This window comes from Scyliorhinus canicula, chromosome 9 (assembly GCF_902713615.1).
Source record: "Scyliorhinus canicula chromosome 9, sScyCan1.1, whole genome shotgun sequence".
NCBI lineage: Eukaryota > Metazoa > Chordata > Chondrichthyes > Carcharhiniformes > Scyliorhinidae > Scyliorhinus > Scyliorhinus canicula.
This window is the reverse complement of record NC_052154.1, coordinates 129376713-129448801: the sequence shown is the minus strand read 5'-3', so window position 1 is coordinate 129448801 and position 72089 is coordinate 129376713. Positions and strand designations below refer to the sequence as shown.

General features: G+C 51.5%; 1 long non-coding RNA gene across 2 annotated transcripts; it reads left to right on the top strand.

The window, feature by feature from the left end:
• The first annotated feature begins 15973 nt into the window (after positions 1-15973).
• On the top strand, positions 15974-52657 carry LOC119971681. Of its 2 annotated transcripts, XR_005461893.1 has the most exons (4): positions 15974-16948; positions 22104-22229; positions 41598-41716; positions 51279-52657. It is a non-coding gene; the product is annotated as an uncharacterized LOC119971681 (long non-coding RNA). The 2 variants fall into 2 exon arrangements; XR_005461892.1 differs by lacking the exon at positions 15974-16948 and having other exon boundaries at positions 19964-22229.
• The last annotated feature ends 19432 nt before the right edge of the window (positions 52658-72089 follow it).

The window sequence follows — 72089 nt, the reverse complement described above, 5'->3', positions numbered from 1 at the left end:
CTCTCCCACTATTCATCAGCCACGTTTCGCTTGAGCCCACAAAGTTTGATGACCTCATCCAAATCATTGATATATATTGTGAATAGCTGAGGCCGAAGCACTGACCCCTGTGTTACCCGACTAGTCACCGCCTTACACACTAAAAAAGACCCATTTATTCCTATTCTCTGTTTCCTGTCTGCTGACCAGTTCTCAATCCATGCCAGTATAGTAACCCCAATCCCATGTGCTTTAGATTTTCACACTAACCACTTATATGGGCCTTTATCAAAGGCTTTCTGAAAAGCCAAATACACCACTTCCACTGGTTCTCTGTTATTTATTGTTACATCCTCAAACATAATTTTCATTTCATAAAACCATGTTGACGTTGTCTAATTCTATTGATATCTTCTAAATTTTTTTCATTTACTCTTTTTTTAATGGCACACGGCATTACTGACTGGGCCAGCATTTGTTGGCCATCCCTAATTGCCCTTAAGGGGACAGTTAAGAGTCAACAATCATTTCATGATCAACATCAGACTTTTAATTCCATATTTTTATTGAATTAAAATGTCACCATCTCCCATGTGGGCTCAAAGCTGGGTTCCCAAAGTATTAGCCTGGGTCTCTGCATTACTAGTCCTGTGAAAATATCACTAGGCCACTGCCTCCTCAAAAAGAGACGAACCCAGATTAAACTTCTGATGCTGTACTGACTGAGCTATCCAGGTCCTGAATACCAGGGCCCTGTTATCATATCCTTCATAGTAAACTTTAACATCTTTCCTACTCATGTTAGGCTAAATGGTCAGTCCATGTTTTCACCGTCCTTCATTTTTGAATAGTGGGTCTATTGCCACTCTCGAATTTGCTGGGACTGTTCCAGAATCTACAGAATTTTGGAAAATGTCAACTTACACATCCACTACTTCCATGGCGTCTCCTTTAGTGGCGGAATTAAATCTAGGACTTTGTTGGTCATCTTGGCTTAATACAACAATTGGCAAATCTTTAGTCAGTAAAGTCTCAAAGAAGCTAAATTAAGGTTTATGGTGATCTGATCATTAGCACTGTTGCTTCACAGCGCCAGGGTCCCAGTTCGATTCCTGGCTTGGGTTACCGTCTGCGGAGTCTGCACGCTCTCCCCATATCTGCATGGGTTTCCTCCGGATGCTCCGTTTCCTCCCAAAAGACCCAAAAGATGTGCTTTTAGGTCATTTGGACATTTTGAATTTTCTCTCCGTGTACCAGAAAAGGTGCAGGAATGTGGTGACCAGCGGCTTTTCACAGTAACTTCATTGCAGTGTTAATGTAAACCTAACTGTGACAATAAAGATTATTATCACATGACCTGACACTCCAGAGCCATAGGCTGGAATTACCCATTCTGAGGCTAAGTGCTGTGATAGGCGGCTCCAGCTGTCCTGTCCCACTGGTCAGAAAAGCGGGATCCCGCACCAAATTCTGCACTTGGAAGCTCACTAATTATGCACGAGCGCGTTCAAAGATCCAGGTCCCATATTTAAACAGCAGTCCAGCACACTCATACAACTCCAGTTTATCTATTTTGACCAGACTGTGCAGTGTTAGCAATGCAGAGGGAAAATGGCAGCAGCCTCACAAAGAAGTCTGTTCCTTGATTTAGTCACCCTCTCCTCGAGCCCAATACCTGTGACGTGTCCATGCCCCACTCTACCACCACATCTGGTAACTTTGTCCATCCCCTTCCAGTAAACAATGTGGTATCCCTCTGACTCCCCTTGTTTGTGAGCTTTTCATGCAGCCTGTCGGGGTCCTTCTTCCCTCCCTTCAGTCTTCCCTCTGCCTTCCATTGTTCATCTTCTTCATCCACCGTCTTGCCCCTCTGCCTACCATTGTGAGCCCTTGTCCCCACCCCCTGCACAGCCCTCCTTCCACACTGCCCCCTTGTCTACAGCCCCCCCACCATCCCCTGGCCTCACCGTGCATTCCACCCCTGGTCCAACTTCAGACCTTTGCTGCGGTGGCTGTATGATTCCGCAGCACAACCCTGTCCAGATAGACACTGGTGTGTGGTACCAGGGAGGTGCTCCAAGTCAGTAGCACAGGAGGGTGCATGGCTCCAGCAGAACAACCCTGTCCAGATAGACACTGGTGTGTGGTACCAGGGAGGTGCTCCAAGTCAGTAGCACAGGAGGGTGCATGGCTCCAGCAGAACAACCCTGTCCAGATAGACACTGGTGTGTGGTACCAGGGAGGTGCTCCAAGTCAGTAGCACAGGAGGGTGCATGGCTACAGCAGAACAACCCTGTCCAGATAGACATGGTGTGTGGCACCAGGGAGGTGCTCCAAGTCAGTAGCACAGGAGGATGGATGGCTCCAGCAGCACAGCCCTGTCCAGATATGGTGGAGGGGCGGTGGTGGTGGTGGTGGAACCGGCGGGCGCCAGGTCCCGGAGGGAGACCGTATCCTGTCGGCCATCGAGGTGTTCGATATAAGCGTACTGGGGATTGGAGTGTAGGAGCTGGACCCTCTACCAGAGGATCGGACTTATGGCTCCCGATATGCTTTCTGAGTAGGACTGGCCCCGGTGTCTTCAGCCAGGACGGAAGCGAGGCCCCTGAGGTGGATCTCCTAGGGAAAACAAATAGGCGGTCATGAGGGCCTCGTTTGTGGCCGTGCAAAGTAGGGACCTAATAGAGTGGAGCGCATCGGGGAGGACCTCCTGCCAGTGGTAAACTGGGAGATTCCTGGACCGCAAGGTCAGTAGGACGATCTTCCAGACCGTCGCGTTCTCCCTCTCCACCTGCCCGTTACCCCTGGGGTTATAACTGGTAGTCCTGCTCGAGGCGATCCCCTGAGCTAGCAGGTACTGACGCAGTTCGTCGCTCATGAACGACGAGCCCCGGTCACTGTGGAAATAATTGGGGAAACCAAACAGGGTGAAGACACTATGTAGGGCTTTAATGACGGTAGACGTGGTCATGTCGGGGCAAGGGATTGCAAAGGAAGCGGGAGAACTCACCAATAATATTGAGGAAATATGTATTGCGGTTAGTGGAGGGGAGGGGCCCTTTGAAATCGATACTGAGGCGCTCAAAGGGCCGGGATGTCTTTACCTAGTGGGCCTTATCTGGTCGATAGAAGTGCGGTTTACACTCCGCACAGATCTGGCAGTCCCTGGTCATGGCTCTGACCTCCTCGGTGGGGTAGGGCAGGTTGCGGGCCTTGATATAGTGGATAAACCGGGTGACCCCCGGTTGGCATTGGTCAATGCGGATAGCCTGTAGTCGGTCATCTTGCGTGCTGGTGCATGTGACGCGGGACGGCATTTGGGGATCTTATCGTTCTTGATTTTGCCCCGCTGCGTATTGTCGAACATGAAGGCTATCGATCATTGGTCGGTGACGAGGATAAACCTCCTACCAGCGAGGTAGTGCCTCCAGTGCCGTACGGCTTCCACGGTGGCTTGGGCGTCCTTCTCGACTGTCGAATGCCGAATTTCGGAGGTGGTGAGGGTGCGCGAAAAAATCGCTACCGGTCTGCCTGCTTGATTGAGGGTAGCAGCGAGAGCGACTTCTGATATGTCGCTCTCCACCTGGAAGGGGACGGACTCGTCCACCGTGCGCATCGTGGCTTTGGCGATGTCCGCCTTGATGCAGCTGAAGGCCTGGCAGGCCTCAGTTGCCAGTGGGAAGATGGTGGCCTTGATTAGTGGGCGGGCTTTGTCCGCATAGTTGGGGACCCACTGGGCATAATATGAAAAGAACCCGAGGCACCTCTTCAGGGGCTGGGGGCAGTGGGGGAGGGGAAGTTCCAGGAGGGGGCGCATATGGTCAGGGTCGGGTCCTAGAACCCCGTTTTCCACGACGTAGCCGAGGGTGGCTAGACTGGTTGTGTGAAAAATGCATTTCTCCTTGTTGTACATAAGGTTTAGGGTTTGGGCGATTTGGAGAAATCTGTGGAGGTTGGCGTCGTGGTCCTGCTGATCATGGGCACAGGTGGTGACATTGTCCAAGTACGGAAATGTGGCCCGCAGCCCGTACTGGTCCACCATTCAGTCCATTGTTCTTTGGAACACCGAAACCCCGTTCGTGACACCAAAGGGGACCCGGAGGAAGTGGAAAAGGCGGCCGCCTGCCTCAAAAGCCGTGTAGTGGCGGTCCTCCGAACGGATTGGGAGCTGGTGGTATGCAGACTTCAGATCCACTGTGGAGAACACCCGGTAGTGCGGTCTGGTTTACCATGTCTGCAATCCGGGGAAGGGGGTACGCATCGAGTTGTGTGTACCGGTTTATGGTTTGGCTGTAATCTACAACTATCCGGTTCTTTTCCCCGGTCTTGACGACCACTACCTGAGCTCTCCAGGGGCTATTGCTGGCCTCGATGACTCCCTCCCGCAAGAGTCGCTGGACCTCGGACCTGATACAAATCCTGTCCTGTATGCTATACTGCCTGCTTCTGGTAGCGACTGGTTTGCAGTCAGCAATGAGGTTTGCGAAGAGTGGCGGAGGGTCGACCTTTAGGGTCGCGAGGCTACATACGGTGAGTGGGGGTAGGGGCCCCCCGAACTTCAGGGTTAGGCTCCTGAGGTTGCATTGGAAATCTAGTCCCAATAGGAGAGGAGCGCAGAGGTCTGGGAGCACATATATTTAAAAATTGGCGTACTCGGCGCTCTGTATTGCTAAGGTTGCAGTAGTGCGAGCCAGAGGCGAGGGAGATGGTTTGGTGCGCCGGGAAAATTGTGAGCGAGCAGCGTCTTACCATGTTTGGGTGAATGAAGCTCTCTGTGCTCCTGGAGTCGAAAAGGCAAGGCGTCTTGTACCCGTTTACCCGGACGGCCATCATAGAGCTCCGGAGGTGCTTGGGTCGCGACTGGTCCAGGGTGACCGCGCTCATATGCAGGTAGCCAACATGGTCGGACGTGCTGGGGCGGTTCCGCGATGGCTGCCCTTGTTGTTCATACGCGTCGAGCAGCGTAGCAGATGGCGGCCAAGATGGCGGCCCCTGTTGGTCGAGCGTGGCGAGCGGTGAGGAAGATGGCGTCCAAGATGGCGGCCCCCATGGATCGCACGTGGCCAGCCGCGTGGGGGAGGATGGGCAAGATTGCGGCTCCCATGAGTCGCACGTGCTGTGAGGGCTGGAAGATGGCTGCCTCCACGGATAGCACGAAGCTGATGACGCGTCTGCAGGGGGCGGAGTCGGCAGACACGCTGCCACACTGCGCGGTCTGCGGGCTTGTGAGTCTGAGGATTGGGCCTGTGAGTTAGAGTTCTTGGACCTGGCCAGGCAAACTTTGGCAAAATGTCCTTTTCTGCCACAGCTGCTGCAGTTTGCGTTACAGGCCGGGCAGTGCTGCCGGGGGTGTTTGGACTGGCCGCAGAAATAGCGGGGTAGCCCCCCATGGTGGGCGGGCGGCCGCACGGCACAGGCCTGGGGTAGTCTTTGGTCGGGGGTCCACGAGGGGGTTGCGAGGTCAGCCGGGAACGCGTTAACGCTCTGGAACGCTACTTCCAGAGAGGAGGCTAACTTTACCGTCTGATCCAGGTCCAGGGCCCCCTTTTCGAGTAGGCGAGTCACATGTAGTTGGACCGGACTCCCACCACGTAGACGTCTCGGACGGCGAGTTCCATATGTTGAGTGGCCATAACGGCCTGGTGGATGCAGCTGCGTGCGAGATCTTTGAGGTTGCATAGGTAGTCTTCTATTGATTCCCTGGGACGCTGGCTGCGAGTGGTGAGGATGTGTCGTGCGTAGAGCTCGTTCACGGGCCGTACATAGAGGTGTTCGAGCATCGCGAGGGCGTCTGCGTAAGAGGAGGCCCCGTCCAGTTGAACAGAGATTCGATGGCTCACCCGTGTGTGGAGGAGGCTCAGCTTCTGTTCGTCGGTGACGGAAGGCGTGGAGAAGGCTGCGAGATAGGCCTTGAAGCAGCGGAGCCAGTGCGAAAAAAATTTTTCGCCTCCGCGGCCTGTGCATCGAGTTCCAGTTGGTCAGGTTTCAGGCCCGATTCCATAGTTGCGTTTAAGTTGATTAAATTGATGCAACCATCAATTCACAAGAGCAGAAGTAAACCGTGGCTTTAATCAACTTAGAACAGTGCCTGCCTGCGATTGATTCAATACTGAGAACCGCCTACAGGTCGACTGCTCTTTATACCTCCCTTCAAGGGGAGGAGCCATGGGTGGAGCCCATACCTGCCCCAACATGTTCCCCTATGGATAATGCCATACAGTGGCCCATAGGAGAAGCCCACAAGGGCAACAGCATAGCACAGATACAAATACAATGGTGGATTATTGGCATAATACATTCACCACACAGGTTATTATTTTTGCTGTTGGCATCTGTTGCCAAACTGATATAGCTACTGGCTGTCATGATAGTTCATGCCAGCCCACAGGAGGTGTTGTCATTTCTCTCATTCACCAGCTAGCAACTCCCAGATGCAACAGTCGATGTTTAGGACCTTCATGTCACACTTGCATGTCTCCTTGAAGTGGAGTTTTGGGCGCCTCACTGGTCGCTTGGCTCCAACGTTACCTCATCATACAGACCTTTCTTGTGATACAACCATCTTCCATCTTGCAGAAGTGCCTGAGCCACCAATGCTGCCTCTGTTTGATTAGTACCAATACACTTTGGAACTCAGCCTTTGAGAGGATTTTCTCCTATCCTAATATACCCATATTGTGCTGCAAGATAGCAGAGATGTAAATTATTGAGCTCCTTTTCCTGGTAGTAGTAAGTCACCCATGTTTCAAAGTCGTACAGCAAGGTGCTGAGATCACAGGCCCTATAAACCATCAGCTTGTTCCTAAGGGTCAGTTTGATATTTTACTATCATTGTTTTGCAAATTGGCCAAAGGTGGTATCTGCTTTCCCTATGAGTGTGTCAAGTTCTGCATCAAGTGATCAAGTGTGGACCCGAGTTAGCAGAATCTATGGACCACTTCCAGTAGGTGTTCTTTAGTGTGATCAGGGGCAGAGACAGCACATTGCCCCATGACCATAGTTTTCCTGATGCTTGTAGTTGGAAAGAACAAGATACTGGCACTATATTAACTCTAATTTGGGCAGGGTTATCTTAAAGATTTCTAAGTATGGTAGCGAGCAGGAACTGCCATGAGCTTCCCATCGCTCAGCCCAGCAAGGCCGGCAATGGGGCCCCACGGGCTTCTCGCCGCAAATGAAGGCTCGCCAGCAGATTCACCGGCACCGCGCTCGCCAGCCCCCCGCTAACAGGGTCGAGTAGAGCAGCCAGTGCTGCCTGGGACAAGGTGGTGGCGGCTGTGAGCTCGGGGAGTGTGACCAGGAGGACTGACCTCCAGAGCTGGAAAAAGGTCAACGACCTCCACCGGGCAGAACGATTGAGTCGACACCAATGCCCTCCCTCACCGATACCTTTCCGCCCCCATGTGAACGTCCGCCCTCCTCTCCCCCCATATCTCCATGCAACCTCAACCCTGCCTCCAGCCCCCTCACCCTTCAACCCCCCCCTCCCACAACATCTCCTTCACAGCCCCCCTCCCATACTGTAAACCGCTCGTGTGGCTAACGATGCCCTCTCTGTGTCTCCTCAGGAAATGCTCCCTCACAACCCTCGGGAGAGGGCCCAGACTGGCGGTGGGGTGCTGGACATAAGAATCCTTACCTCCTTCGAGGAGTAGGCCCTGGAGGTGACTGGTGCGGCCAAGGACAGGGTGGTCACCCACGCGGAGGCTGGCGGATGCCGCAGAGGTGAGGAACCACCGGGCTCCACGCCGGAGGACCTGTCAAATGCGAGTTGTTATTGCCTTACTGACTGACGCATCGCTCCCACTGACCACATTCTCCCAGCTGTGAGCAATCAGATGAGCACCACACAGCTGCTGATGTACATCAGGTGGAGGCAGGAACCCTCAGGCAAGACAGCAATCGGAGGTCTGCTGGATCCCAGGACCCAGCTGGGTCCCAGCCTGATGCTGAGCCAGTGGAAGAGGTATTCCTGGAGCCGATAGAGATGAGAGGGAGCGGTCAGGACATTTAAAGAGAGATGTCAGCGACACTCCAGCAGATCCATTGCTGATTGGAGAAGTCCCAGAGGCTACGGGTGCAGGAGATGTCGCCGGCACTGCGTGGCACCGAGGCCAACACTGCTAGGGTGGTGACTGCATGGAGAGCCTGGTGCACAACGTCGGCACCATGCGTGAAGGCTTGCAAGGCATTGCTGAGGGTCTCGGCAGAATGTCCACCCTGCTGGGGGTTGTCGCCCAGAACCAGGCTGACCTTGATGAGATCCTGCGGGACATGTCCTGTACTCAGGTGGGAATGGCTGAGCTTGTCCCACAGTCTCAGATGGGCTTTGCTGAGGCGCTGCAGAGCTTGTCCCAGTCCCAGGTGGGCATTGCCGAGGTGCTGCAGAGCATGGCCCAATTACTGAGTAGTATCTCCGAGGACGTCGACACGATGGTGCGGACTATGGGGAACCGCCAGGGCTGGCAGACCAGAGGATGCAGGGGAAGCCGGGGCTCAAACCAGCTGCCCCTCCATCCCAAGGTGAACCACAAGGCCCTATGTGTACCAACCAGGAGGAGGGGACGCTGATTGCCAACCCAGACCCATCCCATGGAGTGGTGACGGTGGCTACCAGCTCTCCCGAGTTCCATCCCTCTGATGAGGCCATGTCTCGCAGCTAGCACACGGGACAGAGTGGCACGGCTGTTCCGCCGACAAGTGCGCTGGCCTTCCAGCGCTAGAGCCGCTGAGGATGCCCGCCAGGAGCATCAGAGGCCATGGGACAAGGTAAGCAGCTGGCTGCTTCCACCTCAGATATGCATCCTGCGAAGACATTTAGACATAGAGCTAGGATGGCCAAGCACATCGAGAATCATTGAGGGCACCGGGGGGAGGGGGGGCCGAGGGTGTAGGTAGGAGGTAAGGGGAGTGGGTGAAGGGGGTGGTGAGGCGGGGCAGGGTGTTCCGGGTGGGGCGGGGAGAGGGCAAGGGCCATCAATGGGGGAATGGAGGGTCCAGGGTTGGAAGCCACTGTTGTTTGTCAGTCTCACACCCTCTCCCAATTCCTTACAGATATTGATCCTGTGGCAGGGATATTGGATGCAGAACTTGTCCTTGTGGTGCTGCTGCTAGGCCGGGTGGCCAGAATCCGGAGGCGGCAGCAGCGGCAGCAGCGGCAGCAGCAGCAGCGGCAGCAGCGGCAACAGCAGCGGCAACAGCAGCGGCAACAGCGGCAGCGGCAACAGCAGCGGCAGCAGCGGCAGCAGCGGCAGCGGCAGCAGCGGCAGCAGCGGCAGCAGCGGCAGCGGCAGCAGCGGCAGCAGCGGCAGCAGCGGCAGTGTCTGCAGGTGTGCCAAGTGGCAGCCCATGTGCCGGGCCCCTGCCACATCCTGAGGACCCATTGTGTACCCCGGGGGAGAGGGGTTACAGCCAATTGTGTACCCCGGGGGAGAGGGGTTACAGCCCATTGTGTACCCCGGGGGAGAGGGGTTACAACCCATTGTGTACCCCGGGGGAGGGGGGTTACAGCCCATTGTGTACCCCGGGGGAGAGGGGTTACAGCCCATTGTGTACCCCGGGGGAGAGGGGTTACAGCCCATTGTGTACCCCGGGGGAGAGGGGTTACAGCCCATTGTGTACCCCGGGGGAGAGGGGTTACAGCCCATTGTGTACCCCGGGGGAGGGGGGTTACAGCCCATTGTGTACCCCGGGGGAGAGGGGTTACAGCCCATTGTGTACCCCGGGGTAGAGGGGTTACAGCCCATTGTGTACCCCGGGGGAGAGGGGTTACAGCCCATTGTGTACCCCGGGGGAGAGGGGTTAACAGCCCATTGTGTACCCCGGGGGAGAGGGGTTACAGCCCATTGTGTACCCCGGGGGAGAGGGGTTACAGCCCATTGTGTACCCCGGGGGAGAGGAGTTAACAGCCCATTGTGTACCCCGGGGGAGAGGGATTAATGGCCCATCGCTTACCCCAGGGGAGAGGGATTAATGGCCCATCGCTTACCCCGGGGGAGAGGGATTAATGGCCAATCGTTTACCCCGGGGAGAGGGGTTAACAGACCATTGTTTACCCTGGGGGAGAGGGGTTAACGGATCATTGTTTACCCCAGGGAGTGGGATAAACAGCCCATGGTTTACCCCGGGGAGAGGAGTAAAGGCCCATCGTTTACCCCGGGGGAGAGGGATTAATGGCCCATCGTTTACCCCGGGTGAGAGGGATTAATGGCCCATCGCTTACCCCGGGGGAGAGGGATTAATGGCCCATCGTTTACCCCGGGGGAGAGGGATTAATGGCCCATCGTTTACCCCGGGGGAGAGGGATTAATGGCCCATCGTTTACCCCGGGGAGAGGGATTAATGGCCCATCGCTTACCCCAGGGAGAGGGATAAATGGCCCATTGTTTACCCCGGGGGAGAGGGGTTAAAGGCCCATCGCTTACCCCAGGGAGAGGGATAAATTGCCCATCGTTTACCCCGGGTGAGAGGGGTAAAGGCCCATCGCTTACCCCAGGGGGGAGGGGTTAATGGCCCATCGTTTACCCCGGAGGAGAGGGGTAAAGGCCCATCGCTTACCCCAGGGGGGAGGGGTGAATGGCCCATCATTAGGAGGGGGTTGGGCGGTGTTCACTCCGTTGAGCATTGATCCCTCGCTGGTTGCGGGTTTTCCCGGTTTCCAAGAGCCATTATTTGCAGATTGAGTTGAGTCGGCAGTGGGAGTAGAGCTCAGGTGCATCGGGAATATGGTCCAGTGACCGAGCCCAGGGACACAATTCCCCCAGCTTGGCCCTGGTTCAGCCCTTTCTCTCGATCCTGAACAAAATGGAACTAATTCTGGGTTCGGGTAGGATATGGAGCCAGGCTCCCAAACTAAACTGGAGGGGAATCGAGCAAAGAAGTCAAACATCGCTGACAGTCTCTGTTCTCTGGGTTACGGGGAAAGGGTGGAGGCATGGGCTTATGTAGGATGCTCTTTCCAAGGACCGATGCAGATTCAATGGGCCGAATGGCCTGTTCCTGCACTGTAAATTCTATGATTCTATGACCTGGCCACCCATTAGGCCAGGGGAGGATGCAGTGAGGGAGACCCGCGACAGACCAAGGTGTAGAAACGTCGCTGGTTGTTTGAACAGATGACGGACATCATGTGCCGCAGGAGGCTCCGTCTCAACAAGGAGATGGTGCATCACCTGTGCCATGTCCTCGCGGACTTGGCACCACATGGAGGAGGTGGACACCTGCTCCCGATGGCCGTCAAGGTCACTGCAGCTCTGAACTCTTACGCCTCAGGATCATTCCAGGGCTCGAGCGGGGACCTGTGTGGCATCTCGCAGACTACAGCCCACAGGTACATCCGACAGGCCACAGATGCCTGCTTGCCTGGGCGGAAAACTACATCAACTTAGACATGGACCAGGCTCAACAGGATGCCCGGGCAGCAGGTTTTCCTGCCGTTGGCGTTATGCCACAGGTCCAGGGGGTAGTGGATGACCCTCATGTTGCTCTGCACTCACCGGGCCATTTGGGGGTGCCCTACGTTAACAGAAGGGGTTCCACTACCAGAACATACCGCTCGTGTGTGACCACCGCATGAAGATCATGCGCGTGTGGACACGCTTCCCAGGGAGTGCGCATGATAGCTGCATTCTGGAGTAGTCGGTCATCCCCGGTCTTTCGAGGACCACCCCAGTATGGGCAGCTGGCTCTTGGAGGATAAGGGGTACCCGCCGAGGACCTGGCTAATGGTGCCAATACAGAGGCTGGAGACCGAAGACCGATACAATGAGGCCCATACAACCACCCGGGCTGTGATTGAGCGGTGCATTGGACTCTTCAAGATGTGGCTCTGATACTTCGACCACTCAGGTGGTGCACTCCAGTACACGGCCTGGAGTGTCGCCTGCTTTGTTGTTCTCTGTTGTGCCCTCCACAACCTCGCACTACAGTGGGGTGACAAGCTGAAGGTTGGTGATGAGGAACATGTGGCCACCTCCAAAGAGGAGGATGAGGATCATGAGGAGGAGGGGGATGGGGATGATGATGATGATGAGGAAGCCCCGGACGACGGGCCCAGGGAGGAACTTGAGGACTAACCAGAGGCTGCAGGACAGGTGGCAGCGGCCAGGGTACGGCAAGTCCTCAACCTCGTCCACTTGACTTAGGGCATGTCCTGGTCTATCGTTGATACCTTTCACACACTCCCCCACCCCTATTTCCCATTCTCCTTGGGTCTGTGACATATCACTCCAGGGCACTGGGATTATGTCGGCACCGTCGGAAGGTCACTTTCGAGGGCAGGGGGCTGATAACCCGCAGAGAGTTGAGCATTGGTGCTCCTCAATCTATGCCATTGTCTGACCCCTGCCTGTCTGCTGAGTGCTTGCTCACACCCATCACCTGCACAAGGTGTGCCCAGGGGGGGACAGGGGGTATGCCTGGAGAGATGGGCCAAGGGTTCAGAGTTCAGCCCGCTTTGCGGAAGAAAGTGACAGAGGTGTCATGCTGGTTATGCTTAAGGATGTTTAATGTGTTATACAATTCTCCCAAAGGTGTCGCCCATCACCCTCCCCAATGCCCTCCCTCACTGCCAACTCACCCCCTCCCCCTCACCCCCTACATCTAGGTATCTCCCCAGGGTGCACATCAGAGGTGGAGGCAGCCAGCTGCTTACCTCGCCCCATGGCCTCCGATGCCCCTGTCAGGTGTCCTCAGGAGGCTCTGGGGCCATAGGGCCCCGGTGCATATGTCGGCAGCACATGCACAGCCGTGCCACCCTGTCACATGTGCTGGCTGTAAGACGCGGCCTCATCAGAGGGGTGGAACTCGGAGGAGCTGGTGGCCATCGTCGCCACTCCATGAGACGTGTCCGGGTTAATACCCAGTGTCCCTTCCTTCCACTCGGTGCCCGTAGGACCCTGGGGTTCACTTTGGGATGAAGGGCAGTTGGTTCAAGCCCCGGCTGCCCCTACATCATCTGGCTCTGCCAGCCTTGGCAGCTCCCAAATGCCTGCACTGTCGTGTCGACGTCCTCGACGATGCTCCTTTGTGATTGGACCATGCTCTGCAGCGCCTCGGCAGTGCCTATCTGAGATCAGGATATGTCCCGCAGAACCTCGTCAAGGTCGGCCTGGTACTGGGTCATATTCCCCATCGAGGGTGGACATTCTGCCGGGTGGCCACATGGGCCTCATTGTACCGGTCCTCCACTTCGGTCTCCAGCCGAGACCCTCAGTCATGGTGGTCACCGACGCCTTGGACACCTTCACTAATGATGCCGACTTCGTGCACGTGGCTCTCCACTGCAGTCACCACCCGAGCAGTTTGGCCTCAGTGCCATGCATTGCTGGTGACAACCCCTGTGCCCATAGCCCCTGGGACTCCTCCAATTGGCTATGGATCTGCTGGATTGGTGCTGACATCTCCCTATGAATGTCCCAGCCACTCCCTATCGTATCCATCAGCTCCGGGATGGACTTTTCCAGAGGCTCAGCATCACGTTGGGACCTGGCTGGGAGCTGGGATCCAGCAGACCTCCGAAGGAGGTGTGGATTTTTAAGTCCGGCATCCTGCCGCCACTCTAGGCCCTCTCCCGACGGTTGTGCGAGAGCCTATCCTGAGAAGATACAGAGAGGGCATCACTCACCACACACGTGGTTCACAGTGGTTGGGGCATGAAAGAAAAGTTGGGAGGGTTGAAGGGGGTTGTGAGAGCATTGTGGCCGCATGGAGTTTTAGGGGGGGTGGATGCTCGTGTGGGGTGGAAAGGTTTCGGGGGGAGGCTGGGTGGGGGGTGTCTACTCACTCATGCTGCCAGGTGTAGGTCGTTTACCTTTTTTCGGCACTGGAGGCCAGTCCTCCTGGTCACTCTCTCAGAGCTTACACTCGTCACCACCTTGTCCAAGGCAGCTGTGACCGCCCTGTGGCTCACCATCCGGGACCTCGGGGGAACAGGACATCTCTCCTGGCCTCCACTGTGTCTAGGAGCCTCCCAGGCTAGGGCAGCATGGTAGCACAAGTGGATAGCACTGTGGCTTCACAGCGCCAGGGTCCCAGTTTCGATTCCCTGCTGGGTCACTGTCTGTGCGGAGTCTGCATGTTCTCCCCGTGTCTGCGTTGGTTTCCTCCGGGTGCTCCGGTTTCCTCCCACAGTCCAAAGACATGCAGGTTAGGTGGATTGGCCAGGATAAATTGCCCTAAGTGACCAAAAAGGTTAGGAGGGGTTATTGGGTTACGGGGATAGGGTGGAAGTGAGAGCTTAAGTGGGTCGGTGCAGACTCGATGGGCCGAATGGCCTCCTGCACTGTATGTTCTATGTTCAGGTCCACACTGCCAAATCCTGGTGCCGGCCTTCTTGGCGCCATTGTTGCGAGCTGACTGGTGTTGGCTGAGCAAATGCTGCTTAAGTGCTGCTCGACCTTGTTAGCAGGGGGCTGGCGAATGCTGTGCCGGCGAATCGGCTGACGAGCCTCCATTTGCGATGATAAACCTATGGGGCCTCGTTAAGTGGACCAATTAACGCTGAATAATGTTGCCGGTGTCGCTGGGCCGAGCACCCGGAAGCTCGCGGCAATTCCCGCTCACTACTGCACGTAGAAATGGTTCTGGAGAATCACACCCAAAGAAACAGAACCAAAGGCAGAAAAGGATGAAGAGTCAGTTAAAAGATAGAGAAATAAAGAGATGGAGAAAAATGGAATGTATTAAGGGAGAGTAAAAAATGACAGAAAGTATTTGTTTGATTGAAGAACAAATAGAGACATTATGGTAAGGGCCAAATATTCTGGCTTCAGGCTTCACAATGTTTAACTTACAGTTTTTACACAATCTGACAACAGAGACAATGGAGGGGCCGAGAGAAGTGGCAGAGAGGAAGAGCTGAGTGTCCAAAGTGTACATGTGACTCAATGTTTTAGGATGATAACAGCAACTGACTGCTGAGAATGAGGAGTGGGAGACCAAGGACAGAAGCTTCAGAGACTTTAGAAGTAACAGTGTTGGGGCTAAAAGGGCATGTTGTCATTCGCCACAAGCCTGTTTCATTAAAGCCAAGTTTTCAATGCATTCAGAATAAGGTTGTGAAAAGCAAGGGCCTTGTTTGCAACTGAACGGATATTCTGGAGGGAAAGGTAAAGTTAGGCAATGATCATTGGCCAGCTTGTACAGTTAAGGAGGTAGTAATGTGCAAACTGAGCAGGCTGGGAAGCAGTTTGGTGGACAGATTGGTGAGAGGAGAATAAAAGCGTTAGAGTCACTGCTCATAGCAAGAAGCGGTGGCTGCTTTGATAGGCCTCTCGGAGAATGTGAAGAGAGGCACGGGAATGTAGCCATGGGTTTATCAAAGGAAGAGTTAAAGCCCCCTCTGGAAAGGCAATTGGGGAAGTAATGGGTGGGGTAGGGACTGGGGGAGCAAAAAGAGTGAAGAGGTGACAGTGAGAGGATGGGGAAGTGACGAGAGAGAAGGATGGCAGAACGGTCAGAATGAGAAAGAAGGAATGAGGCCAGGACTGGTGCCAAAATAGGCATGGATGGATCCAGATAGAGAACAAATTACAGAATCATCAAGCAAGATATAGTATGAGCTTTTCAATTTTATTCAAAATAAAAATGTAGCTCATGATAGTCAAACGATTATTTGCAGCATGTTACGTACATGCCCAATGAAGCTTTAAGCAATGCGAGGGTTCAAAGTGGAATTTTATATGTTAGAGTGTACATTTTACAGTAATAGAAACCTAACAAATATAGAGACCATTGGAAGTTCCTGGAAGTTTACAACGCTGGGCCAGGTGTTCTGGGTTTTTGCAGCATGCTGGAAGAGCCTTGGATGTTAAGATTGCAGCAGGATTAATGCACTTTTGTTCGCTCCCGGGCGGGGATGGTGGGGGGGGGGGGGGGGGGGGGGGGGACTGGAGTTCGGCACTACTGGGGTCAAAGTGTGAAGCACTGGCCACATGATGTGTGACACTCAGTGGGGGAGTTGGTGAAGAGACATTTGGATAGATGTTTATGACAGATTTCTGCAAATACTCTAAAGTTATACTTATTCATTGCTTCAACGCTGAACAGCCAAGCATCCATTGAATACAGAAACAATCTCAGCTACAAACTTTGATTTGGTGCTGAAAGTAACAAAACAACAACTTGACACTGACCCATGTAAGCGTATATTTGGGCAGATGAGTAAAAGCTTGGTCAAAGAGACAGCTTTTAAATTGTGCCTTAAGGAAAGAAGATAATTCCTGAACTTAGGGCCTTAGCAGTTAAAACCCAGTCAAACAATTAATATCAGGGATTCTCAAGAGGCCAGGGTTGGAAGAGTGCAGACACATCAGAGAATTGTAGGGCTGGAAGAGATTACAGAGGTAGCAGGAGAGGCCATGAAGTGATTTGGAAACGAGGATGAGAATTTTTAAATTGAAATGTCGCTCAACTGGGAGCCAATATCAGCCAGTAAGAAAGGGGTGATGGCTGAATTGGATAGGGTGTGAGCTGGGACACGGACAGCAAAGCTTTGGATGACCTCAGGCTTATATGGGAGACTGGCTAGGAATGTGTTAAAATAATCAGGTCACGAGGCCACAAAGGCATGGGGGAGAGTTTCAGCTGCAGACGAACTGAGGCAGAGATGAAGTCAGGCAATGTTACAGAGGTGGAAATGGGTGGTCATGGTGTTAGTGCAGGTATGTGTATATTGGCTGCATATTTCAAGGTCAGCCAATAAACACTTAAAAGATCAAGCTTTCTGTTTCCCTTTGGATGATGGGGTATGCTTGGAAAGGTAGGTGGTGGGTGGGGAGATGGAGAAGGAGAGGGAGGACATTACACATCTCCAGAAGCTTTAATACTTCTCTCCAGGCTACTGATCAAACAAGTGTTTTGATTAATTGTTTTTCAGGAATGTATAAATAAATCTTCACAAAAACAATAAATATCTACAAAACATCAGTAACTGCATGACACAGGCCTGCAGACCTTGAGGAAGTGAAAGGTAAATCCTCCATCTTGCTCGTTAAAAATATATTAGGAATAGAAGCAGGAGTAGGCCATGTGGCTCCTCCAGTCTGCATTGCTATTCAATAAGATCATGGCTAATCTTTCACATTAATTCCACTTTCCCTATCCCCAGACCGCTTGATATCCCCAAGTGCCCAACAATCTATTTTGTTTTTGTAAATTTAGAGTACCCAATTCTTTTTTTCCCACTTAAGGAGCAATTTTGGCAGGCCAATCCACCTACCCTGCACATCTTTAGGTTGTGGGGGTGAGGCCCACGCAGACACGAGGAGAATATGCAAACTCCACACAGCCAGTGACCCGGGGCCAGGATTGAACCCGGGTCCTCGGTGCCGTGATGCAGCAGTGCTAACCAGTATGCCACCGTGCCGCCTCTCCCAACAATCTATTAATCTCAGTCTCGGAATTACTCAATAACTGAGCATTCACAGCTCTCGAGACACAGAATTCCAAAGATTCAAAGCCCCCCCAGAGTGAAGAAATTTCTCTTTCTCTCCGTCCAAAATGCCTGACCCCTTAACCTGAGACTGTGACCCACAGATCGAGACTTTCCAGCCATGAAAAACAACCTCCAGGCATATACTCAGTCAAGCCTCCAAAAGCTAAAACTGTTTCAGTGAGATCACCTCTCATTCTTCTAAACTGAATCTCTCTGCATAGGAGAGCCCTCTCATCCCAGGGATCAATTTAATGAACCTTCATTACACCCACTCTAAGGAAAATATAAGGAGTTCAAACAGTATTTAATACTCCAGCGCCGGATTCTCAGTTCCTGAGACTATGTGTTGACGCCAGGGCACAGAAGCACAGTGGTGAGCACTGACTTGGGTCACAGTCTGTGTGGAGTCTGCACATCCTCCCTGTGTCTGCGTGGATTTCCTTTAGGTGCTCCGGTTTCCTCCCACAAGTCCCGAAAGACACGCTTTTCGGTAATTTGGACATTCTGAAATCTCCCTCTGTGTATCCGAACAGGTGCCGAAATGTGGTGACTAGGGGCTTTTCACAGTAACTTCATTGCAGTGTTGATGTAAACCTACTTGTGACAATAAAGATTATTATTATTAATATAGATTATTCGTGGACTTCCACAACAGCAAAACTGGCACCGTACCTGGTCCGATTGACCGACCGTTGAGGGGATAGCACTGGCGCCATGTGGAACACAATTGATTCCAATGGGAAACGGTGCTGGATTCACCAGGTCTGTGATTGACACTCACTGACAAGCTGCAGCTGCATATAGACATTTCACTCCCTACACACACCATCCCAGCCAACAAGATGGCACTGGTTGTGCTGGAGCGTGTCCTTCCCGCTGATGGGTCGGCTGGGGCCAGAGAGCACCTAGGGAGGTGTCCTGGGAGGACACCCATACGACCCATGGCCCTAGGTTCACAACGAGCAGCTGAAGGCTGCCTTGCAGGCTGCAGAAATGGTGTTCCATGCCCTTCCACCCCGGCCCCACAGCCCATCTCTTGGCCACCTCCTGCTACTCGCCCCAGCCATGGCAGATGCCCCCCGGCCAGTGGGACTATTGTCAGCAAACTATGGCAATGTTGGACTCTTTTTGTACCCCCTCTCACTCCCTCAGCAGTCACGGTGCCTGTTTCACGATTTGTAACAGTACAGGTGAACCTTGCCGCCGGGAATTAGCCCCAATGGAGGTGGAGAGTTGCAGAGGCCCCAGAGAATACCGGGTCAGGCCTGCTAATAATATGCCAACGGTGCTTACTGTATGTACGTTCTGGAATGCATTGACGCCGCTGTCGAGGCACCGGAGAATTACGATTTGGCGAGAAACCGGCGCCTGCCACGATTTTGGCGTTAAAACCGATTCTCTGCCCACTTGCATTTTGCGATTCCAGTGTCGACCGACGGCGAATTCTGCCCCAGGTATAATCCCAGTGAATCCTGTACAATTTCAGCAAGTTAACCCACTCACAATAAAGTCTAACATACTAAAGTCTAACGTATTATTTGCCTTCCTAATTGCAGTGTGTTAACTATCTATGAAAGTGTATAAGGGCACCTAAATTCCTTTGAAACCTGACAATAACTAGATTCTCACCTTTAATGCCTCCCCACCACATCCCTACAATTATATTCTATCTATGACCTTCTTGCCCCATCACTCAATCATCTGTATCCCTTTGCAATCTCTTTGTATCATCCTTGCACGTTATTTTCCCACTTGGCTTTGTAACAGATGAATATGTTACACTTGGACCCCATGAGGTTACAGCAGGCTGGACGATTCCCAGCTGCTCCCGTTATATTCCTTCAAGTAAGTTATTAACAGAGATTGCAAATAACTGAAGCCCAAGCTACGATGCTTCTGGCACTCCAATAGGCACAAACAACCTGCCATCCCAAATGACCTGTTTATTCCTATGCTTTGTTTTTTGTCCATTAAACAACCCTGGTCCTAATCTTCTTTCGTAACCTCTCACCTGGCACTTTATCGTATATGTTTTTGAAAAACTAATGTATTACACCCACTGGTTCCCAGTGAAATGAAAATGAAATGAAAATCGCTTATTGTCACAAGTAGGCTTTAAATGAAGTTACTGTGAAAAGCCCCTAGTCACCACATTCCGGCGCCTGTTCGGGGTGGCTGGTACGGGAATTGAACCTGCTGGCCTGCCTTGGTCTGCTTTCAAAGCCAACGATTTAGCCCTGTGCTAAACCCGCCCCGTGCTGGTTGCACCCTCAAAAAACTCTGGCCATGATACAGCGGACTTGAGTTAAAGTCCGCTGAACGGTGTGTTTAACGGGGTGTTTCTCGGTGCCTGCAGTGCCCCGAATAACCCCACTATTCAATGTTGCTTTTCTGAGCTGAAGCTCACCAGCAGAAAGGTTCCTCGCTGATGGGGGGGTCGCCATTTTGTCCAGCTGCCCCAATCTTCCACTCCCGCCCTCTCAGGCGTTCCCCCCCATTTTTGTGACTGTCCTCACCCCCCCCACCCCCCCCAACCTTGGGGATGACCCCAGCAACCCCTCTTACTCCCCCCTCTACTTGGTAAGACACCCCCGGGTCCTAGCCCTATATACCCTGGCAGTGCCACTGGCACCATGGCAGTGACAAGATCCCCTGTGACAGGGGAATGCCAGGGTGCCACCCTGCCCTGTTCCCAACCAGCTGGGGGTCTTTAATGGCCTGAGAGACACCCCGAGGTGCCGTTACGCCTGGTCCAGGTTTGTTTGGACCAGTATTAAACAGTACCCTAGCAAGGCCTCCCAGGTGCAGTTGGTGAATCCCGGGCACCGGGTGAATCCGGGTGAGATCCAGATCCCGGCGGGTGGAGCGAATCGGGCAGGAGACTCGCGATTGGCCCAGCGCGGAGCCTGATTTTGGGCTCACGCGCGATTCGCCCATTGTGCCTGGATTCGTGCCAGATGCAATGGGGTCACTGATTGGTGCCCTCTGTTAGAATTGTCAAACAGGATTTTCCTTTCAGAAAACTGTGCTAACTCTGCCTAATCATAGTGATTTTCCAGGCACTTTATTACCACATCATTAATAATAGATTCTAGCATTTCCCGACAACTGACATCAGGCTAACTAGCCTATAGTTCCCTGTTTTCTCTCCCCTTCTTTCTTGAACAGTTGGAGTACAAAGAATTATACAATGGTTACAGCACAGAAGGAGGCTATTTGCCCTGTTGTGTCTATGCTGGCCCCCTTTCTGGCCCTCTTCAGGAACAATTCATCGAATGCAACTTCCCTGATTTTTTCCCAATATACTCTGCACATTTTTCTTTTTCAGATGATGATCCAATTCCTTTTGAATGCCCCAATTGAACATGTGTCCACCACACTCTCAGTCAGTGCATTCCAGATCTTCACCACTTGTTGGGTGAAATGTTTTTCCTCATGTCGCCATTGCTTCTTTAACCTTAAATCTATGCCCTCTGACTCTTGACCCTTCCAGCAATGGGGACAGTTTCACCCTACCCATTCTGTCCAGACCCCTCATAATTTGGAATACCTCCATAAAATTTTCTGTCAACCTTCTCCTCCAAGGCAGGCATCCTGGCTTTTCCACTCTAGCTGCGCAACATTTGCTACCTTCCATCCCATGGAGACTGTGGGCAGAATTTTCCATTGTGGAGACTAAGTCCGGTGGTGACAGGAAAGTTGGCATGACTCCTGCTGGGTGGTGGGTTGGGTTCTCACACCAGATTGTCCTCTTATTAACTCATTAATTATGTAATAGTGAGGAGCTCGTCGAATCGCGTGGCTAGGCGGGCTGGGAATTGTCCGGCCCGCTGTTACCTCATGGGGTCCAAGATATGGGTGCCATATTTAATTAGCGCCCACACACACACATTCACTCTCAGCAGCCCAGGATTTGTTGTGGTGAAGCCAAAAATAGCCCCAGGAGGAAACAAGCCCTCTACCCCCAGGTTCAGTGACAAAACCCTGGAGAGACTCCTCCCGGAAGCCCAGGGCCAGTTCTCTATCTCGGGGAATATGGGAGTCGGGGGTCCATCAACCTCACTACGATGGCCTGGGAGGAGGTTGTCAGGGAAATCAGCATCAGTGGACCTCAGAAGCAGATTGCCCTACAGTGCAAGAAGAGGATAAATAATCTCACCCATTCCACCGGGATAAGTCAACCATCTCCTCACTCCAAACTCACTCTCATTAGGTCACCAGGGTGTCCAAGGGTTATGATCCACAGAGATCTCACATACAAGGAATATCAGAACTAATTGACTGACGGACACTTTAACATCACCATCTAATGTAACATTCTGCACAAATGGTGCCTTCAGCCCTTACTGGTGTGGACTCAGCATACACAGGAGGCATGCATGCTCTGACCTTCTCTTTCATCCTTTGTGCTGATGGACTTTATGGAGGACAAGACCTCTCACAGTCAAAGGGTGAGATCTCAGACCGGTGTGGGGATTCCAGGGTTTAAGCCACTCAGCTCCCATGAGGAACAGGCAGCAGACCTTACCGGAGAGGACACAGACTGTTTCTGCATGGAAAACAAGATCAGTGTCCTCCAATAAGCCAGTGAAGGTCCATACAATAGACATCGTCCCCACACGGACAATGACTGTGAAGGACCTATAATGTAGGTGACTGTCGACCAATAACTATCTCTTCTCTATTCCAGCCACCAGTATGAAAAAGTGGAAGCAGAGCACCAGCCAGCGCATCATCGAATGCGGATCCTGTGGAATCATCCAAGGGAGACTAGCCATCGTGTTCACCTGCACACCAGCACAGATGCAATACAATGGTGGGACCTGGTTCTAGAGCTCAGATTCATTATCTTGTGAGCACAGGGCAGATTCAGGTCCACAGTAGATGTAGGCAGTGGCAGCCAAGCTCTCTAACACTGAGGACTGCTGGAGACCAGGTCCCTGCTGACTCTGTGTCCAATGTCGAGCCTCTGGCATCAGCTTTCAGAGAAATGTTGGAGCTGCAAAGGCAGGGAGGGGAACAGCAGGTAGGGTTGTTAGAGGCCATCAGCAGATTAGAATGGAGGATGGAAAAGTCCATCCATGTTCTGATACTGTGGCTAACATGCAAGCTCATAATGTCTCCATTGGAAGGGTGGTGACCACCTTGGAGACTAGATCCAGCAGTTTCTGCCAGCTATACACTCAGACTTGTACACCATCACAATAGTATTATGATTCCAGACGAGGCGCCAATAGTGGCTAGGATACTGGACTAAAACCCCAATATTTTAGTTTATTTTGTAAGATTGTGCGGAAATAATACTTCACTCCAGGAGTGATTGCATGAAGAAATAGGGATTTGGTATTTTAAAGCAAAACTTTATTAGGAATACAAAATATTAAACTCTTTAACCTCACACCCGAAAATAGCTTACAATTACTCCTTAAACAATAGTACTAACTACAGTAAATACCACACCCTTAATTACTATTTATATTCCCAAGTAAGCAACAATAAAGGAAAACATACACCTATCAATCCATCTCGCATCCCAATGGAACAGATTAATACTTGCTTACCAGAACTGATTTGACTCCTGTTAGAACCCCTGCAGACTCTGGCTTGATGTCTTCAAAAATCTGTTTCAACTGGTTTGTTTCAGCTTCTCCCTTGTCCTACGACAAGTCTGCACTGCTTTAAATACTATTACTCTTTTTTTAAACGATCCTACTGGGAGCAAAATACCTTACTTGCCGTCTAAAGGATTAATAAGATCAGAACTCAACTCAAAAACCTTTCTCAAAATGTCTGAGTACCTTAGCTCCATCCAGCAATGACATAATCTCTCCAAGCTGAAAACAAATTAACTCCCCAGGTTGAAAACACATTAACTCCCCAGGGACTCCCCCCAGTAAAACAACATTGCATTAGCGCAGGCTGTTTTAACTTTGGTCAATTTCACCTCTGACGCCTAAAAGAATTCTGGTCCTGCAAAACTAGATTCTTTTTAAAAACATGACTACTGCAGTCTTACACACTCTAACACCAGGTTTTTAACCCTTTAATTGCCAAATGTTTATAATCCAATGGGGTTTCTGTCCTGTATCCTAGCCACTGTTGAGGTCTGGTCTGGGATTGTAATACTATAGTAATGGCATACAGGTCAAAGTTCATATCCAGCAGAAACTGCTGGCCCTAAGTCTCCAAGGCGATCACCATCCTTCCAATGGAGACTTTGATGAGATTATATGTTGGAGCAACGATATCAGAACATGGATGGACTCCTCCATCCTTAATTCTAATCTGCTAATGGCCTCTGACAAAGCTGCCTGCTGTTGCCCTCCCTGCCTTTGCAGCTCCAACATGTCTTTGTAGGCTGATGCCAGACGCTGAACATTGGACACAGGCCATCCAAGGGTAACAAATGTTCCCCCCACCACCTCAAGTATCTCCCATCATGTCCCACACGGTTGTCTCCCTCAATCTCAGCTCAGCCAGTTGCCTTAATGTTACGGGGTTAGGGTGGAAGTGAGGGCTTAAGTGGGTCGGTGCTGACCTGATGGGCCGAATGGCCTCCTGCACTGTATGTGCTCCATTCTATAAGCAAGATGAACAAAGCCAGTTCTATATGACCTTCTACCAAGGGCTGTACACCTCCGAGCCTCCCGATGGGGACACGGCGGAAAACACAGGGAAAAGGCTGGCTTCCTACTGGCTCACCAGCTTAGAAATAAGGCAGCCATGAGGGAAATAGCACAGGTAAAGGATGGCAGAGGCAGATAGGTAGCGGAACAAAAGGTCAACCGAGCATTCGAGACCTTCTACCGAGGGCTGTGCACCTCCGAGCCCCCCGATGGGGAAGCGGCGATGGAACAGTTCCTCGATGGACTGGAAATACCAGTTGTGGGGGAGGACAGATGGAGGGAGATGGAAGCACCAATAGATCTGGGAGAAATCATGGAGAACATCAGCTCCATGTAGCCGGGGACGGTGCCGGGACTAGACAGGTTCCCAGCGGACTTCTATAAAAAATTTACGCTGGTCCTGGCCCCACATCTAGGGGACATGTTTGCAGACTTGCTGGCATTAGGGCAGGCCACAATTTCACTGATACCCAAAAAAGACAAATACCCGACAGAATGTGGACGCGAAAATACTCGCAAAAGTCATAATAATAAGAAGAACAGGCTAGTTTAGCACAGTGGGCTAAACAGCTGGCTTGTAATGCAGAACAAGGCAGCAGCGCGGGTTCAATTCCCGTACCGGCCTCCCTGAACAGGCGCCAGAATGTGGCCACTAGGGGCTTTTCACAGTAACTTAATTACAGCCTACTTGTGACAATTAGCAATTATTATTATTATTATTATGAAGATGATGGTTGGACAATGCATATGTCAGCCAGAGGATCATATAATGTGACTTCATGAGTAGAGATCTTGGAAGTTCATTTATAATCCTGATGCAGCAGCACTGAAGTCTGGTCTTAGTGTATGTTATCGCTGTTCCATCCAAGTGCATTTTTCAATGGCCTCCATGTAATGACAGTCAGGTTAGGGTTACAGTTTCTTGGCTGCCTGTTGCATTAATTCATTACCCCCTTTATGGCTGAACCCCACTCCTTTATTAGTTCCCATTCTCCACAAGCACGATCCAGAGCAATGAGAGTTGCTTCCATTTGGTGACTCTTGAAATGTCTGCTAGACAGCAATGGGTAGACGATGTTATAGGTATGTGCCTGGCTTCATGGTACTGGCCAATCACATGCGATGATACAAATTAGCATCTGAAGGTTTGGCTGGCATAGCTTGACACTGATCTTTGCACATGACATTGCCATCAGTGTATTAGGTTTCCTCATATGCATTGTGCTCTGGTAAAATGAAAATATGGAGAGAAGAGAGTGAAGCTCCTGCTCCAGGGTTTCCTGAGTGGTCCTTAGTATTTCCGAGGGTTCTAAGCTATCCTTACAAGCTATATAAAGACTGACTGGGCCACAGCTCTCCCAGATGCCAAGGCAATGATAGGCTTGGAAGACTTCCAATGAATGCAGCGATTGAGTTTTTGTCAGTGATGGTCCTGCCGATCCACTCTATGTGCACACAATATTAACCTGACTCGCAGGTTCACTTCCATGCTCTAGATTGACAGATCGCAGCATCCTATGGAGCAACGTCACCCTGGGAGCTCAGTACCAGGATGAGGCCTGACCATTAATCATGTATGAGAAATGGCTTTTGACAAGATGAAACTGTACAGATTAGATCCATACTCAGATGGTCAAGAGAGAATCGTAGAATCATAGAATCCCTACAGTGCCATTTGGCCCATTGAGTCTGCACCAACCCTTCAAATGAGCACTCTACCCATATGCACTTTCCCATCCACACCGTTCTTTCCCCACAACCCCATAACCTAACCTGCAATCCCTGGACACAAAGGGGCAGTTTATCATGGGCAATCTACCTAACCCGCCACATCTTTGGACTGTGGGAGGGAACCAGAGCACCCGGAGGAAACCCATGCAGACATGGCGAGAACGTACAAACTCCGCACAGTCACCCGAGGCCAGAATTGAAGCCGAGACTCTGGTGCTGTGAAACAGCAGTGCTAACCAATGTGCCGTCCACTTGCCGCCGCGAGAATCAGTGGTTGTTGATTTTCCTCCTTGAGGCACCTTTGCCATGCTCCAGGCAGACTGACATGAATACATTGATGTTTGCAGTGACATTCCTGCCTCTTGAAAGCTGCCAGGGTCAGTGAAATATTGGCAAAATGCTTTAATGGAAAGCAGCATGTCTTCTTGCTGTAGAGTGAGTACTGGTGGTGTTACCATCCTATATTACAATGGCCATGTTCCCTAGGCTGCTTTGCCTTCCAAGGATGAGACCATTTTTAAGCACGATTATGACTACTCATTCCAAGATTGATGTCTTTCATTGAGATCCTGAGGATTACCAAGAAGATCTATGTCTTTCCTATGTTAAAGGGACAGATGAAATGCACTCGAACAAACTAGTCTTAGCCTTAATCACCTTGGAACCCTGTTGCTATAATGGTATCACGGGCATGTCTGTCACATCTTGTCCATACAATGAGTTGTTCCTGTGGCGTGTCATCATCCTCGCCCTCTTCGATGTCGTAACTTTACTACGTCTTCCTCATCTGAGAAGACTTGTAACTCCAACATCTCTCCATGTGGCAACGCATTCCCTCTTTGCAATGCCAAGTTGTGTAGGACACAACAGACCACGGCAATGTGGGCCACCCTCTGTGGAAAGTACTGGAGAGCACCGCGTGATCAGTTCAGATATTACTACATCCTGGGGCAAGTGTACGGTCAATTCCAGCCTCATTTGTCCTGGTGTCACAACACAAGTGAATGAACCAATAATTTTTATACAAATACCCAAAGTCTTTGGCCCTTAGAATCATAGAATCTCTACAGTATAGAAGGAGGCCATTAGGCCCATCGTGCCTGCACGGACCGTCTGAAAGAGCACCCTACCCAAGCCCACACACCCACCTTATCCCACTAATCCAACCCATTTCTTTAGACACTAGGGGGCAATTTAGCACAGCTAACCTACCTAACCAGTACATCTTTGGACTGTGGGAAGAAACCAGAGTACCTGGAGGAAACCCACGCAAACAAGGGGAGAACGTATCAACTCCACACAGATAGTCACCCAAGACTGGAATTGAACCCGGGATACTGGCACTGTGATGCAGTAATGCTAACCACCGTGTACCCAATAATTACAGTCACCTGGTTTGTAAGTTTAAACACAATTACTGTTTATTTATAACAAGAACTACAATGCACTATGCAGCAAATAGGACTGGTTAACTATTAACTAATTCCGAACTCACCACTTAAACCCCCACACTCCTATATCCTGCAGGGGTCTCAATTTGAGCCCTGGAATGAGCCGCTTGCAAAGACGTATGGCAGTCACCTTTTGAGCCACTGACATTGGAAGGACAGCCAGTCTGTGCCAGCATATCCTCCTGAAAAAGGTGGCAAATATGACCAACCATAATCCTAGACAAGGCAAGACACCTGCGGCATGATATCTCACACATCTCCAAGTGTGAGAGGCGTCTTCCATACATCCTGGGTCACGCTAAATGTGTCCATGGTATCCATCCCCCCTCCAAAGCATCTGGGTCTTCATGGGGCCCTGATGGACCATGTTCCACAGGGTGAGGCTCTTCCCTGAGCCGTGCAAGATGGCAATGGGCCCTTCTTCCCTTCCTCAGTCCCGTCCAAGCCATCAAGAAGGAAGGTCGCCTGCAGCCTTCATTCTGCACTCCTTCTTGTTTCTGTGGGGGAACAGATTAGAGACATGGTTGCACTTTACACTGCAATGATTACCCTTCATCGCCAAGTTAGGAAGCCATTGTGCAGTGCTTATGCTGCCCTCATTACATACACTCCAACCCCAGGTCTACCCTCACAGCTGAAGCACATCCTGGAGGATCATCACACACATACACCCACCCACCCACCCCCACTCCACCCACCGCCTGACATGACAGCATATTCACAAAGAAGATTGGATCTGTCAGACTACAGCCATGTGCTTTCAACCTCAGTTAGGCCACTGCCAGGCTGCCTCCTTCTAACTAGATTATTGACTAGTCTTGCACTAATTTAATAGCTGCTGGCATTGTGTTCTGTAAGCCCTGAACATCCCAACTACAATAGATCATAGAACAGTACAGCACAGAACAGGCCCTTCGGCCCTCGATGCTGTGCCGAGCAATGATAACCCTACTTAAACCCACGTAACCCGTATCCCAACAATCCCCCCATTAACCTTACACTACGGGCAATTTAGAACGGCCAATCCACCTAACCCGCACATCTTTGGACTGTGGGAGGAAACCGGAGCACCCGGAGGAAACCCACGCACACACAGGGAGGACGTGCAGACTCCACACAGACAGTGACCCAGCCGGGAATCGAACCTGGGACCCTGGAGCTGTGAAGCATTGATGCTAACCACCATGCTACCGTGAGGCACCCAATGAGCAGGGTTATTTGGAACATGTAGCATGTACAGCAGCTATAGCCCCATAACAGTATCTCACTCTTTATCCCAGCTCCCACTCTCCCTGCTTCATACCAGCACCCACTCTCCCTCCTTACCCCAATTCCCATTCTCACTCCTTATCCCAGCTCCACTCTCCCTCCTTATCCCAGCTCCCATTCTCCCTCCTTATTCCAACTCCCACTCTCCCTCCCTTATCCCAACTCCCACTCTCCCTCCCTTATCCCAACTCCCACTCTCCCTGTTTCATACCAGCTCCCACTCTCCCTCCCTACCCCAATTCCCATTCTCACTCCTTATCCCAGCTCCCATTCTCCCTCCTTATTCCAACTCCCACTCTCCCTCCCTTTTCCCAGCTCCCACTCTCCCTCCCTTATCCCAACTCCCACTCTCCCTGCTTCATACCAGCACCCACTCTCCCTCCTTACCCCAATTCCCATTCTCACTCCTTATCCCAGCTCCACTCTCCCTCCTTATCCCAGCTGCCATTCTCCCTCCTTATTCCAACTCCCACTCTCCCTCTTTACCCCAACTCCCATTTTCGCTCTTTATTCCAGCTCCCACTCTCACTTCTTGGGCTGGATTCTCTGATTTTGAGGCGATGGCCCCATGCTGGCGTGGGAGCGATGGCGTTTCACGCCTGAACATTCGGTGCAACATGGCCACCGATCCTCCGTTTGGCTGGGGGGCAGCAGCATACCCGGCTCTAGCTGCCGATATAGCCAGGAGAATTGGTGGGTCCGCGGCCACTCATGCGCACGGCATGGCACCGGCTGCGCACGGACCCGGCCTGCTAAATAGTGCCGCCCCTTTGGCCGGCTCGCAAGCCCTGGACCACCCCCCAACAGTGCCCCCAGCCCCTGACAGGGTCCCCTCTGCCCGCAGATCGGCCCTCCCCTGACTGTGGCAGCGCTGGACTGAGTCCCCAGTCGCCATGCCGAGTTCCCGACGGGTGAGACCATGATGGGCCTACGCCATCGGGAACTTGGCCGGTCAGGGTCAGAGTATCGGGGGTGGGCCACAGGAGGGGGCGGAGCAACGCGAAAGCGGCGCTGCCCCAAATTGGTCGGAAACAGGTAGTCCCCCCAATCGCCGAAGGCGATTTTGGCGTCGGTGACCAGAGAATCCTGCCCCTTATTCCAACTCGCATTCTCACTCCTTATCCCAACTCCCACTCACTCCATATCTCAGCTCCCACTCTCACTCTTTATCCCAGCTCCCACTCTCTCTCCTTATCCCAACTCCCACTCACTCCATATCTCAGCTCCCACTCTCACTCCTTATCCCAGTTCCCACTCTCACTCCTTATCCCAGTTCCCACTCACTCCTTATCCCAACTCCCTCTCACTCCATATCTCAACTCCCACTCTCACTCTTTATCCCAGCTCCCACTCTCTCTCCTTATCCCAACTCCCACTCACTCCATATCTCAGCTCCCACTCTCACTCCTTATCCCAGTTCCTACTCACTCCTTATCCCAACTCCCACTCACTCCATATCTCAGTTCCCACTCTCTCTCTTTATCCCAGCTCCCATTCTCACTCCTTATCCCAACTCCCACTCACTCCATATCTCAGCTCCCACACTCACTCTTTATCCCAGCTCCCACTCTCTCTCCTTATCCCAACTCCCACTCACTCCATATCTCAGCTCCCACTCTCACTCCTTATCCCAGTTCCCACTCTCACTCCTTATCCCAGTTCCCACTCACTCCTTATCCCAACTCCCTCTCACTCCATATCTCAGCTCCCACTCTCACTCTTTATCCCAGCTCCCACTCTCTCTCCTTATCCCAACTCCCACTCACTCCATATCTCAGCTCCCACTCTCACTCTTTATCCCAGCTCCCACTCTCACTCCTTATCCCAACACCCACTCACTCCATATCTCAGCTCCCACTCTCACTCTTTACCCCAGCTCCCACTCTCACTCCTTATCCCAACACCCACTCACTCCATATCTCAGCTCCCACTCTCACTCTTTATCCCAGCTCCCACTCTCTCTCCTTATCCCAACTCCCACTCACTCCATATCTCAGCTCCCACTCTCACTCTTTATCCCAGCTCCCACTCTCTCTCCTTATCCCAATTCCCACTCCCCCTCCTTATCCCAGCTCCCACTCTCACTCCTTATCCCAGTTCCCACTCACTCCTTATCCCAGCTCCCACTCTCACTCCTTATCCCAGCTCCCACTCTCACTCCTTATCCCAGCTCCCCCTCTCACTCCTTATCCCAGCTCTCACTCTCACTCTTTATCCCAGCTCTCACTCTCACTCCTTATCCCAGCTCCCACTCTCTCTCCTGATCCCAGCTCCCACTCTCTCTCCTTATCACAGCTCCCACTCTCTCTCTCCTTATCCCAGATCCCACTCTCTCTCCTTATCCCAGCTCCCACTCTCACTCCTTATCCCAGCTCCCACTCTCACTCCTTATCCCAGCTCCCATTCTCTCTCCTTATCCCAGTTCCCACTCCTTATCCCAGTTTTCACTCTCACTCCTTATCACAGCTCCCACTCTCTCCCTTTATCCAGCTCCCATTCTCTCTCCTTATCCCAGTTCCCACTCTCACTCTTGATCCAGCTCCCACTCTCTCTCTTTATCCCAGATCCCAATCTCTCTCCTTATCCCAGTTCCCACTCTCACTCCTTATCACAGCTCCCACTCACTCCTTATCCCAGTTCCCACTCCTTATCCCAGTTAACACTCTCACTCCTTATCACAGCACCCACTCTCTCTCTTTATCCAGTTCACACTCTCTCTCCTTATCCCAGATCCCACTCTCTCCTTATCCCAGCTCCCACTCTCACTCCTTATCCCAGCTCCCACTCTCTCCCTTTATCCGGCTCCCACTCTCTCTCCTTATCCCAGTTCCCACTCTCACTCTTGATCCAGCTCCCACTCTCTCTCTTTATCCCAGATCCCACTCTCTCTCCTTATCCCAGTTCCCACTCTCACTCTTGATCCAGCTCCCACTCTCTCTCTTTATCCCAGATCCCACTCTCTCTCCTTATCCCAGTTCCCACTCTCTCTCTTTATCCCAGTTCCCACTCTCACTCCTTATCACAGCTCCCACTCACTCCTTATCCCAGTTCCCACTCCTTATCCCAGTTCCCACTCTCACTCCTTATCACAGCTCCCACTCTCTCTCTTTATTCAGTTCTCACTCTCTCTCCTTATCCCAGCTCCCACTTTCACTCTTTATCCAGTTCCCACTCTCTCTCCTTATCCCAGTTCCCACTCTCACTCCTTATCACAGTTCCCACTCACTCCTTATCCCAGTTCCCACTCCATATCCCAGTTCCCACTCTCACTCCTTATCACAGCTCCCACTCTCTCTCTTTATCCAGCTCCCACTCTCTCTCTCCTTATCCCAGCTCCCACTCTCACTCTTTATCCAGTTCCCACTCTCTCCCCTTATCCGAGTTCCCACTCTCTCTCTTTATCCCAGCTCCCACTCTCACTCCTTATCACAGCTCCCACTCTCTCTCCATATCCCAGTTCCCAATCCTTATCCCAGTTCCCACTCTCACTCCTTATCCCAGCTCCCACTCTCACTCCTTATCCGAGCTCCCACTCTCACTCTTTATCCCAGTTCCCACTCCTTATCCCAGTTCCCACTCTCACTCCTTATCACAGCTCCCACTCTCTCTCCTTATCCAGTTCCCACTCCTTATCCCAGTTCCCACTCTCACTCCGTATCCCAGTTCCCTCTCTCTCTCTTTATCCCAGCTCCCACTCTCACTCCTTATCCCAGCTCCCACTCTCTCTATCCCAGATCCCACTCTCTCTCCTTATCCCATTCCCACTCTCACTCCTTATCACAGCTCCCACTCACTCCTTATCCCAGTTCCCACTCCTTATCCCAGTTCCCACTCTAACTCCTTATCACAGCTCCCACTCTCTTTATCCAGTTCCCACTCTCTCTCCTTATCCCAGATCCCACTCTCTCTCCTGATCCCAGCTCCCACTCTCACTCCTTATCACAGCTCCCACTCTCTCTCTCCTTATCCCAGTTCCAACTCCTTATCCCAGTTCCCACTCTCACTCCTTATCACAGCTCCCACTCTCTTTCCTTATCCCAGTTCCCACTCCTTATCCAAGGTCCCACTCTCACTCCTTATCACAGCTCCCACTCTCTCTCCTTATCCCAGTTCCCACTCCTTATCCAAGTCCCCACTCTCTCTCCTTATCCCAGCTCTCTCTCTCTCTTTAGCCCAGCTCCCATTCTCACTCCTTATCCCAGATCCCACTCTCTCTCCTTATCTCAGCTCCCACTCACTCCTTATCCCGGTTCCCACTCTCACTCCTTGTCACAGCTCCCACTCTCTCTCCTTATCCCAGTTCCCACTCCTTTTCCAAGTTCCCACTCTCACTCCTTAACCCAGCTCTCACTCTCTCTCCTTATCCCAGCTCCCACTCTCTCTCTTTAACGCAGCTCCCACTCTCTCTCCTTATCCCAGTTCCCACTCCTTATCCAAGTTCCCACTCTCACTCCTTATCCCAGCTCTCACTTTCTCTCTTTATCCCAGCTCCCACTCACTCCTTATCTCAGCTCCCACTCTCTCTCCTGATCCCAGCTCCCACTCTCTCTCCTTATCCCAGCTCCCACTCACTCCTTATCTCAGCTCCCACTCTCTCTCCTTATCCCAGCTCTCACTCTCTCTCTTTAGCCCAGCTCCCACTCTCACTCCTTATCCCAGATCCCACTCTCTCTCCTTATCCCAGCTCCTACTCACTCCTTATCTCAGCTCCCACTCTCTCTCTCCTGATCCCAGCTCCCACTCTCACTCCTTATCCCAGCTCTCACTCTCTCTCTTTAGCCCAGCTCCCAATCTCACTCCTTATCCCAGCTCTCACTCTCACTCCTTATCCCAGCTCCCACTCTCTCTCCTTATCCCAGCTCTCACTTTTTCTCTTTAGCCCAGCTCCCAATCTCACTCCTTATCTCATCTCTCACTCTCACTCCTTATCCCAGCTCCCACTCTCACTCCTTATCCCAGTTCCCACTCTCTCTCCTGATCCCAGCTCCCACTCTCTCTCCTTATCCCAGCTCTCACTCTCTCTCTTTAGCCCAGCTCCCAATCTCACTCCTTATCCCAGCTCCGACTCTCACTCCTTATCCCAGCTCTCACTCTCACTCCTTATCCCAGCTCCCACTCTCACTCCTTATCCCAGCTCCCACTCTCACTCCTTATCCCAGCTCCCACTCTCACTCCTTATCCCAGCTCCCACTCTCTCTCCTTATCCCAGCTCTCACTCTCACTCCTTATCACAGCTCCCACTCTCACTCCTTATCCCAGTTCCCACTCTCCTTATCCCAGCTCCCACTCTCTCTACTTATCCCAGTTCCCACTCTCTCTCCTGATCCCAGCTCCCACTCACTCCTTATCTCAGCTCCCACTCTCCTTTACCCAGTTCCCACTCTCTCTCTTTAGCCCAGCTCCCACTCTCACTCCTTATCCCAGCTCCCACTCTCACTCCTTATCCCAGCTCCCACTCTCACTCCTTATCCCAGCTCCCACTCTCACTCCTTATCCCAGCTCCCACTCTCACTCCTTGGGCGGAATTCTCCGGAACGTCCGACGCCGTCATGAAACCCAGAGTGTTTCACGACGGCGTCGGAGGCCGCTCCTCGCCCCCTATTCTCCCCCTGTTGAGCAAAGAAATACCAGCACTTCGTGTTTTCGCCAAAGGTCCTTTATTTAACACGAAGTTCGTGGAGGGAGTTAGAGTGACCACAGTCCTTCTAATTGTTCCCCACAAACGAGGCATTCCTTTGATAAGCCCAGAGACAGAAAAGCGGGCAGCGTTAAACAACAGGCCTTGAATTCGTAGTCTACGAGCAATAACAATTGTCTGCTGTCAGCAACAATGTGCAGCTGTGCACTTGTTTACATGGACTGACCTTCTGCTATTACATGCAGAACTTCTTGACTGAAATAAAGCTAATATATATCCATCATGCTTTGCCAAGTGCCTATTGCCATGAAATATAGTCAAGCAGCCGGTTAGAAAGAATACAGGGTATTAAGGCAACTAATCCGGCAACTAAAGTCCCTTCTACACCCCCCCCAAGGGGGCTAGGAGCGGCGTTGCGGAGAACTCGGCCGCCGAGAATGACGCAGCCGGCGGCGCCTAATGACGTCAGCCGCGCATGCGCGGATGCCGTCTTCCCCTCTGCTGCCCCGCAAGACGTGGCAGCTTGATCTTGCGGGGGGGCAGAGGGGAAAGTGTGCGTCTCTTGGAGACGCCGGCCCGACGATCGGTAGACACCGATCGCGGGCCAGTCCCCTCCCGAGCACGGCCGTGGTGCTCAATCCCCTCTCCGCCCCCCACAGGTCCCAAACTCACCTTTCGCGATATGTTCACGCCGGCAGCGACCAGGTGTGGTTGCTGCCAGCATGAACAGGTCGGGAACGGCAGGCCGCTCGGCCCATCCGGCCAGAGAATCGCGGGTCGCCGTGAAAAACAGCGACCCGTGATTCTCCGAGCGGCGTGTCGCAAAATGCGGCACACTATTTTGGGGGGGTGGGAGAATCGCGGGGGGTGCCAGAGCGGCCCTCCCGCGAATCTACCACCCGGCCTGGGGAGCGGAGAATCGTGCACTTTATCCCAGCTCTCACTCTCTCTCTTTATCCCAGCTCCCACTCTCACTCTTTATCACAGTTCCCACTCTCTCTCCTTATCCCAGCTCTCTCTCTCTCTCTTTATCACAGTTCCCACTCTCACTCTTTATCCCAGCTCCCACTCTCACTCTTTAACACAGTTCCTACTCTCTCTCCTTATCCCAGTTCCCACTCTCACTCTTTATCACAGTTCCCACTCTCTCTCCTTATCCCAGTTCCCACTCCTTATCCCAGTTCCCACTCTCTCTCCTTATCCCAGCTCTCACTCTCTCTCTTTATCACAGTTCCCACTCTCTCTCCTTATCCCAGTTCCCACTCTCACTCTTTATCACAGTTCCCACTCTCTCTCCTTATCCCAGTTCCCACTCCTTATCCCAGCTTCCACTCTCTCTCCTTATCCCAGCTCTCACTCTCTCTCTTTATCCCAGCTCCCACTCTCACTCTTTAACACAGTTCCCACTCTCTCTCCTTATCCCAGTTCCCACTCCTTATCCCAGTTCCCACTCTCACTCCTTATCACAGCTCCCACTCTCACTCTTTATACCAGCTGCCACTCTCTCTATCCCAGCTCCCACTCTCACTCCTTATCCCAGCTCCCACTCCTTATCCCAGCTCCTACTCCCACTCCTTATCCCAGCTCCCACTCTCATTCTTTATCCCAGCTCCCACTCCTTATCCCAGCTCCCACTCTCACTCCTTATCCCAGTTTCCGCTCTCCCTCCTTAGCCCAGATCCCACTCTCACTTCTTATCCCAACTCCCACTCCTTATCCCAGCTCCCACTCTCACTCCTTATCCCAGCTCCCACTCTCACTCCTTATCCCAGCTCCCACTCTCACTCCTCATCCCAGCTCCTACTCTCACACCTCATCCCAGCTCCCACTCTCACTTCTTATCGCAGCTCCCACTCTCACTCCTCATCCCAGCTCCTACTCTCCCTGACTCATCCCAGCTCCCACTCTTGCTGCTTGTAGAGAGTGGACAGGCTTTGGGGAGTCAGAAGGTGAGTTATCCGTCATCGGATTCCTAGTCTCTGAGCTGATCTTGTAGCCACAGTATTTATATGGCTAGTCCAGTTCAGTTTCTGGTCAATGGTAACCCCCAGGATGTTGATAGTGATCACTGATGGTAATGCCATTGAATGTCAAGGAGGGGTAGTTAGATTCTCTCTTGTTGGAGATGGTCATTGCCTGGCATTTTTACGATGCAAATGTTACTTGCCACTTGTCAGCTCAAGCCTGGATATTGTCCAGTCAATCAAGAGTGTGTGAGCTGTGGTTCAGTTGGTAAACAGTTGTTTTTCAGGTTAGAGGGAGATGCTTCACCAGGGGTCAGTTTTAGGACCACTATTCTTTTTCAGATCTATCGATGACCAGAAATAAACCCACAGCTGCACCATATATAGTTAGCTTCCTGGCCCGGGACCATCGGGAATGCCAGTCCACGTCTGGGACACAGAATTTAAAGGCCCTCTAGCGAGTCCCTATTGGGCGAGCCTCCACTGCTCAATACAGGAACCCTTACTCCACAAAGCCCATGAGGAGATCAATCAACGATCCCCCGTGCTGTTCGTGGGAGCTAAAACACCCACCTGTAACACCTTCGCTGCACTCCATCCAAGGCAAGTATATCCTTTCTTAGATAAGGAGACCAAAACTGCACACAATACTCTAGGTGTGGTCTCACTAAGGCCCTATACAGCTGCAGTAAAAGATCCTTACTCCTATACTCAAGTCCTCTTGCAATGAAGGCCAACATACCATTTGCCTTCCTAACTGCTTGCTGCACCTGCATGCTTGCTTTCAGTGATTGGTGTACCAGGACCTAAATCCCTTTGTGCTCCAACATTTCCCAATCTATCACCATTTAAATAATACTTTACCATTGTATCTCTCCGTCCAAAGTGAATAAGTTCACATTTATCCACAATATACTGGCACATAAAATTTAATGCAGAGAAATGTGAAGCAAGTTGGTAGGAAAAATGTGGAGAGAGAACATAAGCTAAATGGTACAGTTTTAAAAGGGATCAGGAACAGAGATATAGGGGCGTGCATACAAAAATCTTTGAAGGTGGCAGCACATGTTGAGAAGGCGTTCAAAAAAGCCTGTGATGTTCTTGGCTTAGAAAGAGACACAGAGTACAGAAACAAGAAAGCCAAGCTAAATCAAGTGTGGCACGGTGGCGCAATCGTTCGCAAAGCTGCCTCACGGCACTGAGGATCTGGGTTCTATCCCAGCCCCGGGTCTCTGTCCGTGTGGAGTTTGCACATTCTCCACATGCTTGTATGGGTCTCACCCCCACAACCCAAAGATGTGCAGGTTAGGTGGATTGGACACGCTAAATTGCCTCTTAATTGGAAATCTTTCTTTTAATTTATAAAAAAAAGCAATGCTAAATCTTTCTAAATGACTGGTTAAGCCCGAGTGGGAGAATTCAGTTGAATTCTGGACACCTGAAAGAAGGCGAAGAAGAGATTAACTCAGTTGATACCAGAGCACTTCCGTTATGTGGCGAGACAGGAGGAGCTGGCTTGTTTTCCTTAGAGCAGAGAAGGCCAAGGAGTGATTTCATTGATGTGCTCATCATGAAGAAGGGTTTTTAGTGAGTGAATAAAGAGAAACTGGTTCCAGTGGCAGAGGGATCGGTGAACAGAGGATGCAGATTTAAGACAATTGATAAAAGAACCAGAGGTAAGATGAGAATTGGTTTTAAGTGGCAAGTTAGTAGGATTGTGAATGCACTGCCTGAAAGAGTGGTGGAAGCAGGTTTGATAATAACTTTCAGAAGGGAATTGGCTAAACACTTGAATGGGAAACATTTGCAGGACGGTAGGGAGAGGATAATGGAATGGGGTTAATTGGACATCTCCCTCAAAGAGTCAGCACAGGCACAATTTTGCTCAATGGCCTCCGACTGTGCTGCATCATTCCATGATTTCACTTCCTTGCAAAATAGTGGTGTTGGGAGTTTGAAGTTTCAATGCTGCGTACAGTGACACCCAGATTGCCAATCTGAGTCCCAAGGTGTGGGAATAATGGAGCATAAGCCAAACAATTAAGCTTTATTGAGGAAGAACCTTTCTAGGTAAACCTATAGACAGACAAAATAGGCAGTGCCAAGGCGTGGGCCAAGGGATATTGTCGGGGGTTCCATGGCAGAGGGGGTGGGGTTCTTTGGGTGCATGGAGGAGGGTGGGATCCCCATGCTCGTGAAACATGAAGGGGGTGGAGTTTCCTGTATCTGTGGGGAGCGGTTTTGTGATTTAAATTTTAGTGCTGGAGATTGGGACACCTTTAAAAAAGGTGGGAAACCGGGATTGAATGGTGGATTCTCCTGAGGAAGGAGCAGTGCTCCGAAAGCTAGTGTTTGAAACAAACATGTTGGACTTTAACCTGGTGTTGTAAGACTTCTCACTGTGTTGGAAAATGTACAGAGAAATACCAACTATCCTGCTTTTCTCACCTGATCCAGCACTTCGGGAAAGAAAGTGGAAAATTCCATCCATGTAATAGCATGGGAGAGGCCAGAAAATCAGATGAATTCATGAAAAGGAATCCAGTAAAATTCTTCACTGATCCCTGAATGAAATCAAAATAAGTTCCCGGAAATTACAGTTGCCGTTATAAAGAATACAAAGGGCGCAATTCTCCCATTGGGAGACTAAGTCCTGACGCCAGAGTGGAAACCGGAGTGTTTCACTCCGGCGTCGGAGGCCGCTTCCAGTCCCCTATTCTCCCACCCCCGGGGGACTAGGAGCCGCGCCGCGTCATTTGCGCGCACCGGGCCTTGGTGCCACGTAAAAGTGGTGCCGCGTAAACGTCACCCGCGCATGCATAGGTTGGCCGGCGCCAACCCACGCATGCACGGTTGCCGTCCTCCCCGCGGCCGCCACGCAAGAAGATGTCGGATGGATCCTGCGGGGCGGTGGAGGAAAGGAGCTCCTTCTTCAGAGACGCCGGCCGGCCGATTGGTGGGCACCGATCGTGGGCCAGACCCCTTTTGAGGTATCCCCCGGTGCAAGAACCCCCCTCCCCCTCCCACAGGCCGGCCCCCCAGCATTCCCGCGCTGTTCCTGCCGGCACCGACCAGGTGTGAATGGCACCGGCGGGAACCTGTCGTGTTGGGCAGGCCGCTCAGCCCATCTGGGCTGGCGAATCGCCACTCGCCCGTTACAAACGGCGAGCAGCGATTCTCCCAGCGGCCAGCCGTAAATCTCGCAGCACTTGTTTGGGGGGGGGGTGGGAGAATCGCGTGCGGGTGCCGGGGTGGCGTGGCGGGATTCACTTGGCGCCCCGGCGATTCTCCCACCAGACGTGGAGGGGGGGGACAATTCTGTCCAAAGTGTTCAGAGCAGAGATACAGAACATTTGGTCTAACAAATTCATACTGGTCTTTATGTTCCACATGAGCTACCCCTCACCCTTCTTCATGTAACCTCATCAACATATCCTTCTTTTTCTTTCTCCCTCGTATGCTTACCTCGATTCACTTAAATGTACCTACCCAATCTACCCCGACTGCTCCTTGTGGTAGATTGTTGTCGTCAAATCAACCTCTTGATTCAAAGGGCTCCTGAATTCCCAGCTGGATTTATTAATATTTCTGCCGCCTAGTTCTGATCATGCCTGTAGGTGGAAACTACTTGTCTACCTCTACCCAGTTAAACACTGGAATCTGAAAGCCATTTATCAGGTCACCCCTCAGCTTCTCTTTTCAAGGGAAAAGGGGCCCAGGTTGTTCAATCTTTCCTGACAGGTATAACCTCTGATATCCATCCTTGTAAAGAATATTCGCACCTTCTGGGAGGATGGGGGTGGGTGTGTATGGTGGGGATGCGAGCATCTGGCTCATCTGAAAGAAACCCTCCCTGCATCCATAAGGTGTTGGTGGTGGGATAAACTAGGTGACAGTGGGATTCCGCTCCTCAGTGGGAGGAGGTCTCCCACCCATGAAAGCCTACGGCCAATCAGATTAGCCGGCTAATCTGATTGGCCGTCAGCTCTAGCAGTCACAGCAGTACCAGAACTCGGTAATGGTAACTGCCAGTACTGCAGGCAAGTCTATGAAGAAGAGAAGATGGCTGCCAGAGAGATGCACATTGGGCCTTTTTGGACTGTGAGGGATTGGGCAGCCTAGGGAGGGGGGAGTGAGGGAGCTGGGGTGATGGGTTTGGAGGGCAGGTGGGAGCTAACCTATTGAATACAAATAGTCTAATTACATGGACACATATTTGAAATATTTCAAAACATATTGCCCTAAAAATTACACATTTCCAGAGTAAGAAAATCTAGCTTCTCTAAGCCTTATGGTAAAGAGGAACTTTTAAACAAGGTTATCAATCTAGTGGTCCTCCTCTGAAACTTTCCCAGAGCTTCTATCTCTCAGCATTTTAGAGAAAGAAAACTGGACAAATTATTCCAGATAGTGACCCTTTAGAGCCTCAAGCACTATAACAGCTTTCTCTCTTGCCTACTCAACAGGCTTTGGGCTAAAAGTCCGATTGGGCCGAGATGCGGGTGCAGGGATTGCGATGCATGATTACCCTGTCCCCAGTTGAGGTGATGCAGGCAGTATGAAAACTTTGCTGTTGGCTGACTTCGCTCAGCACAGGGCCTGGTTCCATGTGTGGCTGGCACAATCTCCAGCTAACCTGCATTTATTAAAGGCAGCCTGCACCTTTTAAAGGCAAGGTGCAATTAGGCTGCAGCAGCACTGTTTTGGAGAGTCTTTCAGGGATGGAGGAAGACAACTAGTATTGCACATGCCAGGAAGCGGCGTTCCAGATTCCCTGATGCAGCATGGGAGGCTTTAGTCCAGGAGGTCAAAGGAGGTCAGTGGTTATAATCACACACAGGGGCCAGGAGGTCATCAAGGAATACCCTATGAAGGGTTTGAGAGAAGGTGCGCAGGGAGGTGAATTCCAGGAAACTGACCTTGAGGATCTGGCTGCACTGCCACAAAAAGGTCAGTAAATGCATCTTCCAATGATATTTCCTATCACCGCACCGCCAACCCCTCATGTTGCTCAAGGTGCCACATCCCCATCACTCGCCAATGAGAAAACAGGATTCTTGCCTAATATTTAGAGCTTCACACCACCTTCACACACTTAAAAATGCTGCAACCTCATACCCACATTCCACAGCTTTCACATACTCCTAGCTGTTCAGTTACCGCACATCACCCAGACACATTGCAAAAAAATCACTGTGGTGGTATGACTAGGAGCGCTGCCATTGGTGCAGAGCACTGGTTTCCCATTGGCTCTGGCTGGTCATGTGCCTCTCGGCTGATTGGCTGAGACTAGTCATGTGACTGCTCACCAATTAGTCGAGAGGCAAGTAGACCCCGCCTCCAAGGCGGGGTATAAGTACCCAGAAGTCCCGGCGGTTGGCCTTTCACTGTAGTCGACCACCGGGCTAACATCTAGCTGATTAAAGCCTAAGTTTGGACCTTCATCGAGTCTCGCGTCCAATTGATGGTACATCAATCACCAACAGTCTTCCATTTCTTTTGCAGGATGTATAGGTGACAGAAGCAGAGAGCCAGCAGTGGGGACACATTCCTGCATCTCCCGAGGCCTTTGAAGGAACCATTGATTCACAGGCTATTGCCTTCGCCATCACTGAGAACTGAAGGTATGTTGCTGCCTTATCCACCTTCTGAAATCCCACTTCACCCTCATCCTGCTATCTGGCAGGAAATGCAAGCTACAGATGGTGTGAAAACGGGCACGTTGCTTTCTGCCCGCCCCCCCCCCACCCCCTTTCCCCTATCCCCAAGCCACACCTATTTTCAGATAGCCAAGCTTGGTCAACCAGCGCAGCATCAAAATGAAGGGTATGAACAGCCTCAGGCCTCTGAAGGAAAAAGTGTTGTCATTTCAGGTGACATAGGCGGTCACCAGCTCAGACACTGGCACTCCGTGTACTTTAGAGCAAGGGGATCTGCACACAGTGGCCATATGTGATGCAAGCGGGCACACACCCAACCCGATCTTGTGTGAAATCACATGAGAAACATTGGGCATATGTCCCGATGTAATCGCACATGTGCTTAATGTTACAGTCAGCAGCACACGCGAGATTGGGAACTGAGTCCGCTGACAATTAAAGGGCCAATGAAGCCATTAAATACTCTATTGAAAGGGATTTTACGTTGCCGTGCTACTTTGCGGTCATCAAATGGCCCATGCATTTTCATCAATTTATCATAAAAGGCCTCTGGAGCATAGTCACTGTTAGTCTGGGTGAGAGTTTAGTGCTGTTACATTAATGAGATTTGAGAGGTTTCTCTTTGTTTTTGTTGCACTCTGTGCCGGGCTAGTTCTTTTCAGGACTAAATTTTCTTGCCAACTTGTTGGAGGATTTCAGCAGAGTGCATGTTCAGGGCCTTCTGCATTTCTGGCTCTGGGGTGACAACGACAATCCCCTTAAAAGGTAGCTCGTTACCCCAGTCTGGCACCCAACAACAGAAGCAGGGGAGAAGTACAAAAGGAGTTGTACCTCCATAAGGACATTGATGGAGAGGAACATTGGGTTGCTGAAGATGAGGTTCAAATGTTTGCACTGATCGGGGGAGCACTGCAATATCCTCCAGAGCACATGTCGCTTGTAGTGGTTGTATGCTGCGCTCTGCACAATCTGGCTTTGGCAAGGGGGGACCCACCACTGGTGGCAAGGATAGCAAAGTGGCTGAACATGCCGATAAGGATGACTCCACTGAGGAATTTTCTGGGGGGCAGAGACACCAGGCTGGCCTTGATTGTGCATACCTTCATTTCGGCTGCCAAGGTATCAAATCTAGTTCATGCCAAGGGCACAACTACTTTACCAGACATTTGTGATGAGCAAACGCAAGCCCCCAAAGTCCATCAGCGGACTATGTAACAAGGTTACAAGCCTCTGCTGTTCTCTGCATCCATGACAACCATACTCAGGCCATTAAAACAAAAACAATCCTTACCTCATATTCAAAGTAACTACAAATGAACATAACATTTTTTGGTGTTAATGATCACATCATAAAGAAAGTTTACAATAATGAATGGAAATAATGTCACCCATGAGAAACCCTGTTGTCCTCAAGGTGCATTAAACTTACGTTGTGGGTGTTGGTTCACCCCACCCCCCTCCCCCTTCCCCCTTCGCTGGCAGTGGTACAGGGCAGATTGCTGACTCTGCTTTTGTGTCAGTCCTGATGTACTCCAATTCTCGGTGCCTTGCCTTGGCCTGCTCCTCATGTGAATGTGACATGCACTCACCACAGTGCAGTACCTGGGTGCCTGGTTCAGAGTGAGAGGCTGAGATGAGGGTGCAGGTCTCAGTGGCTAAATGGGAGTCTTTCGGGTCCCTGGAGAATCTTGCGAATGGCCTACCTGTGGGAGGAAGACAGCATATCAGTACATTCAATCAGCACATAGTCAATGTACACTCTAGCCAGGCTGATGAAACAATGGAGACCTGCAGCGTGACGCCCTCTGGAACAGTACAGCACAGAACAGGCCCTTCGGCCCTCGATGTTGTGCCGAGCCATGATCACCCTACTCAAACCCACGTATCCACCCTATACCCGTAACCCAACAACCCCCCCTTAACCTTACTTTTTAGAACACTACGGGCAATTTAGCATGGCCAATCCACCTAACCCGCACATCTTTGGACTGTGGGAGGAAACCGGAGCACCCGGAGGAAACCCACGCAGACACGGGGAGGACGTGCAGACTCCGCACAGACAGTGACCCAGCCGGGAACCGAACCTGGGACCCTGGAGCTGTGAAGCATTTATGCTAACCACCATGCTACCGTGCTGCCCTCTGGATTGGAGTTTCAATGGGCACTCTTGCTTTGACATTTCCATTTCAGGTGAGATGACCCCATAATGTCTGCACTGCCCACCACTCTCATTCTTTATACTGCGCCTTCCTCTGAGACCCCTACCTCACCAAAACTGGGGGAATGAGCTTTGCGGTGGCATTCGTGGTCTCCTGCACTGTAAATTCTATGACTGCTTTTGAAATTATTTTTGTGCTAACCCGTGGACGGGATCCTCCTTGGGCCGATGCCAAAATCGTGAAAGGAAATTGGGCGGAGAATCGATCGGGAAGCTAAAATCATGATGAAGGCAACACTAGATTGCCATGATCCGGCACCTCGACAGCAGTGTCAATGCATTCTACTCTGCACGTACAGTAAACGCTGTTTGCATATCAATAGCGGGCCTGACCCGGTATTCTTCATGATGCTCCGACCCTGCTGGGGGAAATTACTGATGACAAGTTTCATTTCTGGTTTTAAAAATCAGGAAACAGTCGCCATGGCCGATGAGGGAGAGAGAGGAGGTAGGACACACAGAGGTTGCTGGTCCTGCTGCTGGCAGGGCCGGGAGGTGGTGTGGGCGGTTCCGCCAAGATTGGGGAGACAGCGGGGGGTGACCAGGAGATGGGCCATGGGGTTGGGGTGACCCACCACAGGGCCGGGGTGTCAAGGCATGAACCGCCGTTGCCACGGCCTGCAAAGGAGCCACCTTGCTGCGCATGCCACCGACTATCCATCGTGGCCCATGGTCGTCCTGAGTAACACCAGCATTGGGTACCCCCACCCCACCACCCCCCTCAATCCAGCCCCCCTCCCCCAAACAGCCGCATGCAGCCCACCCAAGGGTAGCGGCCACAGCAGCCCCTGCAGGAGGGCGCCCGACGGAGACACCAGCGTATGGGTGCCCTCCCCACACCCCGTATTCCAGCCACCCCTCCCCCCAAACCGGCAGTACGCAGCCCACCCAAGGGTAGCGGCCACAGCAGCCCCTGCATGAGGGCAGCCAATGGAGGCCGTGGAGCCTACCGCTGACATGGATTGTGCGAGCCACTGGTACCCCTGGCAGCAGGGACGGGCACCGGTGGGGCCAGGGGTACGATGGGCAGAATGCCAGGGGAACGGCCGGGTGTGGGTGTGGGGATGGTGAAGCGGGGGTAGGGGGACATATGGGTCAGCAACTGCTGTACAGACTGGTCCCAGCAAGTAGCCTGGTGCATCTGGTTGGGCACAGGGGTAAGCACCATGCCAAGATATCTGACTTTCACCCCTTTGGCTTCGGAATCCAACCAGCAATGGTGGCCATCATCCTAGTCGCCGCCGGCCTGGGAGATGCACTGAGACTGTTCGAGCTGGTGTTGTTCGAGGACGACCTTGCAGCAGCGGAGCCTGCCCCAGACGAACAGAAGCCAGCCAGTGAGGATGGGGAGCCGGCTGCTCAACAGGCCGAGGAGGAGGTGCAAGGGAGGCATCACATGAGGCCTTGTGTGTACCGGCACCTGTCATTTAAGGACCTGACGGACCGGGCATGCCATTAACGACTCCGGCTGAGCAGGGCGACAGTGCGACATATCTGCCAGATGATGGTGCACCTGGCACCGTGGGGGAATGGGGGAGGACACCAGCTCCCGGTGGCCTTCAAGATGAAGGTATCCATGAACCTTTGCACAACAGGGTCCTACCAGATACTGAGTGGCGACCTATCTGGAATCTCACAGACGTCGGTGCATCTGTGGCGTCATGGAGGCCATATATGCCCAGTCGCCACCGGATGCCCGGGCAATAGGATTTGCTGTCATCGTCGAGGTGCCTCGGGTCCAGGGGGTGATCGACAGGATGAATGTCCCCTCCAAGCGCCGGCCCATGACAGGCTGGTCTTCACAAATCAAAAGGGGTTCCACTCGATGAACGTGTGATCTTCAGCTGTGCATCATGCATGTCTGTGCCCAATACCTGGGCAGTGTGCATGATGCCTTCATCCTGGCACACTCAGTGGTTCCTGACTGCTTCGAGATGCCCCCTGGCTCCAGGATTGGTTCCTGGGCAACAAAACTTATCCGCTATGGTCATGGCCAATGACGTCTATCCAGAGGCCACAGACCCATGTCGAGGCCCGCTACAATGAGCCCATGCTGAAACTAGGGCCGTGATCGAGTGGCTCTTTGACATCCTGAAGATACGGTTCAGGTGCCTGATCTGCTCTGGAGGGACCCTCCAGTCTGGCGCTAGGAGAGTCTCCCACATGGTGGTGGCCTCCTGCGTCCTCCACAACATCACACTGCAGAGAGGCGTCATGCGGGAGGAGGAGGATGAACGCCTGATCTCGTCCAACAAGGAGGATGTGGGGGAGGGCGAGGATGGCAGGACATGGGCCTGGGCAGGCACAGGAGGCCGCACAGTGTGTGCACCAGGGCTGACACGCACGGGATGCTCTAATCACCTCCAGGTTTATCGACTAGGAGGATTGGCCAACGGCATAGACATCCCATTCTCTCCCCCACGGCCGACCACTCCCTCCCATGAACACCTTCCTTGCGCAAACCACCCCCTGCTGCGACCCAGTCTGTGGTGGTGGGCCACTGGAGCGGTGAACCTTGGTTTAACTGCGGTCCCTGGGCCAAGCCCACCCCCAACGTCTGCCCATTCCCCCCTATTTGTGACCAGCGCAGACCACCCCATCCCTCAACTCTTCTGACAGTGCACTGAAGCAGGTTATAACGTTCTGTTCAGGTGTTTAATCTGAACAAATATATAGAGCTTTCCATAAGCCCCTATAGTTATACTGAGCCCTGCACCCATGCCAACTTACCTGGTGTCTACCTTTCTGGTCCTAAGGGGCCTAACACTATGCCTAGATGGATCCCCAGGTGGTACATCAGGATTAGATGCGGCCCGCTGTGATTCCTGCCCTGTGACCTGTGTCCCCGTTGGCGGCCATCTTCTGGGGCGACCGGGCCTGGATGGTCCCGGCTGCTGCTCGGGTGTCCCAAGTGGCGTGCCCTTTTCTGCCCGCTGTCCAGCAGATGCGCCAGGGACAAGAGGAGGGAAGTCTGAGTTGCTGCGGTGTGCCGGCACCGCCACTGCGAGAGTCACCGGAACGGGCCCCATCACTTCTTCCTCCCTCGGGGTGCCCCATGGACCCCGGGCTGCTCCATGGGATGGAGGTGCGGGCGGAGCTAACTCCCGAGGCTCCCCAACCACCTACCGCTGCCAGTCCTGGAAGCCCACGCCCGGCCCAACCAGGGTCTCGATGCTCGTGGCCATGGAGCACAGGGAGTGGACTACCTCCCTCTGGGACTGTTCCACATCAGCCAGTAACTGTGCCATCTCCCTTAGGTCTGAGCCAAGTCGGCCAGCGCCCAGGCAATGCCACCAACACCCCTAGCCATGGCCTTCTGTGACTGGGCCACGCTCAGGACTACTGCAGCACAGGGGTGAGTAGCTGCCGGCTTTCAGGGCAAGGGCACCCGGCCATAGTGGCCGGTATGGGTGCTGGTAGCTGGTGCAGGGTGGGGATTTAGTTCCCTCCCACTGCATAGGGGGAAGGTGGGGTTGTGCGTATGTGGGACAGGGGTTGGTGCCAGGGGCACATCGCTACCTATTCACCCTGGCCGCCCTGAGGAGGTTGTGCGGTTTCTTCCTGCACTCATGGCCAGTCCTGGCAGTGTTGCCCATGGCGTTCATGACCTGTCCCACCTGCGGCCAGGCTCGGTGCACGGCGGCAGAAGGCAACCGGCTCCCCACCCCAGAGTGCAGGGCGGCCCACCACTGCATCGAGTAGGGTCTCGAGCTCGGTATCCATGAATCGGGTGTCGCTTCCCATGCTATGATGTGGAGATGCCGGCGTTGGACTGGGGTGAGCACAGTAAGAAGTCTTACAACACCAGGTTAAAGTCCAACAGGTTTGTTTCAAACACGAGCTTTCGGAGCACGGCTCCTTCTTCAGGTGAATGGAAAGGCTTGTTCCAGAAATGTTTATATAGACACAGTCAGAGATGCCCCGGAATGCGAGCACCTGCAGGCAATCAAATCATCAAAGATGCAGAGAGAGAGGTAACTCCAGGTTAAAGAGGTGTGAATTGTCCCAAGCCAGTTCAGTCGGTAGGCCTCTGCAAGTCCAGGCTTGTTGGTGGGGGCCGAATGTAATGCGACATGAATCCCAGATCCCGGTTGAGTCCGCATGCAAAGTTCCGCACGCATGAATGCGGACTCAACCGGGATCTGGGATTCATGTCGCATTACATTCGGCCCCCACCAACAAGCCTGGACTTGCAGAGGCCTACCGACTGAACTGGCTTGGGACAATTCACACCTCTTTAACCTGGAGTTACCTCTCTCTCTGCATCTTTGATGATTTGATTGCCTGCAGGTGCTCGCATTCCGGGGCATCTCTGACTGTGTCTATATAAACATTTCTGGAACAAGCCTTTCCATTCACCTGAAGAAGGAGCCGTGCTCCGAAAGCTCGTGTTTGAAACAAACCTGTTGGACTTTAACCTGGTGTTGTAAGACTTCTTACTGTGCTTCCCATGCTGCCATTTGTTGGCTGGGATGTGTGTGTGGGGAGTGGAGTGCAAATATGCGGTTGTAGCTTGTCAGCCTCTCGAGTGTCAATGCCAAATCCATTGAATGAGACACTGTTTTTCATTGGAATCGATCTTGTTCCATGTGCCTTTGGTGCTCGTCCCTTAATTAATGGGCAGAGGATTGATCTGGGAACGATGCCAATTGTGCTGTCGAAGAACACCACCAATTGAGTCCTGGCATCAGCATTTAGTTTCTGGCACGGGGAACTCCGCCTCATCTTTCTGAAATTTACTCCATAACATCGTTAGTGAAAAAATATGCAAATATAGTCCGCCAAGTGAAAAGGTTGGCCTGATCTCAAAGGAGAAAAGCTGCAGTCACATGGGAACATCTCCACCTGGAGTTTCCCCTCCAAGTCTTTCACTGTCCTGGGGTGGGATTCTCCCCTACCCGGCGTGACGGGGGGTCCCGGAGTAGGGGAGTGGCGCCAACCACTCCGGGGTCGGGCCTCCCCAAAGGGGGGGAATTCTCCGCACCTTTGGCAGCTAGCCCCGTGCCGGAGCGGTTGGCACCAGAAGACTGGCGCAAAAACCGGTGCCAGCGGCCTTTCAGGCCTGCCGCCCGGCAGCGGGGCTGGCCAAAAGGCTTTCGCCGCTGACTTCACCACAGGCGCATGCGCGATGATGGGTTTCTCTTCCGCTTCCGCCATGGCGGAGGCCGTGGCGGTGGCGGATGAGAAAGAGTGCACCCAGGGCACTGGCCCGGAGTCTGAGCGGGGGGCCCCGATCGCGGGCCTGGCCACCGTGGGGGCACCCCCCGGGGTCCGATCGGCCCGCGCCCCCCCTAGGACCCCGGGGGCCCGGTCACGGCGCCGATTCCGCTGCCAGCAGGGGTGGTTCAAACCTCGGCGGCGGGAGAGGCCTCCCAGCGGCGGGACTTTGGCCCACCCGGGCCGGAGAATCGGCGCAGGTGCCTCGCCGATCGGAGTGGCGTGATTCCCGCCCCTGCCAATTCCCGGGTGGCGGAGAATCTCTGCCACGGCGGGGCGGGATTTTCGGCGGCTCCAGGTGATTCTCCGATCCCTGCTGGGGGTCGGAGAATTTCACCCCTGATTTGGAAATAAATCGCCGTTTTTCACTGTTGGTAGGAAAGAGTTAAGTTCCCCAGAATTTGAGTTAGAATTGTGCTTTAATTGTTTTTATTGCTTAATAGATTTCACTTAGGGCGCGACCTACGCCAGAGTCCCGCTGGAGTAGGGGTGGGACATGGCTGGTGAATCCCATGAGAGACCTCCCCCGGGGTTCCCGATTGCTGTTACACCTACCAAGATCTAACAAGCAGACCCCAGCTTGGTGTCGTTCAGTACTGGTCCCCACAAACGGGAAGTGGGCAGAACAGTACCTGGGGGTGGGGGGGTGGTCTCCCAGTCTGGCGCCCTGGCAGTGCCACCTCGATAATCTGGCAGTGTCAATGTGCCACGCTGGTATTGTGCCCGCACCAGGTAGCAGGCCCGGAAGTGCCTTGCCTGTAGGAGATAGGGTGTGGTGGGGTGCCCAAGAATCCTCCAACAGGTGAGTTGGGGTGTTGGGGAGATCCGGGGATTGTTTCAGAGGGTCGTGAGATTGGGGCATCATTTAAAAATGGTGTCCCGACCTCTTCGTGCACTGAAGAGTTCTGCTTGTTGGAGCTCCTCAGAGCAGGAAATGATGCTCAGTGCGGCCTCAGGGGACCTTCCCCCATTAAGCAGGAAAAGAAGACAGAGTGCTGTTCGATATCAGGTCGTTCCAGCACTGCTAATCCCATCCAGAATGGACTCTGTTTTATTCTGGTTAGATCAAGCGCTTAATGTTTAAATAGACTGTACCATATAAAGGGATTGCAGGTGGGATTAGGTGAGTTAAATAGAGAAGTGATTACTGCTCAGAATAAATCTGGATTTGAAGAAGTCCAGGATTTGCTTTCTGGCTTTACTGGAGCATAACAACTTGTCACTGGGTCAAAATCCTGGAACTCCAAGCCTAACAGCATTGTGGGTGTACCTACACATCAGGTACTGGAGCGATTCCAGAAGGCAGCCCACCACTACCTTTTCAAGGGCAAGTAGGGATGGGCAATACATGCTGGCCTAGCTAGCGTTGCCCACATCCTATAAATAAAGTTTTTCAAAATGCTCCGCCAGTGATTGGGGCAGCAGGGTAGCATGGTGGTTAGCATAAATGCTTCACAGCTCCAGGGTCCCAGGTTCGATTCCCGGCTGGGTCACTGTCTGTGTGGAGTCTGCACGTCCTCCCCCTGTGTGCGTGGGTTTCCTCCGGATGCTCCGGTTTCCTCCCACAGTCCAAAGATGTGCGGGTTAGGTGGATTGGCCATGCTAAATTGCCCGTAGTGTCCTAATTAAAGTAAGGTTAAGGGGGGGGGGTTGTTGGGTTACGGGTATAGGGTGGATACGTGGGTTTGAGTAGGGTGATCATGGCTCGGCACAACATTGAGGGCCGAAGGGCCTGTTCTGTGCTGTACTGTTCTATGTTCTATGTTCTATGTTCTATGATCTTGATGTACCCTTTCAACCTGCCAGCCCAGATTGCTGCCACCAATGCCAAGGTGGAGCTGTTCAAAGCCAGACCCTCAAGGCTAAGAGCAGTTTGAGGACAAGCTACAAGGTCATCTGCAGTCTCCTCTACTGAAAGCCAGCAGCCTTCCACTAGTCATGCTGCAGGCACTGAGACCTCACTGTTTTGGATAACCAGATCAGGCAAAGGATATGCCCATGGATAAATAGTTCTGTTTGAAGTTTTATTGGAAGCATTGTTGGATGAAGTTGTTATTCAATTTTTATTTGTGGTGTTGTCTTTTATTTTAGGATTTTAGCCAGGAGGATGCTGTGATGACCCGTAGCAGAGGGAGAGAATGGTAATCTGGGAATGAGATTTTAGGAGACTGGAGAATGAGTGGAGGCTCATGGATAGCCTGTCCAAAGTGAAGAGGTTCCAGTTTCCTCCTCCATTACTCCTCTTCTTTCTCCACCTGACATGCTCGCCGAAGGACTTGTTGGTGGGACTCGTCATCATAATAGCAAGGTTGTGGAAGATGCAGCAGATTACCATAAACCTGGCCACCCGCTCCACCCAGGACTGCACAGATCACCACCTCGAAGCATTCCAGACAATGGAACTACTTTGTCAGAACACCAATATTTTTCTCCAGATATTCTTGGTGACAGTATGGCAGGATCTGAAGAAAGAATAATGCCAAAAGGGTTTGAGATAAACTCTCTGTTGTGTTGTGCCAAAGACAGGAGCTTCCTAACAATGAAGAGGGTGGGGTCAGGGGGAAGGAAGAAAAACACTTACGTGACAAATCTCGAATTTGAAAGAAATGGAAAAGGTTGGCGCTGGTCAAAGTACATTTGTCTGCCGCCTTCTCAAGGCTGGCAAAACTTCCTTCTAAAAACAAGTCCCCAAAGTGCACAAGACCTCCTGCCCCCCAAGATCTGCACGGCGGATCGGAGCCCAAAGGCAAAAAGAGGTGATTATCACAGATCGGGGTCAATGAAGACAGTGAGAGAAGGTTGAAGTGCTGCTGGAACTGTTTCCAAATCCTGAGGGAGGAGATGGGCACAGGACTCAAGGAAAAACCTGCAGGGGAGAAGGGCAGTGGTGCCGTAATTATGGCACGTAGGGAAGAGGTTATACCCAATTATACTCAAATTCAAGCAAGGGTCATGAAGCCATTGCAGGATTTTCTGTATGTTGGTAGCCCAATAATAAAACAGGATCAGGAGGGCCAAACCTCCCGATGCCCTGTCTCTCTGAAGCAGAACGCTGTGGACTCTGAGACACTTGCCCACCCAGATAAAAAGCTGAAATTAATTTGTTAACTGTGATAAAAAATTATTTGGGCAAAAAGACTGGGGATACACTGAAATAAAAATACAATTCTTGGGAGCACATTCATCTTGATAGTTTGGATTCTGCCTGCAAGAGTCAAAGGAAAATTACTCTGTGATGATATACATAAAGCACGTTTGTACATAATGTTATGCACAACCTCCAACCACTAGGTGGCAGTGTAAACCCACTATGTTACCCTGTAGTCTGGGAGTTGGGTGCAGGTTGTACTGGAGGATAGAGATATTTTGCATTAGCTCTACAATAGTTAATTAGTGTTAGTAGTTTATTATTTTATTTATCCTCGTTATCTTATCATGCAGTTGTTCCATAATAAATTATTTAAACTAGATGTTCTGTAGTTCATCATTCACTCCGTCCAGTCTACATAACATGGCATGGTACAAGGATTGATGATTTACTAAGAATTCGAAGATTCTGCAGGAAAAAATCCGAACCACTAAAGATAACTTTGAAGGATTAGGAAGAAAACATAGCTTTGCTACTAACCTTGCTAGCTACTGGCATCTGATGCTCAATGTGCAGTAAAACTTCGAAGCCTGGGATGGAAGGCATCAAGGCACCTCAACAACTTTTGATTACCGGTAACGTCAATGAGAATTGGAGGGTGTTTAAGCAACAGTTTAAACTCTCTGTTGCAGCTTTTGGTCTGCAAGCACAGCCTGATGTGAGGCATTGTGCTCACTGTAGCAGGTCCCCAAGTATTTGAAATTTTCAACACTTTTGTCTTTGAAAACAAGGCTGACAGCAAAAGCTTCCACTAAGTGATTAAATAATTCAATCGGCAACGCTCCCGGAAAAAAAAAGAAACCTTTGAGCGCTATATATTCCGTACATATACCCAAAACGCAGGAGAAGCATTCGATTGCTTCCTCACTGACTTGCAATTGAAGGCGCAGTCATGCAACTTCAGCACACACCAGTCATCATGATACACAATCAGATAGTTTTCGGAATTCCCAATAATAAAGCGCGTGAGCGGTTTCTGCGGGAAACAGACCTGCAACTTGAAAGTAAGATTAAAATACGTCATGCTAGTGAGCTTGCAGCAAAGCAGCTCAGCATGTTGAATCTCCGGCATGTTGGCACAAAGGCAGAAGAGGCGGCAGATGGCATTAATGTGGTGATGCAGCTGAATAAGAAACATGCTCCCAGTACGGGCAGCCATTTTGAGCCCCGACCCAATCCTCCATTTTATGTCCACAATGTTTAGCACACTGGGCTAAATCGCTGGCTTTGAAAGCAGACCAAGCTGGCCAGCAGCACAGTTCGATTCCCGTAACAGCCTCCCCGAACAGGCGCCGGAATGTGGCGATTAGGGGCTTTTCACAGTAACTTCATTTGAAGCCTACTTGTGACAATAAGCGATTTTCATTTTTTCATTTTTCATTCATTTGCCATGGCAATGCCCTGCTTATGGAAAGATGTGTACCATCTGTAATGGCAGGAATCATTTTGCAACCCAATGTTATTCAAGGAGAAGGCCTGAACAAGCAAAGAGTATCAGCGCTATTGATGAAGTGTGCCTAGAGGACACATTCTTTGTGGACATAATCTCCAGCGAAGACAAGGAGACTCAAGTCTTACCAAAGAACAATGTACTTGTACCAAACTGCAGCAGTAGTGAATTGAAGGCAGATAATCATAAAGATAAATGGACAGTGCCATTAAAGATAAATGGCATAGTGATAACAATCAAGCACGACACTGGTGCAGGGGCCAACCTCATCAACCTGTCTGATTTTAAAAAGCTGCAGATTCAACCATAGTTACCAGAACGGTATTGTGAGATTACAATGGTAACAAAATCTCATCATTATGTGCATGAGAGCTTGATGGTGATGTCAAAAACAAAATTCACGCGTTGAAATTTTCTGTGGTGTCGGCAGACCACGAGTCTTTAATTAGAGTCGAGGCGTGTGAGGAGATACAACTTGCCCAACAAGCCTATAGTGCAGGCAATGCTGCGACAGGCTTTCAGCCCTCAGGAGACTCCATATTGAATGACTTCTCTGAAATTTTCTAAGGTTTTGGTACGTTACCATACACATACAAGATTCAATTAAAGGAAGTTGTGATGCCTGGGATTCATGTGCCAAGATGTGTGCCGGTGCCATTAAGGGATAAACTAAAGGCAGAGCTTGAGAGAATAACTGCCTTGGGTGTCATTAAGCATATTGAAGTCCCTACGGACTGGGTTAATTTGATGGTATTATGCAAAGAAGCGCAATAAAGAATCTCCACAACAGATGACCTGTATTGATGGTATCAAACTATGAGAAGAACCCAAGAAAGACCCAGTGTTGCAGAAGGTGAAAAGATGGGCGGGATTCTCACGTACCCGGCGGGGCGGGGGATCCCGGCGGGACGGAGTGCGTGATCCACTCCAGCATCGGCCCGCCCCAAAGATGCGGAATCCTCCGCACCTTCAGGGGCTAGGCCGGCGCCGGAGTGGTTTGCGCCCCGCCGGCTGGCGCGAGTCCGCGCATGCGCGGGAGCATCAGTGACTGCTGACGTCATCCCCGCGCATGCGCGGGGGGGGGGGTTTTATATACGCGTCAGCCATCGCGGTGGCTTACACGGCCGATGTGTAGGAAAAGAGTGCCCCCACGGCACAGGCACGCCCGCGGATTGGTGGACCCCGATCGCAGGCCAGGCCAGGCCAGCGTGGGGGCAACCCACGAGGCCAGATCACCCAGCCCCCCCCCCCAGGACCCCAGAGCCCGTCCGCACGGCCAGGTCCCGCCGGTAAGGGACCTAGTCTAATCTACGCCGGCAGGACTGGCAAAAAACCAGCGGGACTTCAGCCCATCGCGGGTCAGAGAATCGCCGGGGGGGCCCGCTGCGAGCGGCCACCGATCGGCGCGGCGTGATTCCCGCCCCCGCCGAATCTCCAGTGCCTGAGAATTAGGCGGCCGGCGGGGGCGGGATTCACGCCGCCCCCCTCGGCGATTCTCCGACCCGGCGGGGGGTCAGAGAATCCCGCCTGATATCTTTGCGACGGATGGCCCAGAGAATCCTGCTCCGGCTTCTACAAAGTGAGAGCAGAGTTGAGTGTTGCAGATGGAGTTTTGCTGCGAAAAAGGAAAATAGTAATTCGGAAAGCTTTAAGATTGGTGGTTCTGAGCGAACTCCATGAAGAGCAAACTGGTAGAAAAAGTGTAAAAAGAGAGCCGAAGACACGGTCTATTGGTCGGGCATCCACCGGGATATCGACACAATGGTACGGAACTGCACACAGTGCAGGAGAGTGAACGTCTGCATATAGTGCGGGAAGCACATGGTCCAAACTGCTTCAGTTCCAAGTGTTAGAGAAATCTGCTCATCCAGAAGAAGAAAGGCAACCACTCTGTCAGGAAAGGAGGCAGGGGACATATTTGATGTCAAATCCACAAAGGGGTTTGCTGACGAGTCTACGAAATGCCTCAAGCCATTTGCAACCAGTGGAAGAAGCTTCTACAGTCCTAAAACATCTGAAGAACATATGGAACAAATACAGCAAGAGGATGACACATCAATACATGAAGAAAATCAAACTCAAGCAGCAAACACTGAAGAAGATGAACAACCTTTGCAAGTTCAGCAGACACTGAGAAGGCCTACACGGATAAAGCGCAAGCCAGAAAAACTGAACTTGTGACAGACTGTAAAAAATTCTGAACATGTAAATAGTTATGCACATCATGGTGAAATGTAAAAAAGTAATTTAATGTATGTAAATAATTTCATTTTACAAAGGAAAGGAGATGTGATGATATGCATGAAGCAAGTTTGTACATAATATTATGCACGACCTTTGACCACTAGGTGACAGTGTAAACCCACCACATGACCCTGTAGTCTGGGAGTTGGGAGTAGGTCATGCTGGAGGATAGAGATATTTTGCAGTAGCTCTACAATTGTTAATTAGTGTTAGTAGTTTATTATTTTCTTTATCCTAGTCTTATCATGCAGTTTCTCCATAATAAATTATTTAAACTAGATGTTCTGTAGTTCATCATTCACTTTTGCCAGTCTACAGAACATGACATACTCCACCTCCGCAAGTGGTTTTAACATTACCGATGCGGCTCGAATAGTTCAGTTTGTGAAGCAATGCCCAGTTATGGGTTACGCGGACCCTCAGGCATTGGAAATTAGAGGAAAAGAGACAAAACGGCAGTGAATTAAGTTGGCTGATGGATTCACTTGGCAGAAAACATTCACTTTTATTCACATTTAACTGGAGACCTGAGGAGGTGCCGAATGTTGTGAGTATCCTCATTATGTTGTATACTGAGGAGGCTAGGTCTGAAATATATAGAAGTAGATCAACTGCATAGAGTGAAACATGGCGCTCCACTCCTTCCCGGTGTATACCCTTCCACCCATCGGATGACCTCAATGCTATTGAGAGGGGTTCAGTAGCTAATGCAAAGATCAGCAGGGAAAGGAGACAGCCCTGCCTAGTTCCACTGCCTAATGGGAAATATTCTGAAGAAACCATTTGTACTGATGTGGCTTTCGGGGCATTGTACATCAGATGAATCCAGGAGGAAAATTTAGGGCTGAAACCAAATCTCCCCGAAATCTCAAAGAGGTAGTTCCATTCCACCTTATCAAATGCTTTTTCAGCATCCAAAGATACTTCAGGTTCCCAAGCAGTAGAGGGGGAAAGGACAATGTTTAAGAGGCATGGACATGAAATAAAATGTAAATGAAATGAAAATAAAAATCGCTTATTGTCACAAGTAGGCTTCAAATGAAGTTACTGTGAAAAGCCTCTAGTTGCCACACTCCGGCGCCTGTTCGGGCAGGCTGGTACGGGAATTGAACCAACTGCTGGCCTGCCTTGGTCTGCTGTAAAAGCCAGCTCTTTTGCCCTATGCTGAACCAGCCCCGTGATTGGCTGTCAACTAAAGCCTGTCTGGTCCTGCAACACTACAACTGGGAGATAGGGCTCCATTTGGGACGCCAGAACTTTAGCCAGCAGTTGAACATCTGTGTTTAGAAATGAAATGGGTCAGTATGACCCACACTCTACTGCGTCCTTACCTCCTTTAAGGAGCACAGAAATTGAGGCCTGAATGAGGGTTGGAGGTAGTGACCCTCTGGACAGCGAATCATTAAACATGTTCAATAACAGAGGGGTGAGCTGCTAAGAGAACCTTTTGCAAAATTTGGGTGGGATGCGGTCAGGACTGGGGCCTTTTCCAGATTGCAGTCATCCAATACATTTCAGTATTTCATCTGGGCATAAGGGGGATCCCATTTCCAATTTCCTGCCTTCCTCAATGGCCGGGATGTGTCGGCCATCTCGAAAACTCTTCACATCTGAAGTATTTGGAGGAGGCTCTGACTCGTCTGATAATACAATCTGAAAGCCGCATTAACCTGGAGAGAAGCTGACACAAAGTTACCCTCCTGATTCTGAATCAAAGGGATTTCTGGGGAGGCAGTCTGCTTCTTGAGTAGAAGACCACCCACCTTTTCCCCATGTTCATAGAAGATGCCCCCAGAATGTGGTAACTGATGCATGGCCTTGTCGGTAGATATCAAATCGAATTGGAGCTGTAAATGTTTTCTGTGGATCAGGTGATCTGGCATTGGGGCAAGTAACTATTGGCAGTCAACTTTGTCGTTCCACTCTCCATTTTCACTATGTGAGCTTTATATGAGATAATCTCCCCCGTTATGGCGGCCTTTAGGGTTTCCCAGAATGTTGAAGGAGATATTGGGTATGATCTACCGGCCACCTCGCGCCGGTGCGAAAGCGAGTGAGCCGGTTAGATAGCGGGAGACCGAAATCGGGAAGCACTCTAGGCACTGATCGGTTTCCGATCTAACACAGGATCCCGCCGCAGCCTGGCGGGAAACCAATAATCACCAACTAAGACCAATCTCCATCCCATTAACAGGAAGGACCTCCTATCGGATGGCCTCCCGTGATCTAACTGCCTCCCAACTGACCGGTCACATGGGCCGTTTAGTACACCCATTGGAAAATGTGAAGCAAACGCAATGACTGCTGTGGTGATCTGAGTAGGTAAGTAGCCATCTTGGGAATCAGGCGATCGGCCCGGAGGCACTGGGACCACTGCCCCACTCTCAGGAGGGGTGGGGGAGCCCCCGTGGGGTAACGGGCTCAGTCTCGGGGGCTGGCCTACCATCACTGGGCTGAGGGGGTGGAACAAGGGGAACATGTATACTCATAACATGGGCAGCTCCAGCTGCTGCCTGTCTATCCTACCGAATGCCCCCGTGACAGACCTCCGTCCATGGTGATATGGTGATGGTCACTTTAACCCCCGCTCACCGTGGTGTTGTTGGCTGCATAGATGAAGGCTATAACTAATGGGGAATTGGTCATTCTATTAATGTGAGCACTTCACAGTAGATTCCCGTGGGCAGACGTGCCATGATGCAGATGAGGTTTATTGCCTAGCATTCCAATCAAGTCATGAGGCCGGGACACTTTGCCTGAACACCAGACGCATCAACACCACAGAGGCATCGGCCTGCATCTGAACACCAGGAGCTGGCCCTCAGCACCGGTGACATCTCCACAACCAGAGGGTGGGTGTGTGGACCAGGAAGAACACCAGTGCCCACTCCAGGCGACGTTACCAGCAGCTGTGTGGGTACAGGGTTCAGGATCTGGTGCACAGGGGTCACTACTGCGGCCAGGGGTGCAGGTGCAGGGCATGCTGGGTGGCACCCTGAGGGAATGTGAAGGTGGGAGAGGCTTGAGGGATGCAAGGATACCGGGGTGGAAGCCATAGCTGAATGTCTGTCTTTCACCCTCTCCAATGCCTGACAAATATTACACTATGGATGATATCTTAGGCTTTATGGAAGCTGCCCTCGCAGAGGTGTTGGCAGACCAGGTGGCCAGGCACCGGAGAAGGCGATGGCAGCAGCATCAACAGAGGCTCGAGGCGGCGGCCCATGTGCAGGGCCCCACCCCACACCCTGAGGACCCGGCTGCCCAACAGGCCAGGGAGGTACTCAGAGGGGGAGGCCGATGATGGCCCAAGGTGTACAGGCATCGCTGGTCCTTCGAACAGATGACGGACAGCGTCTGCTGCAGGATGCTCCCCCTCAACAGCGCAGGAGACGGTTCAGAACCTGTGCCATGTCTATGAGGACTTGACACCACATGGAGGAGGAGGCACTTGCTCCTGGTGGCGGTCAAGGTCACACAGCCCTGAAAGTCTATGCCTCAGGATCATTCAGGGCTCGAGCTGGGACTTGTGTGACATTTCCCAACCCACCAGTGCATCCATGAGGTCACAGATGCCCTGTTTGCCTGATAGCCGACTACATAAACATTGACCTGGACCAAGCCCATCAAGATGCACGGGCAGCAGTATTCTCCGCCATCGCCAGCATGCCCCAGGACAGGCGGTAATAGATGGAACACATGTTGCCTTGCACACACCAGATGGTACTGGAGCACCCTTCATTAACAGAATGGGGTTCCATTCCTTAACGTGCAGCTTCCCAGGGAGTGTGCACGATAGCTATATCCTGGGGCAGTCGGTCATCCCCGGCATCTTTGAGGGACACCCCAGTGAGACCGGCTGGCTCTTGGAGGATAAGAGGTCCTGCTTAGGACCTGGCTGATGACGCCAGTATGAAGCTAGTGACCGATGCAGAGACCTGATATAACAAGGCCCATGTGGCCAACCGGGCTGTCATTGAGTGGTACAAAAATGCGGCTCCGATGCCTCAACAGCTCCTGTGGTGCTTTGTAGTACAGCCCTGGAGGGGCTGTGCCCACCACAACCTCGCCACGCAGTGGGGCGACGTGCTGGAGGAGGAGGAACATGCGGCCACCTTTGAGGAGGAGGAGGACGAGAAGGATCGGAACCAGGAGGAGTTGGAGGATGAGCTCAGGGAGGATCCGTGGGACCAGCTGTGGCTGCGGACTGAGTCCAGCGTTGCCACTGTCGGTGGAGAGCCGGTTCGCGGTAAGGGGGTGGGAGGCTTTGGCAGGGGCTGGGGGCACTGGTGGGGGGTGGTCCGGGGATGGCAAGCCTGACCAAAGGGGGTACTATTCGGCAGTCTGGGTCTGCGCGCGGCCAGCGCCATGTTGCACGGCACGGCCACTGCAGGCCGCTGCCATGCGCATGCACGGCCACGGGCCCAGCAATTCTCCGCCTGTATCAGCAGCCACAGCCGGGTGCTCTACGCTGCCGACATGCTAGCCCCCAACCAGATGGGGGATCGGAGGCCGTTTTGCGCAATTTTTACAGTTGAAAAAGGCCACCGTTCCCATCCTGGCGTCAGCACTTAGTCTCGGAATCGGATAATCCAGCCCCTGAACTTCAAAATACATTTTGTAACTTCAGTATGCAGGAGAATTAAACAGAGTTCAAATTGAGTTCCTGAACAAATAAGTTTGCCGCTTCAGAGGAGCCGACAAAGTTATCCTTCTCCCCTACAGACAAGCAGAGGTTGCTGTGTATATCGAATTAGAGACCCTTTTTATATAGAATGGGTTTCAGCACATGGAAGGCTGCTCTCTTGTTCACCAAGTCTGCACTGGGGTCTTGATACAACCCAACCGAGTGGCCTTCCCATTTTATCTCTCGGTACACACTGGTCCATCGACAGACCTGTTCCTTCTTGAAGTTATGGAATCTGCTTCTAATCACATGTTGGGGTTCCCCAGCACGAGGTCTCCGTGAGCACAGTCTAGCTCCGGGGGCAAGTGAACACACCTTCACCCAACATTTTGGTTAACATGTTAAAATATTCTGTTTGGGTGTTGTTCCACCCCCTCCGGCAAACCTACTTATTTTCTAGGTCATTCAAATTGTTTGTAACCTTGCACAGAACAGGACCTTGGTAACTTCCAGTAACGTATGTGACGGAGAAGGACGCACCAGGAGGCTCTCTGCATTGAATTCACTTTTCATTCAATTTGGCCTTTCGAATTTTATTTGTCTCCACCACTGAAGACAGGCCATTTTCCAGTGAGGAAATCCGATGGCTGTGATCAGAAAGGGCTGCTCCATATTTTTCACCATAGCCCCACGTGCTTCCATAATTTTACTCATATTTTCTAATTTAATTGATAATGGGCCGGGGCTTCATTAAAAGATTTTTTCACCTCTTCTGACAGGCTCTGATGATTTTTTAAAAATTTAGCCACCATGATGCAGTTGATGTCATTGGCCATTGGCAACATGGTCGGCTGGGAGGAGGGGGGCCCACCGCCGTCATTTTGCCGCCCGCCGAGTCCTGCAAGACCTCAGAGTCCAAGAAGTAGATGTGGCTCGTTGCTTTCTTGCTCCTGTCCTTTCTGGGCATATTTTGTAGATTAAACATTTATTCATCGATTCATCAGGTTTCTTAAATTCTTACTGCGGCCGTTGCGTTTTAAAAAGTGAATTCAATGCTGAGAGCCTCCTGGTGCGTCCTCTGTCACATACATCGCTATAAGTTACCAAGCTCCTGTTCTGTGCGAGGTTACAAACAAACTGCACAATCAGGGAGTGGTATTCCAGTACATCTCCCTGTTAAAGATGTGGCATCCTCAGAGCCACGTATGTCAATGACTCCTTGCATCATTGACATCACTGAGAATCCCATTGTCCTGGAAAACCCAGCTGCCTATTCCTCCTCCTTCTCTTTGGTTGGAGAGAGGACAATGGAGTCTCCCTCCTGGCATATAGAGCCTGTATTACAGCGATGCATTATGAATATGTTTTGGTCACGATGCTGACTCCCATGTGGAAGGACAAACTTGTGTAGAAATTGAGGGTGAATGTGATCTACACGGCCACTGGCAGCGTCCTCGCCCTGCTCTGTGACTGCAGATTGGGTTGGAGGAATTGGTACCGTTCAGGGCCTATCTGCTTGTTGAAATCTCCTGGCTGAGGTGTGTAGGGGTAGTAGGAGTGCTCTTTAGATGCCACTTGGTGGGACAGGAATTCTATTGAGAGCCTTTCTCCTCCAAAATAGTGTGAACTGAACAACTTTGAAGAGAGAAAGCTTGGGAACATTTGCAAGAGGAAATTTAAATGTTTTACCGTTGGTTCAAAAACAATTCGAGTATGCATTTTGTTATCCTTCAGAAGAACCACTTGTTATCATAATAAGGCCAGTACAACATTCCAAGCAGTAGTTAGTTTACATTATCTGATCTACTAAATTTGGTTTAAAAGCAATGTTAAAATTCAGTCATTATTCCCAGCATGCTTCTAAATTGGTAACTCATTAACTTCACTTCCACAATTCCCTTCTTGTGGATCTTTTAATCAACACCTTTTAGTAAATTATCATGTCCTCCGTAGAGAAGGGTTGGTTATAATGTATGGACTGATGGAACCATCAATTCACCAGACACGTGTTTCCGGTATGAATCTAGGCTTTAACCGACTTACTTCAGAGCCAGCCTGTTACCCGTTGATGAACTCTTAGTGAACTCAGGCTGACTCTGGACAAGGGTATTTATACAGCTGCACTAGGGGGAGGAGTCGTGGGCAGAGCCAAGGGTGGAGCCCAGTACAAGTTCCTGAGTACTCCCAGAGCTACTCCCCCTAGTGGTAGGATAGTGCTACTGCACTTACAAAGACAGTGTGAATTATCATATATACATCTATATATTACATTCACCACATTCACCCCCTGCAAAAAAAATCAAGTCCGTCGGGGGTGGTGGTCTATAAAGTCAGTCTGTCCGGTGGTCGAATTGTCCGCGGTGATCTGCTGAGCACCGGGGTTGCAGCCTCTTGCGGTGGCTGGAAGGGTGTTGTATGCTGGGATACGATGGCGGACTCCAGGGAGGGTTGTATCCAAGCTTCATATTCTCCTGGTTCGACCGGGGACTGGGGGCGCTGGGGGCTGGCCGGCGCGGGGGCGCGAGGGGGCGGCAGCATGGGGTGTAGGGTGAGAGGTCCTTCTGTGGGGGTAGGGGGGGTGCTGGATCCGGCGGGTGCCAGATCCCGGAGGGATACGGTGTCCTGACGGCCGTCAGGGAACTTGACGAATGTGTACTGGGGGTTGGAGTGGAGCAGGCGCCCCTTTTGAACAAGGGGGTCGGTTTTGTGCGCCCTGACATGTTTCCTCAGACGTACGGGGCCTGGCGTCCTCAGCCATGATGGAAGTGAGACCCCCGTGATAGTGCCCCTGGAAAAAATGAAGAGCCTCTCGTGAGGGGTCTGGTTGGTCGCCGTGCACAAAAGGGACCTAATAGCATGGAGCGCGTCTGGGAGGACTTCCTGCCACTGGGAGACTTGGAGCTTTCTAGACCGGAGAGTCAGTAGGACGGTCTTCCAGACCGTCGCGTTCTCCCTCTCCACCTGCCCATTCCCCCTGGGGTTGTAGCTGGTAGTCCTGCTCGAGGCAATGCCCTTGTCGAGCAGGTACTGACGCAGCTCGTCGCTCATGAAGGACTAACCCCGGTCGCTGTGTACGTAGCTGGGGAAACCAAACAGGGTGAAGATGCTATGCAGGGCCCTAATGACTGTGTGGGAGGTCATGTCGGGGCACGGGATAGCGAATGGGAAATGGGAGAACTCATCTCGTTTAAGAAGTAAACGTTCTTGTTAGTTGAGGGGAGTTGCCCTTTGAAATCAATCGCAAGGCGTTCAAAGGGCCTAGAAGCCTTGACCAGGTGGGCCCTGTCTGGTGTATAGAAGTGCGGTTTGCACTCCGCACAGATCAGGCAGTCCCTGGTGACCGCCTTTACCTCCTCGTTGATGAAAGGCAGGTTTCGGGCCCTGATGTAGTGGGCGAGCCGGGTGACCGGGTAGCAGAGGTCATTGTGGATGACTTTTAATCGGTCGATCTGCGCTCTGACGCATGTCCCGTGGGATAGGGTATCCGGAGGCTCGTTGAGCTTCCCGGGTCGATATTTGATATCGTAATTGTAGGTGGAGAGTTCGACCCTCCACCTCAGAATTTTGTCGTTTTTAATTTTGCCCCTTTGCGAGTTGTCGAACATGAAGGCAACCGATCTTTGGTCGGTGATGAGGGTGAACCTCCTACCTGCGAGGTAGTGACTCCAGTGACGGATAGCCTCCACAATGGCTTGTGCTTCTTTCTCGACTGAAGAGTGTCGGAGTTCTGAAGCGGAGAGGGTACGGGAGAAAAATCCAACTGGTCTCCCTGCCTGATTTAACATGGCTGCAAGAGCTACCTCTGAGGCGTCGCTCTCTACCTGGAATGGGGTGGATTCATCCACCGCCCGCATGGCCGCTTTGGCGATGTCCTCCTTGATGCCGTCAAAGGCCTGGCGCGCCTCGGCTGACAGGGGAAATCGTGTGGTCCTAAAGAGTGGGCGGGCTTTGTCCGCATATTGAGGGACCCACTGGGCGTAGTAGGAAAAAAAATCCCAAGCACCGTTTGAGGACCTTGGGACAATGAGGGGGAGGGAGTTCTAAGAGGGGGCGCATACGGTCCGGGTCAGGGCCCAGGACTCCGTTTTCCACGACATAGCCGAGGATGGCTAGTCTGGTTGTGCGGAAAACGCATTTCTCCTTGTTGTACGTGAGATTCAGTTTCTGTGCCATCTGGAAAATACGGTGGAGGTTGGCGTCGTGGTCCTGCTGGTCATAGCCGCTAATGGTGACATTGTCCAAGTACGGAAATGTGACCCGCAGCCTGTACTGGTCCACCATTCAGTCCATTGCTCGTTGGAACACCGAGACCCCATTAGTGACGCCGAAAGGGACCCGGAGGAAATGGAAGAGGCGGCCATCGACCTCGAATGCCATGTAGTGGCGGTCTTCCGGGCGGATTGGGAGCTGGTGGTATGCAGACTTCAGATCCATCAGAAAAGAGCCGGTACTGGGCAATCTGGTTTACCATGTCTGCAATCCTGCGGAGGGGATATGCGTCGAGGAGCATAAATCTATTTATGGTCTGACTGTAGTCGACCACCATACGGAATTTTTCCCCTGTCTTAACGACCACCACCTGAGCTCTCCAGGGGCTATTGCTGGCCTCTATAACCCCCTCACTGAGTAGCCTTCGGACCTCTGCTCTGACAAATACCCTATCCTGCAGGCTATACCACCTGCTACGAGTGGCTACGGGTTTACAGTCCTTAGTGAGATTGGCAAAGAGAGGAGGGGGGGATTCGCAGCATAGCGAGGCTGCAGATCGTGAGTGGGGGCAGGGGCCCTCCGAAGCTGAGGGTGAGGCTCTTGAGGTTGCATTGGAAATCTAGGCCCAATAAGAGTGGCGTGCAGAGTTCGGGCAAAACGTAGAGTTTGAATTTCGAGTAGCTAGCGCCTCGGATTATGAGTGTCGCGGCGGTGCGCCCCTGGATCTGGACCGAATGGGAGCCTGAAGCGAGCGAGATAGTTTGCTGTACGGGGAAAACGGGGAGCGAACAGCGTCTTACCAGGTCTGGATGTATGAAGCTCTCCGTGCTCCCGGAGTCGAAGAGGCATAGCGTTTTGTACCCGTTGATATGGACCTCTGCCATCGAGTTTCGTAGATTCTTTGGTCGTGATTGGTCCAGGGTGACCGCGCTGAGTTGCGGGTAGTCGGCGGCTCGATCACCTGTGCTGGAGTGGCCCTGTGATGACTGCCCTCTGAGTTCATAGTCAAATTCGAATTCTTCCGCAGAGTTGTTCGAGCGCGGAGATGCCAATCGGGCCCGTGGATCGCACGTGGCGGGCGGCGAGGAAGATGGCATCCAAGATGGTGGCCCCCATGAGTCGCACGTGGCTGGAGGGGGTGGAGTCGGGGCATAGGCAGCAGCGTTTCGGGCCCCGCGGGGCTGCGAGTGAGGGGAGCGGTTACTGCGAGTCGCTGGGGAGTTGGAAGCTGGGTCCCTTTTTGCGAGGCACACTCTTGCGTAGTGGCCTTTTCGCCCGCCAGCTGCTGCAGGTCGCGTTGCGGGCCGGGCAGTGCTGCCGCGGGTGCTGATTATGGCCGCAGAAATGGCAGGCTGGAGCAGCATAGTGGCTGGCTGGAGCAGCATAGAGGCTGGCTGGGGCAGCATGGTGGCTGGGCGGCCGCGTAGCACAGGCCTGGGGGAGTCGCTGGTCGGGGGCCCATGATTGTCGCGGGGCCGCGGGTAACGAGTTAAGGCTGCGGAAGGAGACCTCCATCGTGGTAGCAGCTTCCACAGTCGTTTCTAAGTCCTGGGCCCCCTTTTCCAGCAATCGTTGGCGCACATAGTTAGACCTGAGGCCCGCTACAAAAACATTGTGTACCGCCAATTCCCTGTGTTCAGCCGCGGTAACCACTTGGTAATTACAGTCATTGGACAAATTATTGAGTTCCCTTAGGAATTCGGCGAGTGATTCTGTAGGCCGCTGGCGGCGAGTCGTGAACACATGGTGAGCGTAAACTTCATTAATAGGCCTTACATAAATTTTATCGAGGACTGCTAGCACCGCAGTATATGAACTGGCCAAATTTAGTTGCGTAGAAATTCTGTGGCTCACCCTCGCGTGCAGTAGATTTAGCTTCTGGTCCTCTGTCGTTTCGACTGTGCTCGCTTCTGCCAGGTAGGCCTTGAAGCACCTGATCCAGTGGGAGAAGATTTCTTTAGCCTCTGCATCCCGCGGGTCGAGTTCCAGGTGTCCAGGCTTGAGGGCCGATTCCATAATCGATCTTTACTGTTCTTAAGTCGATTAAATTGATGGAACCATCAATTCACCAGACACGTGTTTCCGATATTAATCTAGGCTTTAATCGACTTACTTCAGAGCCAGCCTGTTATCCGTTGATGAACTCGTAGTGAACTCAGGCTGACTCTGGACAAGGGTATTTATACAGCTGCACTAGGGGGAGGTGTCGTGGAGCCAAGGGTGGAGCCCAGTACAAGTTCCTGAGTACTCCCAGAGCTACTTCCCCTAGTGGTCGGATAGCGCTACTGTGCTTACAAAAACAGTGTGAATTATCAAATATACATCTATATATTACATTCACCACATGGACGTATGACAGTTCCCTGTGTGTTATGAGCCTGGCAGCAAGGAGGCAAGGTCAAGGTGGCTAGGGCTGTTCTCCCGTGTCCGTAAAAAAAAATCTTGCACAACATCACAAGGGGGAGGCTAGAGGAAAAGTTTCCTTCTCATTAGGTTGGAGTGATAAATCAAGAAAAGCCTGATTAACAGAGTAAAGTGTTGTTGCATATTTACGGCTTGATTATGTGACCGAGTGCGTGTCGCTACGGGGGACACGTCAGCAGGAGTTTCATTGGTAATGGGATCAGAAGGGGGAGTCAGGACTTGGGACAGTGGAATTGTAGGATCGGGGACTGAATAGGGGAACATCGGCATGCCAGAGCAACTGGGAGGATCCTCCTTTCCTATAATATTACGAGCTAGCCCTATTTGTCTGGTGAGAGGAGGTTTCTTATTGCCGAATTGCTGTTTCAGTGTTTTGACTGTTTTCTATCCCAAAGCTCACATTACAATTTTAAATTCTCCCAATTCTTTGCTTTACCATTCACACAATCATCCATATCTCTTTTGCCGGCGTTATCTCTCCAACTTATTAATAGTGATTGTTCGTTGCGTTAAGTTTGAAGCTGGCGTTTCTCTGCCAAATAATATTTTCAGCAACAATGCAATTATCATAGTTCCAAGTTCCCTGTGTCACCTAGTGGCCAGATATCGTTACCTAATTTATTGTTTAAAGCAGCGCTGCAGACAGTCTCCGGAACTACGTTCATGAGAGGCGTTTTCTAAACACATGAAAAATAGAGGGAATTGCCCCTAGTTTTGTTTAAAGTTTGTCCCATAATGTGCCCCTGGCAAAAAATGTTCAAAAATAAATTTCTGGTACCAAATCAAATTGGAGGGTCCTTGACCCCAAAACTTAATCAAAGGGTCCCTGACACAATTTATTGACAGCCTGTATAAATCTGATCCGGATGGAAAACGAGATCAAAAAGGTCCCTGACCTGCGGCTAATCACAATCGGGTCACTGACCCCAAAATTACTCAGTCAAATTTAGATTCGAGAACCGTCACCTGTTTAGTTACTTCCGTCAGGGATGAGAGGTCAAGCGAGCAATCCGAGAGAGAGAGAAAGGCCAAGGTGAATCATACCTTGTGCCGGCGTCCATCTCTGTACACCGGTTGTAGCTTCGATCACTTTTTCTCAGTCCCTCACGGAAGATCACTCAGGATATTGGATTTTTTCTCGCAGCGCCAAATGTCGTAATCAATATTTTCCCCGCTTCTGGACTGTGATAGAAAGATTCAACAAGGTTCGTTAGGTAAGCAAAACTAAGCTTTATTTACGAACTACAACTGCTAGCAGTATGGATGAGACTTGGAGTCGGAAAGCAGTCAAGTACAAACTGCTGGTTCCCTTCCAAGTCTGCACTAGAACAGACAAATAGGACGATATTTATACATTATAGAATCAAGATAACATGAATACAGCTTGGTCAGGAATTTGATCAAAAGTAAAACATAAGTAATAATCATTAAACTGGCGTCACCTTGCTGACCTTTAGAGGATTCGGGGTCTCGTATCATTATCTTGTCTTTTGGTCACATGTTTAAGAAACGGAGCAGATTTGTTTAAGTATCGAAAAGAAACTATTTCTAGCTCATCTTGTGTATTTAGACTGCTCTGGGGTGTGAGGACTGAGTTTTATCCGAGTTTAGAGTCAGCAAGTTTTCGGGTCAAGTTGACCTTGGCTGCTTGTATTTGTGCCTTCGGTTATGCGAAGTCAGTTTAAATTTCATCGTACCAAGAAAGTAGACTAGTTTTCCCGTCATGCCATTATTTGCTTTGCACAATACCACACCTCAGTGCACAGCTTCCCTTCTCTGCTGCCTGTGCTCCATTTCCCTGCCATACTGCAGCCCATACAGCAGATGTTCTGCTGATGAGCTCTCAAAGTCCACTGACTGGCAAAGTCCTGCACCACTCCCTACAGAATCCAACAACTTTTCAAATTCCTCAGAAACTGAACTTCCACTCACTTTGGAGCAGCAGAAGAAAGACAAATACGCAAATCATCGGAAAGTAATTGCAGTGTTAAAGGAAGCCTACTTGTGACAATAAAGATTGTTATTTTAATTCTCATGACTTTCTGGTGGCGGGTGGGGTGGTATTGAGGAGGGGTACCATCATGCACCTAAACACATGTCCAGTTGGGAGTGTTTAGTATAGGCTGCAAACATACCCTTTGAGGTGAAAGATGGCAGGCTGAACATTAAATCAGCATCAGATGATGTTTGGCTTTATGATCTGCCCAACACAGGATGCCCTCACTCATGTATTGACAAGCATGGTGACCCACATGGGCCATAAGGGAATTGGTCAGAAACAGTTCACCCACTGTTTTCCAATCTCCATAATGCCAGGATTAGCAATGCTGAAGAGCTCGATTCCTGGTCTTTAGCTTTAGAACTCATGCTTAGATGTTATGTATTGGTTCTACCTTCAAGATGTAAATGAAAGTTCCAGTTAGAAGTTGCAGCTTGAAAGAATGCCGTGTGACAATATGAAAATGTCCCATGAAAAACGATGAGGTAATTTTTTAAAATAAATTTAGATTGCCCAATTATTTTTTCCAATTAAGGGGCAATTTAGTGTGACCAATCCACCTATCCTGCACATTTTTGGGTTGTGGGGCGAAACCCACGCAGACACGGGGAGAATGTGCAAACTCCACACGGACAGTGATCCAGAGCCGGGATTGAACCTGGGACCTCAGCGCCGTGAGGCAGCTGTGCTAACCACTAGGCCACCGTGCTGCCCTATGAGGTAAATTTTAACCTTGCGGATGGAACCCTTTGGTTTTAGTGCAGGTGGGTGGGGTGTGACAATAGAAACCAGGAAAATTAACAGCACCTCAGGAAGCCGGTTCCAACCTATCGACTTCCAGGTTTCACTGGAGCAAGTTAGATTGTGTGCGCAGTAAAGGCAGGTAAATTACTTATACAATTAGAACGATTATTCAACTGGCTTTTGAATTTAATATCAGGTCCACAGATTTGCCAGGCTTCCGAAAACTGCAATGAGAGCAAGACAAGGTCACAGCAGCAACTGGAGGGTTCAGTGCACCTTTTGGAAATATGGAATTAAATAGCCAGTACTCAAAGCTACTTTCTGATCTGCTGGACAAACGGGCTTGTTCATAACATCTTTGTCACAGTCACGTCATATCACATAGAGCAACATGGAATATGGATACTATATCTTGACAAGATGGACTCCAGAGGGGTCAGGTGACTTGTTTTGTGGTTTATGTATAGACAGAGATTAACATTATATCTGGACACGACTCTGAAAAGTCATTAATGATAAATGATCTTACCAGGTGTTGATGACCACCCTCTCCATTCAATTGAAGAGACTTAAAGTAAAGATGGCTGTTAGACTTGTTGGCCCCATGAAGATAAGATTTTAAATAATGGCATTCAGGAGGTTGTTCATGGCTGGAATGTTGATAGGAGATTGTTCATTCCCTATTGTGTGTCAATTCCAACTGCCATCAACCTATGGTGTGGACAATGGAATAAATCGATACCATTGTCACTGTGGTGATAACCACTGTAGTGATGTGTACTGCAGAAGGGGAATGTATGGCTGTACCTGTAATACAGGTTCCTCCGGTAAGCCCCTGCCGGCTAGCTCCGCCCACAGGGAGCTTGTGTATAAACATACGTGTGAGTCACTCAGACCCGTCTTCAGTTGCAGCCGGAGGAATAGCATCACACAGCAATACAGCCTCCATTGAACTTGTCTCTCGTCTTTGAGTGCAATTGTTAGCGCCACAATTTATTGCTGTGTGATTTTCCGTACACCATGGACATCAGAATCAAGCCTGACCGTCTGCAGCTGGATCCGCAGTCGCCTCACGCCAGGAAAGACTTTGTTCTCTGGCTTGCAGTATTCGAGGCCTACATCTCTTCGGCGGACCCTCCCCCGACGGAGGCTCAGAAAAAGCAACTCCTGTACTTGAGTCTTAGCTCCAGTGTCTTTCCGCTAATTCGAGATGCGACTGACTACACCAGAGCTATGGAACTGCTCAAATAGAACTATGCACAGTCGGCGAACACGCTGTTTGCGAGGCATCAACTCTCTACTCGCGTCCAGCAGCCGGGTGAGTCGATTGAGGACTTCTGGAGGGCCCTTATACCTCTGGTACGAGACTGCGACTGCCGGGCCCTCACAGCCACGGAACACTCTGACTTACTCATGCGCGATGCCTTTGTTACAGGCATTGCATCGGACCCCATCCGGCAACGACTGCTGGAAGGGGCCGCCCCCGACCTCGCGGCCGCAAAGGCCCTGGCGCTTTCCATGACGGCCGCCTCCCGTAGTGCGCGATCTTACTCCGCTAGCCGCTCGGCCCACCCGTCCTACCCCTCGCGGACCCCGCAACTGGCCCCTCCAGCAGCCGCCCCCGCCTACTACCCCTGCACTGCTCACCGCACCGCGCTCCCTGGGGGTCCCCACTGATACTTCTGCGGTCAGCAGAAGCACCCCCGCCAACGCTGCCCGGCCCGCACCGCGTCCTGCAAAGCTTGTGGCAAGAAAGGCCACTTTGCAGCGGTGTGTCAGTCCCGGACGGTTGCCTCTATCGCGCCCTTGTTCCCCCCGCCTCAGCCGATCGCACAATGGGCCCTGCTGTCCGCTTTCCCCGACCCCACGTGCGATCAGTGGGCGCCGCCATCTTTCGCCGCCCCCGCCACGTGCGTTCCATGGGCTCCGCCATCTTCATCCCCCACCACCATGTGCTTTCCATGGGCGCCACCATTTTGTCCCGACCCCATAACGTGCGCTCCATGGGCGCCGCCATTTTGTCCACCGCCATTTTCTCCCACACAAGTACTCCAGAC